General features: G+C 36.9%; 10 protein-coding genes across 11 annotated transcripts; 7 read left to right on the forward strand and 3 right to left on the reverse strand.

The window, feature by feature from the left end:
• Nucleotides 1–4,071: 4,071 nt before the first annotated feature.
• On the forward strand, nt 4,072–11,628 carry LOC130994837 (eukaryotic translation initiation factor 5B-like). The gene is made up of 12 exons (XM_057919934.1): nt 4,072–4,270; nt 4,533–7,133; nt 7,224–7,331; nt 7,406–7,506; nt 7,625–7,715; nt 7,802–7,912; nt 7,995–8,060; nt 8,389–8,448; nt 9,517–10,074; nt 10,185–10,304; nt 10,960–11,079; nt 11,159–11,628. Exons 2-12 carry the CDS (start codon nt 4,599–4,601, stop codon nt 11,222–11,224), a joined length of 3,936 nt encoding a protein of 1,311 aa, XP_057775917.1. The 5' UTR covers nt 4,072–4,270; nt 4,533–4,598; the 3' UTR covers nt 11,225–11,628.
• A 1,445-nt stretch (nt 11,629–13,073) lies between these two features.
• On the forward strand, nt 13,074–15,612 carry LOC130994844 (uncharacterized). The gene is made up of 2 exons (XM_057919948.1): nt 13,074–13,506; nt 15,140–15,612. The coding sequence occupies exons 1-2, from the start codon at nt 13,138–13,140 to the stop codon at nt 15,347–15,349; spliced, it is 579 nt and encodes a 192-aa protein (XP_057775931.1). The 5' UTR covers nt 13,074–13,137; the 3' UTR covers nt 15,350–15,612.
• A 1,952-nt stretch (nt 15,613–17,564) lies between these two features.
• LOC130994852 (ras-related protein Rab7) lies at nt 17,565–21,557 on the forward strand. Its single transcript, XM_057919960.1, has 7 exons — nt 17,565–17,911; nt 18,046–18,072; nt 18,200–18,299; nt 18,398–18,544; nt 20,122–20,202; nt 20,272–20,417; nt 21,232–21,557. Exons 1-7 carry the CDS (start codon nt 17,859–17,861, stop codon nt 21,293–21,295), a joined length of 618 nt encoding a protein of 205 aa, XP_057775943.1. The 5' UTR covers nt 17,565–17,858; the 3' UTR covers nt 21,296–21,557.
• A 1,657-nt stretch (nt 21,558–23,214) lies between these two features.
• On the forward strand, nt 23,215–26,405 carry LOC130994861 (probable ATP synthase 24 kDa subunit, mitochondrial). The gene is made up of 7 exons (XM_057919972.1): nt 23,215–23,429; nt 23,650–23,752; nt 24,441–24,585; nt 25,158–25,268; nt 25,608–25,754; nt 25,909–26,031; nt 26,134–26,405. Exons 1-7 carry the CDS (start codon nt 23,388–23,390, stop codon nt 26,195–26,197), a joined length of 735 nt encoding a protein of 244 aa, XP_057775955.1. The 5' UTR covers nt 23,215–23,387; the 3' UTR covers nt 26,198–26,405.
• A 1,245-nt stretch (nt 26,406–27,650) lies between these two features.
• Nucleotides 27,651–32,253, forward strand: LOC130994870 (uncharacterized protein At1g76660-like). Of its 2 annotated transcripts, XM_057919992.1 has the most exons (5): nt 27,681–27,909; nt 28,283–28,362; nt 28,872–29,033; nt 30,176–31,352; nt 31,671–32,253. In XM_057919992.1, the coding sequence occupies exons 3-5, from the start codon at nt 28,980–28,982 to the stop codon at nt 31,874–31,876; spliced, it is 1,437 nt and encodes a 478-aa protein (XP_057775975.1). In that variant the 5' UTR covers nt 27,681–27,909; nt 28,283–28,362; nt 28,872–28,979; the 3' UTR covers nt 31,877–32,253. The 2 variants fall into 2 exon arrangements, with proteins under 2 accessions (XP_057775966.1, XP_057775975.1); XM_057919983.1 differs by lacking the exon at nt 28,283–28,362 and having other exon boundaries at nt 27,651–27,909.
• Nucleotides 32,254–33,022: 769 nt separating this feature from the next.
• LOC130994881 (uncharacterized) lies at nt 33,023–35,177 on the forward strand. The gene is made up of 3 exons (XM_057920002.1): nt 33,023–33,545; nt 34,021–34,185; nt 34,856–35,177. Exons 1-3 carry the CDS (start codon nt 33,246–33,248, stop codon nt 34,952–34,954), a joined length of 564 nt encoding a protein of 187 aa, XP_057775985.1. The 5' UTR covers nt 33,023–33,245; the 3' UTR covers nt 34,955–35,177.
• An 897-nt stretch (nt 35,178–36,074) lies between these two features.
• On the forward strand, nt 36,075–39,538 carry LOC130994889 (DEAD-box ATP-dependent RNA helicase 39-like). The gene is given in 10 exon segments (XM_057920013.1): nt 36,075–36,757; nt 37,139–37,234; nt 37,318–37,344; nt 37,346–37,507; nt 37,612–37,752; nt 38,000–38,140; nt 38,256–38,398; nt 38,619–38,748; nt 38,831–38,879; nt 38,968–39,538. Coding segments are annotated over 10 exon segments (1,905 nt in total). The 5' UTR covers nt 36,075–36,214; the 3' UTR covers nt 39,441–39,538.
• Nucleotides 39,539–41,286: 1,748 nt separating this feature from the next.
• On the reverse strand, nt 41,287–42,059 carry LOC130994904 (uncharacterized). Its single transcript, XM_057920039.1, has one exon. The coding sequence runs from the start codon at nt 41,808–41,810 to the stop codon at nt 41,430–41,432; it is 381 nt and encodes a 126-aa protein (XP_057776022.1). The 5' UTR covers nt 41,811–42,059; the 3' UTR covers nt 41,287–41,429.
• Nucleotides 42,060–42,236: 177 nt separating this feature from the next.
• Nucleotides 42,237–47,119, reverse strand: LOC130994898 (type IV inositol polyphosphate 5-phosphatase 3-like). Its single transcript, XM_057920026.1, has 12 exons — nt 46,840–47,119; nt 46,424–46,529; nt 46,234–46,311; nt 45,982–46,053; nt 45,488–45,560; nt 45,305–45,409; nt 44,256–45,099; nt 43,851–44,035; nt 43,563–43,671; nt 43,159–43,301; nt 42,718–42,952; nt 42,237–42,551 (listed from the first exon to the last, which is right to left on the reverse strand). Exons 1-12 carry the CDS (start codon nt 46,864–46,866, stop codon nt 42,528–42,530), a joined length of 2,001 nt encoding a protein of 666 aa, XP_057776009.1. The 5' UTR covers nt 46,867–47,119; the 3' UTR covers nt 42,237–42,527.
• A 5,596-nt stretch (nt 47,120–52,715) lies between these two features.
• LOC131010214 (uncharacterized) lies at nt 52,716–54,344 on the reverse strand. The gene is made up of 2 exons (XM_057937637.1): nt 53,535–54,344; nt 52,716–53,458 (listed from the first exon to the last, which is right to left on the reverse strand). Exons 1-2 carry the CDS (start codon nt 54,342–54,344, stop codon nt 52,904–52,906), a joined length of 1,365 nt encoding a protein of 454 aa, XP_057793620.1. The 3' UTR covers nt 52,716–52,903.
• Between the last annotated feature and the right edge of the window lie 3,277 nt (nt 54,345–57,621).

Consider the following 57,621-nt stretch of genomic DNA (forward strand, 5'->3'; position numbering starts at 1 on the left):
ACCAAAATGCTTAGGTTTTCCTTGTAATAGACTGGAACCTTTCGAACTCAAGTGTTGGAGTTCACATTCTAGTTTAGCTATTGTTCTGAAGACTGAAGACCGGAGGAATGAAGAATGAAGAACGAAGGACTAAAGACTGAAGACTGAAGAACTCAACTGTTGTTCGCGATTAAAGGTAGAGTCAAATACTGATATTTGATTAAACGAGTTTCTCAACTGAAGGATCAGCTATGACTGATTCACTAATGCAGGCCACGTGGATTTAACGAACTGATACTAAAGTTAAGTACCAGCTAATATTCTTCATCGAACTGATACTTCAGAAGTTTAAAGGAAGCAACGCACTCCAAGTACAGCCGCATTAAATGCAGAGATTCAGATGATCGTTATTTCTCTGCAGAGCATTCCTTTTTGGTGATTACTTTTTCAGAGGCGCCTTACCTCTTGTACCTGAGTAGTTGTTTCTCACCAAACAAGGAACCTCGAAGATTGAAGCCTCAGCCAAGTTTGAATTTCTCTCCAACGGATGAATTCTTGAAGACCATCTCCACCAACGGATCTATTCAAGACCTCTCCTATAAATAGAGCTCGAGCAACACTTCAATCTTCACCGATTCAAATACACAAGATGAAACGCTGCCGAAATTGCAACTCAGCCAATCAAAGCCTCCCAAAGTTTGAATCGAATAAGAGAATCCTAAAGCCAAAATCAGTCTACTACTGATTACATATATTCTCTTAGAACCTTAGGCAAATATTGTTTATCCAAAGCCTAAGTTACCGATTACAGAGTGCCTGTTCTCTGTGATCTTGTTGGCAGTTTTCGAACCTCCTTTTAACTGACCGAAAAGAAAGTTTGAGCCGAGAGGAGTTCAGACCAGTGTTCAGACTCCAAGAGATCTTAGCAGTCTCAGAAAAGACATTGTTGTGTCTTAGCGAGCTAAGAGTGTTTGAGAAATCCAACCCAGTGTGTTGGTACTGAAAATCTGATTTTCAGTTGTAAGGTTTGTTGTGCACCCGTAAGCACAAACCCAGAGTGTTTGTCAGTGTGATCAACTGATCGTGGATGTAGGAATTGGATTCCGAACCACGTAAAAATTCCTTTTGTCGTTTATCGCTTTCAGTATTTACTTTCTGATCTGCGCACAAACTCTTAGTTAACTGAAACTGATTAATTGCAAAGTGAAATCAAAATCTTGATAACGCGTTAATCACAATGGCTATTTCAAAAAGAATAGTTTTCCACTGCCAGTGTTATTAGTCTAACTGATCAATCTTTGGATAGTCAGTAAGATTCATAACACTCCTCAATTTTACAACAAGATTGAAACCTTACGCATATCAGTTAAAGCCTTGCGCTTAACTGATATCTCTTTACTGAAGAAAGATTCAGTATCAGTCTTCAACCTTTGCAACCAAAGTTTTCTCGAACTCTTTCAACAGTCAAAAGGTTGTGTTTTGTTTTGAAAAATAACATATAGGTGTATTCCCTCCCGTACACCTATCCTAACCTTCCGGGACCTAACACAAACAATATACAAACTTAAACATTATTGTAATTTCCCCACGATCCAAATTTCAGTCAAAATTGAATCTAAAATGACATCGACGTGACATAATTCTAAATTAAAATAATGTTGTTTTTACTGCATGAATGTACGTCACAAGCTATGTCTTTCATTGATAAGAGAGATGAAGAAGGAGAAATGAGTGATATGATTTTTTTTAATTAAAATACAATTTCGTAATCAAACGACATCGTTTTGATTAGAGTTGTCTCACGTAGGGGTGATAATTCGGTTCCGGTTAATCGATTAAAATCGTAACCGAACCGAAAAAACGATTAATTGGTTAACCAATAACCGATTTTCATCGATTCGGTTCGATTATCGGTTATTACTTTTTAAATATACCGGTTATTCGGTTTAACCGGTAACCGATCGGTTAAATCGAATTAACCGGTTTTGTATGTAAGTAATTTAAAATATATTCCATCCGTCCACGAAAGAACTTCCTATCTTTCCTTTTTGGGATGTCCACAAAAGAACTTCTTACCTATTTTTGGACTATACCCCACCACTTATAATCCTCTTACTTTTCACTTTTCACAACTCTCAATATTAATTATAACATCTTTTCACCACTCCCAATACACTCAACTACCTTTTATCCACTCTCAATACACTCAACAATATTTTTTCTTAAAACTCGTGCCACTCCCTCCTAGGTAGTTCTTTCATGGACAGAGGGAGTATATTTTATTATATAATTTTATTTAGAAAATTTAGTTGTAATAGCCAAATAGGCTACCTCCACAAACCAAATTGAAATTCTCGTTCCCAGTTTCCCTCCGAAATCCCAACCTCCCAGCGACGACGCCTCCCCTCCCCTTCCATTGATACCTCTGGAGGCAAGGATGGCGGGTGGCAGTTGGAAGCAGGCGCGATGAGCGCGTTGCTGTGCGCAAGTAGGGCAAAGGGGGAAAGTTACAACACGTCTGGACATAAAAGATGACGCACGAATATGATGGAGCGCGGCGGACGGCGTCTGGAGAAGACGGCGGCGTTGTGGTGAGGAGTGGGCGGCGAGGATGGTTGGCGGTGGAGGGAGGTGGGCTGTTAAAGGCGGCTGGAGCGAGATGAGTGGTTGAATTAGGGCTCCACTTTGATTCACGATTTTCAACTTTTTTTTTTATAATTAATATTGCAAGTAATATTGGTTAATTCACAATTCACGATTTTCACCTTTTTCTTTAAGTGCAAGAATGTGAATTTTCCCACCAGCCTGGCTGGGATTATTTTGTGTTTCGTTTACTGATTTATACACTACCGCAATTCTACCTTCAGTTAACCGGTTAATTCGGTTAATCAGACTGGTTAATCTGTTAACCGAATCAAAAATCGGTTCGGTGTTCGGTTAGTGTATTCGGCCTTAATCGGTTTCGATTAACTGAAAAATTGGTTCGATTATAACCGAATCGAACCGATTTCCACCCCTAGTGTCACGTCGACACCATGTCAGATTCAATTTTGACTGAAATTTGAATTATGGAAAAATTACAATAATATTTAAGTTTGTGTATGTTTTGACAGCTCTCAAAGTTCGTGAAAACAAAAAAATAAAATGTGTTAAGGTTCGTGTATTTTTTGAACAATTTTAAAGTTCGTGGAAAAAATCAACATGAGCTCAAAATTCGTGTATTTAGGCGTTAATAACTCCAATATATAGATTACTTTAATACTCAAAAGCAAAATCCAGTACTAAAATTTCAGCCCAAATCTTTTGAACAATTTTTTTTAAAAACATTATTTATTTTTATTTCAAACTCCAATGAGATGTATCATCTTTCGTCATTAAAATTTATACCCATAAAAGCTCATTTGGTACGCAGTATGAGATAAAGTATGATATTTTTAGCTGAGATTTCTTTTACTGTATGTTGCTTTGTATGTTGTATTAAAATTATATAAAATTAATAATAATTATAATTAAGATTTGTATCACGTATATCATCTATGGAAATGGTATACAGAATCTTTCGGATCAATCTATTATTTTCGAGCTTTTAATTTATAAAAGACTATATGTTTCGTATTACTTCTTATCAGATAAAATATTAGAGTTTCATATGTATATTATACAAACCCAATCACTCGTGCTAAACGAACCAAACGCTACATTATATGAAGCAAAAACTAAAAGTTTTCAAAAAAAAAAGTTACACTATATTGTCAAAAAAATAGTACTCCCTCCGTCCACGAAATGAGTATCCATATTTCTTTTTTCGTCCGTCCACGAAATGAGTACTCATTTCCCTTTTTGGCAAATGTACCACACACACCTCTTTAATTAATACACTCAAAAAGTGAGATCCTTAAACTATTCACACTACACTCCATATATTTCTTAAAATCTGTGCCGTCCACAAATGGGTACTCATTTTGTGGACGGAGGGAGTATACCGTATTATTGCCATTAAAAAAAAGAAAAAGAAAAGACACCGTATTATTGTCGGTTTTGACCCACCCGATCCAAATAAAGGCGGCCTAATAAAAATTGGCCCATTACATATACCCGACTCGATATGAGTCCAATCCCCGACTATCTGAACCCTACTTTCCTTTCAGATCGTGCTGGAGCATTTCCCATAAGAAACCTCTCTCTCCATCTCCAAGTTATTATCTCTCACACAATTACACACATACACAGACATACATAAATCATATCAGGCTTTTATCTCCGTCTCGATCGTCAGCCTCGGGGGGACGAGGTGAGTCGTCTTGAATTTCTGCCGCTTATACGAATTAATCAATACGTAATTATTCATAATTGTTTGTGCCAAGTTTGTTTTTGTCTGAATTTTTTTGAATCTGTTTTGGGGTTTGGTTTCTAATGACGGCTGAATGTTGACGTTGAAAAGAGCTTTTTGGTAAAGGTTTCAAAGAATATTTTAAAGGAAAATTCGTTGTTTTTAGCCCGCGTGTGTCGGTGAGGAAGTGATCACTGATTCTCTTAGGATGGGTTTTTCGCAGGGATTTTTGTTGATTTTGGGGTGGACTTAATTTATTATTAGTCGAAAGTACTACTGAAGTGATTCGATGGGGAGGAAGAAACCTGCAACGCGTGATGAGGAAAGCGCCCCTACTACGGGTGCTGGGGCAGGTAAATCAAAGAAGAAGGGGTTTGTGATTACTGATGATGAATACTTTATGGGAACTGAGTTATCTGAGGAAGCTGTTGTTCCGGAAGAGAAAGTTGCTGCCACTCAGGGCAACAAAAAGAAGGGCAAGAAAGGGGGTTCGAAGAATATGGTGCTGAATGATGATGATGAAGATGAGGGGGATAATGTCATTGCAGACGCGGAGGATGAGGAGGAGGATGATGCTCCTGCAATTAAATTTGGTGGAAAAAAGAAGGCGAAGGCGAAAAAGAGTGGAAATAACAGCGGGTTTAGTGCTTCAGCTTTTGGGATGCTAGGAGAAGATGATGATGAAAATGATGTTGAGAGTAAGGAAAAAGATGACGAGGATGAAGATTTAGGCGTGCCTGAAATTTCCTTTTCTGGGAAGAAGAAGCCTTCTAAGAGTAAGAAGAGTGGTGGCAACATCTCTTCTGCCTTTGAATTGCTTGATGAAGAGGAAGAGAGTGGAGACAAAGATGAGAGTTCCAAGGAGGAAGACGAAGATGTTGGTATTACTTTTACAGGTAAAAAGAAGAAGTCATCAAAGGGCTCGAAGAAGACATCATTCAGTTCTGCATTGATTGAAGAGGAAAATGATGATGGTGCATCTGTTTCGAAGGTTGAGGATGATTTGGGAGAAGGTGGTGTTGGTGATCAGGAGGAAGAAGCTTTTGCAGTTAAATTTTCAGGCAAAAAGAAGTCGTCGAAAAAGAAGAATATTAATGATGATACTGCAGCTGGAACTGGAATTGGTGATACACCATCTGATATTGTTGAGCCGGATGAACATGGTGGTGATTCTAAAGATAAAAAGCCAAACTCTGAAGATGTAACTTCGAAAAACAAAAAGAAGAAAAAGAAAGGTGGGAAAAATCTTCAAGAAGAAGAAGAGGACTTGGACAAGATCCTGGCTGAACTTGGTGCTGGACCTCCTGTTACAAAACCTGTTCAAGATTCTGCTGCAGCTCCAGCTGCACCTCCTCCAGAGGAAAAGTTACAGAACCAACCCGTGGAACAAGAGGAGGCTGAAGAGGAGGGACCTGCGGAGACTGCAACATCGAAGAAGAAAAAGAAAAAGAAGAAGGCATCTGTTCCTGCAGCGGAAGAAAAACCAGAAGAAACCAAAAATGAGAAAAATAGTAAAGTAACTGGTAAGAAAGTCCCAAAGCATGTCAGGGAGATGCAGGAGGCACTTGCCAAACAGAGGGAAGCTGAAGAGAGGAAAAAACGCGAAGAAGAAGAAAAGTTGAGGAAAGAAGAAGAGGAAAGGCGTAAACAAGAAGAACTGGAAAGATTAGCTGAAGAGAAAAAGCGCTTAAAGAAGGAGAGGGAGAAGGAGAAGCTCCTTAAGAAAAAACAAGAAGGAAAGCTTCTCACGGGGAAGCAGAAGGAAGAGGCTCGGAGGTTGGAGGCAATGAGGAAGCAAATACTAGCTAATGCAAAATTGGACTTACCCACTGGAGAAGCTTCTGGAGCACATGCCAAGAGACCTCTGTACCAGAAGAAAAAGTCGAAGCCCCAGAACCAATCTAATGGAGCAGCCATTTCAGAAAATGGGGAGAGCACAGATTCGAAAGAGATCCAACAAGATGCTGTGTCAGAGTTGGATTCTGTTGAAGCAGAGAATGTTGAGGAAGTGGAGTCTCCGAGTGCACAGGTTAAAGCTGAGGTAACTGATGTTGTTGAAGACAATGGAGTTGATGAAGAAGAAGAAGAAGAAGATGATGATGAAGAGTGGGATGCTAAAAGTTGGGATGATGCTGACTTGAAATTGCCAGGAAAAAGTGTATTTGCTGATGAAGAAGTTGATTCAGAACCTGAACCCTTGCCTAAGAAGGATATGAAGAACACACGGACTGCACCTCAAGATGCTGAGCTGCATACAAGCAAGCCAATTGGCTTGGCTGAGAAAGTAACTTCAGTAATGCCACAGAAATCGGAGAATGTGGATGTTCAAAAGAACTCTGTGGCTGAGGGCAATGAAAAGAACAACAAAAAGAATTCTTCTAATCCAGATAAGAGGAGCAAAAAAGAAGTCTCTGATGATCAGCCTGTTCAGGATGGACAAAACCTTCGGTCTCCTATATGTTGTATTATGGGTCATGTCGATACTGGTAAAACGAAGTTGCTTGATTGTATTAGAGGTACAAATGTCCAAGAAGGTGAGGCAGGTGGGATTACACAGCAAATCGGAGCAACCTATTTCCCTGCTGAGAATATACGTGAGAGAACAAAGGAACTGAAAGCTGATGCAAAGCTCAATGTCCCGGGTCTGTTAGTGATTGATACCCCTGGACACGAATCTTTCACCAATTTGCGTTCTAGAGGATCAGGATTATGTGATCTTGCAATTCTGGTTGTTGATATAATGCATGGGTTGGAACCACAGACAATTGAGTCACTCAATCTTTTGAAAATGAGAAATACAGACTTTCTTATTGCCTTGAACAAAGTGAGTCGCCTTGTATCCTGGTGTTGTTGAGTTCTTCGTACCCATGCTTTTCCACTATTTTCATTTGGTGTTTTCTGTTTGGCAATATAGGTGGATAGACTTTATGGGTGGAAGACTTGCCGTAATGCACCAATAGGAAAGGCAATAAGGCAACAATCAAAAGATGTCATGATCGAATTTAACATGAGGCTAACTCAGGTCATATTTATCTATTAGGTCTCACTGTCTTGGCACCTACATTGGTCTTATCTAATGCGAATTTTCTGGTACAGATTATCACTCAGTTTAAGGAGCAGGGCCTCAATACTGAGTTGTATTACAAGAATAAAGAAATGGGGGAAACATATAACATTGTACCAACAAGTGCCATAAGGTTTTTCTAATAAGTACTTTGTTACTTTATGTTTGTATCTGGTTTACTATTTCTTAATTTCGTTCTCACAAGGCTATAAATTTCTTTAATTTCTGACTTGTGGGTGATTGGCAAACAGTGGCGAGGGCATCCCAGATTTATTGTTACTGCTGGTCCAATGGGCTCAGAAGACAATGATTAAAAGGCTTACATATAGTGAGGAAGTGCAGGTTTGTTCCCTCACCTACTGCTGCTTGAGAATGAGAAAGATACTTACCTGGAAATTCTCATCATTTATCCTCAAACTTTGCCACAGTGTACTGTTTTGGAGGTTAAAGTGGTTGAAGGACATGGGACCACAATTGACGTGGTGTTAGTAAACGGCGTGCTTCATGAAGGAGATCAAATAGTTGTTTGTGGCATGCAAGTATGCATTCTATGCTTTATTTTTGTTTTTAGTTCCTTTGGAAGGAGTTATTTACAAGCATTCTGCTCGATTTTTTGTACAGGGACCAGTTGTTACCTCAATTAGAGCATTGCTAACACCCCACCCCATGAGGGAGCTCCGAGTCAAGGTGAAACTTCTTACTCTATTATTATTGGAAGAATTTGCTTTGGTTATCTGGACCAAATTATTGTTTTTATTGCGAGTAGTTTCTATTTGCTAAGCTTGCTACTATGCATGGAAGTATTCCTAGAGTTATTTTTGTTTTTCTGGAAATAAATGTACTAGACTATCAACTTGGTGTAGTATTTTTCTTTGGATGCATTTCCCCAATTGATGTCGTCCTGTTGTGGTGCTGTGATCAAAGCACATCTGGAAGTGATAGTTTCATTGGATAACTTCTGCCTAGCATTGTACTTGTCATAATTGAATTTAACATTTTCATTATTTCTTTCCAGGGAACGTATTTGCATCACAAAGAAATCAAGGCTGCCCAGGGTATCAAGATTGCTGCGCAGGTAACTCTAACTCATTTTCTTAGCATCCCCTGGCCTCATAAAGTTAGAAAACTGAAGATAATTAATTTAGAAAAAGATGCTAGTTACTCCTAGGAAGTACGAAAGAGACTGGCGCTAGTATAAATGAATTACTGAAACATCATTTGGCTAAGATATGGAGGTGGAAACATGGTTTATGATGAATTACCTCACTGAAGAACCCATTTTCCAGTGCTCAAATGAAGCCCATTTATTTCAACATGGCAGCAGATCATTTACGGATTTCATGAAGGCGTCCACTATACTGAACATGGACTGCTTATCATTATTGGGTTATTGCATAGAGCAAAAAGAGTCTTACATGTCCGCTAAGGTCACAGCCATCCACCTTATGTGGTTATTTTAACATATAAAGTTTCACCAACAGAACTTCACATCACTGCCCAATCATTGTATGTCTGTTACCTACTCTAGAATGGTAGCTGAATATCCGTGTGCTGACTGTTCAAATCAGTTTTTTGTGTGTTTCGCACCATACGCATTTTCCCTGGGCTGGGGGAATTTTACATAGATGCTCCTCCCTCCTATTCCAGCATTTTGTTTTCTTTAGGGTCGACTTAGGGAATTAATATTGTGTATCAAACTGTAGGATTTGGGATTGGCAGATTAGCGTCATTAGACTGTATATGACTAAAAAGGAATCTCATTACACAAGAATGCTGTCTTCTATTTCAATTCTCCCCACTCATTCTCATGTTTAGATTTGAACTAGTTCATTGTAGTTTTCATTTATTCCAGAGTTATTTGCACACCAGGACCGCCCGTGTGATGTGATTGATGGATATTATCTGTATATTGCCTAATTAAACAGCTTCTTGTGGAATATGCTTTTATTTTGTGCGGATGCTTTTTCTTGTTCTTGTAATCATGATGATTTCTTTTTATTTTTGTTATTGTGCTGCTGATAGTTCTCCCTATTTCTATCGACTTTGAACCGTTAATGTGGTTAATTTGTGGTAAATGTGTTTCTTCTTCGTGTTAGTTGCCTTGGGATCTTGGCTAATGCTTCTTGCTCCTTTCTTTCTTCAGGGCCTTGAGCATGCTATTGCAGGCACTAGTCTCTACGTTGTGGGGCCTAATGATGATATAGAGGATATTAAAGAATCTGCTATGGATGATGTAAATTCAGTGATGAGTAGGATTGACAAAAGTGGTGAAGGGGTTTATGTTCAGGCATCTACACTTGGGTCTTTAGAAGCATTGCTGGAGTTTTTGAAGACTCCGGCAGTTAACATACCTGTCAGTGCTATAAGTATTGGCCCAGTACACAAGAAGGACGTGATGAAGGCTAGTGTCATGCTTGAAAAGAAAAAGGAATATGGAACTATACTGGCCTTTGATGTTAAAGTAACGCCAGAGGCGCGGGAACTTGCTGATGAGCTTGGTGTAAAAATATTCATTGCTGACATTATATACCACCTCTTTGATCAATTCAAGGCTTACATAGATAATCTTAAGGAGGAAAAGAAAAGAGAAGCTGCAGATGAAGCAGTTTTTCCCTGTGTCCTTAAGATCATGCCAAACTGTGTTTTCAACAAGAAAGATCCGATTGTCTTGGGGGTTGATGTCGTTGAAGGCATTGCCAAGGTAATATTTTTTAGATAGCATTCAATGCGCACAGACTATCTTGTAATTGATCGAGAAAATTGTGCTTCATTTGGCAAACTCATATATCTACATTCTTTTCGATCTTACAGATTGGAACACCCATATGCGTTCCAGGAAGAGAGTTCGTTGAGATTGGTCGGGTAGCTTCTATTGAAAATAATCATAAGCCTGTTGATTATGCCAAGAAAGGTCAAAAGGTGGCCATTAAGGTATGAGATAATGAAATCGGTAGCTTCTCCTCATCTTTCGAGAACTTTGAAATTTTGGCATATTCTGGATGATGTTTACTTAGATGAGCATCTAAACATCCTCTTCATGCGTAGATTAAACCACGGGTACCTATCTGGACCCACAGAACTAGCTGACCAGGCATATGAATGATAAGTGGAGCTATATCATGATTCTTTCTTAAACATTAATTTGTAAGGCTTATGTAGCCAATCAAATTTTTCTTAGATATCCAATATGCATGAAGAAAATTAATGATCTCTGCATTCATGTTTTATCCCATTGTTGTCACTGGCCAAGTGTGGCACAAGACGATGAAGCAGTTAACTGTAGAACTTGATTAGGAACGCTGTGTATTTTAGAGAACGGATAGTGATATCTGTGAGAAAAATCTTAGTCTTTTGGTAGAGCATCGCTTATATATTTTATGGCATCAATAGAATTTTACTTTGCACTTAAAAGGTTAATTTTTGGTAGACGAGATGCTTCCTATAATCCCCCATGATACTTCCCTAGAATGAGTGAAGACTTAAATATCTGAGTTCTACCTTATTTTGTTGCATTACATCCCATAATGTTGTTTTTCACTTTTTTTTCCTCCTGCTCTTGTAATGTGTTATGAGTATTCCTTTGCAGATAATTGGTAGCAATCCTGAAGAGCAACAAAAAATGTTTGGGAGACATTTTGAGATGGAGGACGAGCTCGTAAGCAAGATCTCCAGAAAATCACTTGATGCACTCAAAGAAAACTATGCGGTTTGTACATTTGATATTACTGACCTTTTCTTTGAAGCCCCATGAAAAGTAATCCTCACTCCTTTTTATTGATGTGCAGGATGATCTGTCTACTGAAGAAAAGCGATTACTTTTCAAATTGAAGAAACTGTTCAAGATACTGTGACTTGAATCTAATGGAGATCGATACGGCTGGGGCTGTTGCTATCAGGTGGCCGGAATAAGAGCTGCAACGAGACCAGGCATGAAAAACTTGCACAATTGCTGCAGCCGAGATCTTATTCATGAAAATCGTGGTAGTTGATCATTCGGTCAGTAAAGCTTTTGACGTGGATAGCAAATACAGTGGTTAATCGCCCTCGCCCTTTTGTAAACTTTGGAATGAGAAGTACTCGAGGAGAGTTTTTGTGTCCACTCTCCCAAATTGAGGTTTTCTGCACATATTTTGGGGTACATTCTAATGTTGAAAAGAGTTTCCATGATTTCCATCTCAAATTATAGAGTTTATTGGGTTGAAATGCCATTGTAACGGCTACTGGAGTTGGGAAATATGATTATATTTTTGCAAAATTTTAGTTGCCGGTAAAGTTTGAAGTACTGAGACTCTTGTTTACACAATCTAGCCAGCGGTGCTGCGGTAAAGTCGGTATAAATTTAATTATCTGTTAATTGCTAGTAATTAATACTCCCTCCGTCCCCTAAATGAGTATCTATATTTTCTTTTTCGTCCGTCCACGAAATGAGTATCCATTTCTCTTTTTGGCAAGTGTATCCAACACATCTCTTTAATTAATACACTCAAAAAGTGGGACCTTTAAACTATTCACATTACACTCTATGCATTTCTTAAAACTCGTGCCGTCCACAAATGGGTACTCATTTCGTGGACGGAGGGAGTATATGAATTTTCACTCTTTGATCTTTAAAATATTGCAATAATATCACTATATTTCAAATAATTGTATAATTAACACTTTCAAATTTTATCAATCGTAAAAAAGTGATGTGACATGTCTTACCCCAAATTGTGTTGAATGACTTCGATATTTTTTATTCGATCACCATTATGCTCGATTTGTCAATTTTTTTATGATTAAAAAATATTGAGGGTGTTAATTTTGTACTAACAAATTAGAAGGTGATAATATTATTATAATATTTTAAAAATTGTGTTAGAATTTCAAAAATTGATGAAAATTTTAACATTAATTGACAATTAATCCTTTAATTATTTATAAGCTAAGGTGCATGTCATCTCTTCTCTTCTCTCTCTCGTCCCCATTATATATCCTCGTTATATTAACATATGATATTATTTGTAGTCATTATCTTATATTGAATGGCGCAGTCCATTTTTCAAGGTTATATGCACCACTAGGGTGTTTGATAATGCACAAATCATAATACGAAAATGACTAATTAATCACACGGTTGATTTGTATAGAACAAATAATTATTTGTTTTTTAACCTACTAAACTAGGTGAAAGCTAAATCTCACCATTAACAAGTTGAGCTTGATTGTAATTAATATGTTGTGGTACATACATTATGAGAAACTTAACATTTCACAATTATGATAAGTCTCACCGTTAATAATACTAACATCTAACATGACTTTGCCCGATCAGGGGGCTTAGCCCACTGGCCACCGGGTCCTCACTTAAGTGTAGTGACCCGGGTTCGATCCCTCTTGGGAGCGAATTGGAGATGGGAGATATAAGGTGGATTTTGGTGAATGGAGAGATAAGGTGGTTCTTGGAGTGGATGGGGAACTAATTACTAACATCTAACATGACTTTGCCCGATCAAAAAAAAAAAATAATACTATAAGTTTGATTCTAATTATAATTTCATGGAAAAAAAATTCGCCATCCTACTGAAAAGCCAATGTACTGCTACATGAAATAATTGATCACGGAAGATTAAAAGAGAACAATAAAATGGGATTTGACCGCAATTAATATAAAATAATTGAAATTAAAAAAAGTTAAATTACAATTTACACAGCTAGAAAGGAAAAAACAAAAAAAAAACGACCACAGAAGCCAACAAAAGTTACAAAACACCTCGTTACAGCAATGGCGAGCAACAGCGGGGTAGGAGAAATCGAGGAGACGGAGGCGGCGGCGCCGCTACTGCAGAACACCGAGGGGCCGGAACCAGTTCTGAGGAAGAACCGGTCCGTCACAACAAGTGTGCCGGAGGCGGAGGTGCACATCTACAGTAGAGGGAAAGGCCCGATCGATGTCATCAAAATGGGGTTGGGTGGGTGGGACCAGGACCAGCTCGAGGTCCGAGAAATCCTCGACAAGTACGGCTTCAAAACGGCCTACGCGTTCACGCCTGGATCGGGTCGGGGCCTGCCGATCCGGTTCAACCCGAGGAATGGCCGCTCAATGCTCACGTACAAAGATGGCGCTCGTGTTTACGTCGACGGCGAGCCTAAGGTAAGATTTTTGAAGTTGTATTGATGCGTGAATTTTGGCTGTTACCGTGGAATTACAGTTGTTGTGTTTGGAATTTTGATCGAGGTGGGGAATATTAATTCCGGAATTTGAAGACATGTTTTACCCTAATTGATTGACCTTGATTGGATTATATGGTCTGTTAGGTGTTTGGGGTGATTTTATGCGGTCATGTTTCATTGCAGTCGCAATTTCTGTGTTTCTGGAAGATTTAATCAAGATGATGTTGGAAATTAGATAAAGAGTGTTGATGTCTTGATTTTGTTTTTGGCTCTCAATGAAATTTATTCGATTTGGAAACATATTTGCTGGCATTGCTGCATTTAACAGGATTGGTGTCTGATGTGGTGAATGGCGTTATTTGGTTCCTGATCTATGAAACTATCTTCTTCAAGCGTGTTAGAATATTTAGTATTCATTGAGTTAAGTGAGCATAAGATTTTCTACTTCTTTCTTCAGTTTCTTTTGGATGTATAGGTTAACCAGTGATGCATGGTTCAGCTATTTTTTTTCAAATTCCCATCTTTCATGGTGTTTGCTAAGTTCGTCCTACTGTACTTAATGAGTGAAAATGAAGACATTTTCAGATCTTGTTGAGAGGTTTGGGAGTGAACTTAATTTCAAGCTCAAAGGCAGAGTTTGTTGCGATTTCATCTGTCAAATTCTCACCTGCTCGTGACCTTAAAAACACAACCCTTCAAGTAGTCGGCTTCCACTCTTTTCATAACTAAAACAAAGAGAATGATATATACCTGTAGAACACTAAATGAACAAAAGTTTACCCTGTTGATCATGAACTGATGTATATTTTTAAGTGGAAAACTCAAGAGACTGTTGGCGACCAGCAATTTAGAATCATAAGGATGCAATTAGTTTTTAGGTGTCTGCTTTCCAGTTTTCCAAAAGTTCGGAGTAATTTTGGGCCATAGTTTGATAGAAAATCCACCAGAAATTGCTACTTGTTGTTCTGTCAGTCAGACTTTTCATCGTTTCATGTATATGTACAGCTATAGTTCTTTATGTGATCATGCACAATTCTAGTTGCATGAACTTGTGTCTTACTGCTACCTTTTGAATTGTTTCATGAGTTGAAATAAATTGAGATTGAAGTAGAAGTGGGGTGAGCATGGCTCCTGTACATAAGTTCAAAAATTTCACCTGTCAAAAACTAGAAGGGAAGAGTTTTTTTTTTTTTTTTTTAAGGGGGATTGTCAACTAAGCAGTCATTGTCAAATCTACTCAGGACCTTGAAGAATATGTTCTGGTCTTATTATGTCTTTCTTGACATGCATCCTAACTCATAATTGATAAATGAAATCTATTAGAGTAGTACAAATGTCCTAGTGCTTCACAGTCATTCATTCTTAATCAACATGATCGGGTTCTTCAAGTTCTTCAAACTTAGAAAAAATTTCAAGGGCTTTTGCTAATTCAAACATGAGTTTGTAGTATTAACAAATGTTTCTATATCCCTATTGGGCTATCACCATACAGTTCATAACAATACCTCATACCTTCTACATATTTTATTGCTGGACGTGCATGAGAAACATGCTCATACTTATGTGCCTTGTAATGTATCCAGTTTGGCTTATTTTTATGCTTGTGAATGCAGGATTCGTTGCTCAAGCCCATCACCAGAATAATACTAAGCGTGGCATTGATAACCATCATCATAGTCTTCGCTATGAAGGAGACACCAGTGTGGGCGAAAAATCTGCAGTCCTCAGTCGGTCCAATCCCACCGTGGGTTCTAGCGTGTGTAGTTATCGTCTTCACACGAATGAGGAAGAGAACCAAGAGTTTTCTGGAGAAATACCTCTAGCCAAGCCTTGAGACGACTCTTCACTCGAACCGAGACAATCTTACGTCCTGTATTATTTTGACTTGCACATCTCATGTAAGATCATAGTATCATGGTTTTGCTCTCATCTACTGTATGGGCTACATAAATTTTGTGCTGTAGATTATTTCCACCTAACTGATATGTTAAGCAACCTCTGTTTCAATATGTTTGTGCTTCTGTGACAAAAACTGAAGCTGTGAAACACGATTTACCAAATAACAATAATTACAGGTTTCATTGAATGTGGGATTTATATTTTATTGAAATCAAAAGGTCATTTTACTGTTTCTTCTTAGAGCTCTTGATGTGCTTGATCTTATTATGAACTTCTCGAGAAACCCTAAATCCGCCGGTGGCCGCGGGCAATCCGTCGAAAAAATTTTGGTCGTTGAGGAAGTTTGATGGAGGGTGCCAAATAGAGGGAAATACTGCTCACTAGGGTTCCTCACAATTGAGAGTTTTTGTTAAATATATACTCCCTCCGTCCGCCAAAAGTATTCCACAATTACTATATTTGGCGTCCGCAAAAAGTATTCCACTTTCCTTTTTAAGCCATGGTCCCACCATCCACCTTTATATTTTATCCTTACAAACACTCTTTATTTACAAAAAACCCACCCCAAATTCAATCTCAACCACACATCTCATAAAGTGGTGGGACCCTTTCTCCACTACATCAACATCATCACACATTTTATTAAACTCCGTGCCCGGCCAAAGTGGAATACTTTTGGCGGACGGAGGGAGTAACATCTTTTTAAAATTCATTGATTTTACTTTATCATCGTTGTTTTGGTCACTTCGTAGTTCGTAGCGCGGAAGTTTCGACACTCTTTGTTCTTTTTCTATTTGCATTTTTAGTTTATAATATGACTGAGCGAAAATTATATATATATATTTTTTTAAAATTTAGAAATCATAAGAATTGAGAGTTTAGTCCAACCCTTCTCATCACTATAAAATATTGCTTGATAAGAGTATACATTTTGTAGTTTGTTGATCTAGCCAACCTATCAATGTTGTTTAGGTTACTTTGTAGTGTGTAAGTCCTCGTACTTTTGATTCTATTCTAGTGTACTTTGAAATGTGAAAGATTGGTACTCGTTATATTATGTTTTATCTTGAATTTTTTAGTTTAGAATATGACTGAGCGAAAGTTATAATATTATTAAAAAAAACTTAAAACAAATGACCTCACATGTAAAAGATGATCTCTCATTTTCTTTTATTATATAGTTTCATTGTCCAAGGTTTAATTTGAAATAAGATATTTAAACTCAATTTTGTAGCTTTTTTTGGGGTTCGAACATAGTTAACAATAACTTAACATTAGATGGTAAAAAAACTTGTCCAACTTGCATTGGTCTTGCTATTACAGCCCACGCAAATCCAATATACATGCATAATTTAAAAACAAAATAATATAGTACTCCTTCTGTCCCACTGCAAGTCTGCAATTGGCACTTTTGAGTTGAGCATGGAGATTAAGAATAAAGGGTTAAGATTGTAAAGTAGGTAGGGTCCACTTATTTTATATGAGTAGAGAAAGTAGGGACCATATACTATTTTAGAAAAATGCCAATTGAAATGGAACAAATAAAAAATGATAATGCAAGTGTGCCAATTGAAGTGAGACGGATGGAGTATATAATACATAGGTAAAATTTGAGTTGCTAAAATATATATATATTTTTTTGTCAATAAATTAGTCTTAGCACTATAGCAAAGAGTTCCAACTTTTTATTTATTTTTGATAAATAAAGAGTTCCAAATTTAATTGTACATGGATTACGACAACATGAAAAACAACAAAAACAAAAAAGAAGTTCGATTCTTTATTCCATTACGATAAAAATTTTGGGGGGAAAAAATGATTCTTTATTCCATGATGTAAAAATGAGTGCCCTAGTAACAAACAAAGTGTTTCATCTTGGAAAAAAAAATACTCCATGATAGCAAAACTAAATAAAATATACTTGGAAACAATATAACATTATAGCAAAACTAAAATAAATACTATAAATAAAAGACGATAATATTGTCACTCATATTTCTAGACTCCGACAACTACTCATAAAATATAAAGTTAATTAAGAATCCACTATGTAAAATAAAACCAAAATAAAAAAGAAAAAATATAACAATAATTGGTATTAGGATTAAGTTTCGGATATTGCAGTAAACAGGTCGGTACAATAATTAGCAATAATTAAAAAGTTGATGAATTTATATTCAAACACGTATAGTTTATAATGTGTGTGTATATATATGTGTGTGTGTATTGTTACCCTTTGGAATTTAGTACCGCCTAAATTCGTATTACCAAACAAAAAAGTCAATAGTGTTTGTGTTTCAGATCGAAATTGGCGCCCCTTTTTCCTGTCTTTCATCTCTCACACACAAAATTTTCCCTTTCCTCTGAAATTGGTGAAAAGAGATTGTCGAAAAAGGAATTTTTTGTTGTTGTTGGATTTTAAATCAGTATCCAATGTCATTGCGTAGGCGAACATTACTCAAAGTGATCGTCCTCGGCGACAGCGGGTATTCTGATGCTGATACTATTTATTTTTTTCTTAGTTTTTTTTGTGCGATTTGATTTGTGCCTTTCGAGTTTAGGGTTAAGTATCGGAATTGACGTGTTTGACGTTGTTGGTTTTTTAATTATTTTTTTTCAGGGTTGGTAAAACGTCGTTGATGAATCAGTATCCTTTATTTATGTTTTCTCACTTGTATTACGCATTGATCTGGATGGTATTTGCACTTCAATTTTTTGAAGTTTGACGAATTGTTCGATTAAAATGTGTGAGGCTTCTTTAACTGGTGATATAGATATGTACATAAGAAATTCAGTCAGCAGTATAAAGCTACTATTGGGGCGGATTTCGTCACCAAGGAGCTTCAAATAGATGATCGTCTTGTTACTCTTCAAGTGGGTTTCAGTTTGCTTTCTGTAGACTTTGCTTCTCTTTTGACAAATTTGGTGGAAAATTTTTACTGAGTGAATGAACTTGTATTTGTGGTTGGTAGATTTGGGACACTGCTGGCCAAGAGAGATTTCAAAGTCTTGGAGTTGCGTTCTATAGAGGGGCGGATTGCTGTGTTTTGGTCTATGACGTTAATGTGATGAGGTCTTTTGATACCCTTGACAATTGGCATGAAGAGTTTCTCAAGCAGGTTAGTGTCTTCTGTTTATATAAGATTATTTGTTTGCTCGATTATCTTGATTTTGTAATTTGCTTTCAAAAGATTTTCCTGTATTTTTTCAGGTTTCGTTACTTGATAAGGTTTCGTGTCATTTGTTGGTAGTTTCTAATGTTCAGCTTGTTGAGTATCTAATAAGGAACATTCTAAGCTAGAAATTTGTATCTTAGGCTTAGTTGGTTGCAGAAAGGAAGGTTTGCTTCCTCTGGTAGTTTCAGGAGAAAGGGAAAAAGTTACATTTTACTTACCTGTGGAAATTAAATGCTATGCTTACATGTATCTTTGTTGTTTAATGATGACATAGATTTTTGTTTGAGAATTTTTTTGTTCGTGATATTTTAATATTTATTCAATCTGGGATGTTGTTTCAATGTTTGTTCATCAACTTCTGAACCTTTTTTGCATATTCTTTGTGAGGTCAGGCTCATATTTTAGTTGAAAATAAGAGAATAAAGACAGAATTCAGGACACATAATGCAAAGCATTAGTCCAAAAAAGACTTTATTTATATTGTTAGATTGATCAGAGGATACAAAAACGTACCACATTGTGTCCAAAGCATATTTGTTCTCCTCTTGGCTTTGCTGATACTTCATTCCCTTATAGCCATATGCATCACCCTGAAGTATTTAGTACTAACCACTTGAAGAGAATTTGTGCATTGTAGATTGAATAGGTTTACACCTTTTATGAGAATTAGCCTTACCATGTACAAGCTAGAATTGATGGTAAATGTATAGATAAGAAGGGTTTATATTTATCTATCTTGCTAATATAGTAGTAGGCAGCTCATATAATGCAAACCTTGCACAGTGAATGTGTTACATTGGTAATTATGCTGATTGGTCTCTTCTCCTAGGAGGCTTTGATCCTATTTCTTATGGGCACTTGCTAATGGAACTACTTGGTTAAGGTGTAATATTATGTCATATCACAGATTTTTATTCATTGACTATTGAATGGTGGTAGCATTAAAAAACAATAACTGGCAAAGAAAGTTTAAGATGTCTGTCATGCCTTGTGTTCAAAGTTAAGATTGTGATATCGCCTGACGTGCTCATTATGGATATTAAGTACAAAATAATGGCCTTGTGATTCTGACAGCAGTGGGAAGCGACTAGACCGCACTTTCGGTGCTTGTGTGTAATAATTAGGTGAATGAGTAAGAATAATATTTTTGACCTCTCACCATCTATATTTTTGGAATGGGCTTCATTGGCCAATTCATGTTTTGATTACAATTCTCACACTCAGATTTCTTTGTATGTTTGAATATATAACAAAAGTTACATGTTTGTCTGTTATGTCTATAGGATCTTGATGTTAGTTACATAGGCCAATCTGGTTGTTCCCTCCATACTCATGTTTTGCCATTATTGCAGGGTGATAACTAATGTTCTACAACTTATCACTGGCTGAATTATTATCATTAGCCTAAAGCTCTTATACTGATTCAATTGGCCCATCTACATATTCCTAGTTATTTACTTGTTACGATATGCTCAGTGTTTGGTGGCCGGATGGATTGATGGTATTTGGTTGTGATGCAGGCAAATCCACCTGATCCAAAGTCATTCCCATTTATATTACTAGGAAACAAGATTGATATAGATGGTGGCAATAGCAGAGTGGTAAGTTGATTTATTGAGCTGGTTATATTATAGTTTCTTCATACTTTGCTCTGATTAAATTGATTTCAGGTTTCTGAGAAAAAAGCAAAGGAATGGTGTGCATCAAAAGGGAACATCCCTTACTTTGAGACATCAGCCAAAGAAGATTACAATGTTGATCCCGCATTCTTTTGTATTGCAAAGGCTGCTTTAGCTAATGAGCACGACCAGGACATGTGAGTGGGATTTAAACAGTTTAATTAAAACGTGTTACTAGTGATCAACGTTCTCCCTTCTCTCCGATTGCATTGTCAGGCACAAATATTCTCGAGCCACATATCACCTATATGATAGCTCTGAATTTGGAGTTACTCACTTGTGTAATATTGGATTATGAGAACCAAATAGGAACTTTTTAGATTTTAGAAAATGTAACTTCTGAACTGCATAGGGGCTAGGCAACACCTACAATCTCAGTGCTTAGAGTTTCTGAAATTGTTCGTGTGTGGATTCACATAGTACAAATGCTATTTGATATAGGAACAGCAAAATCAAATTACGTTAATAGGGTTATTACTTATTAGCAAGAGCAGTACAGTAATTTCGTATCTTAGGTTTTTTAAACTGAATGATCTTAGTGAAAGCCTTGAACTTATGATGCTTGGGAGTTATATAACATCTTAGCTGAGCTTTCTTGCTAGTCTTGGTGCTTAGTCTTAGTTACATTTGATGCGTACTTAAAAAGCAATTATACATCTTTACTGTCACTTCTTTTGAAGTGTGCCAAACTTACTTCTTCCCAATTACATCTGTTGGGTTATAATAGAGTCTGGATAACTAGTGAATATGCAATGTACTCGCCTCCTGAATATATCTAGTCAAAATACCAGTGGAATTTATTTTGAATAGAAAGACCAACGATGCAGCATCGCTTGCAACTCATGATTTGCTTTAACTATCTTCTAATTCCTTCGAGATAGTTAGTCGAGCTTCCCCTGTGAGTTTAATTAGTGTCTTGGTTTTCCTAATTCGCTGAAATTTGTACCTCAGATACTTCCAGGGCATGCCGGATACTCTTCCAGAAGCCGAGCAACAAGGTGGTTGCGCTTGCTGATCCGAACTTTGTAGCCGATGTTAAATTGATGGGTTAACTTTCTTCCCGGCCATTCTTTTCTTTGGGGCTGTTATTTGTAGCCGCACATTTGCAAACACTGTATACTATGTTTCTCAAGATTTGAGTTGGGATTTTGTCCCTTTCCATTACTATTTATTCTTGATGTTGTAATCTTTGGTTTTTGACACTCATTTGAGATTTTGAGAGGCTTGTGATTTGCCTTCTTCAATTTTCACTATGCTATAAAACATGATTTGCGCAATGCTTTTACTTGCATTTATGTTATGTATTTTTTACATTCAGTAATGTGCAATATGAATATATAGAAGTATAGTTGATGGTTTCTTTTGATAAATTTCAGTTTAGTTATTTTTTGTTACAATTTATGTATTTTACATTCTGTATGATGTCATTACATCCACGTAGCGTTGCTTGCACTTTATACATTTTGATATTTATAGGTCATGACTCATAGTAGGATATGGAATGTAATATTTTGGTAATAATTCCTAAACATTAAAAAGTATTGTAACAGAGACTTGAGGAGCAAAACTTCTTTCAAAGAAAAAAAAAAGAATTTTATTTGTTTTGTCCTAAACAAATTTGATTCGTATTACTCGATTTTAATTTTGTCCAATGAATTATAGCATCTGTCGGATTTACTTCATTTCATGAAATTTGTCAATGTATTCATAAAAATAAAACATTATACTATTATAATCAAGAAACTAAAGAATGGATACATTGTTGTAACATATTTTAACACATGTAAGGAGATTATTTTTAGGAAAATCGCAATTTCATGAATTAAAATAAGATACAACTACCATATGTTAGAGCACTCCCAGCAGAAATCCCAAAATTATGCTCCTATATTCCTCCCTAAAGCTTCCCTATTTAATTTTAGGATCTCGATTTTATAAATGCATACACCAGATCTCCTATTTTCTACATAAAAATAATAATTATGTGTGGGCCCTACTAATTATAAGCTTAAAATAAATTTAGGGTGGGTGTAAATTTAAGATTGAATTTAGGTAGGTGTAAATTTTTTTGTGGGTCCCATCTAATTTAGAGGATCTGCTGAATGCATTTTTTTTATCTCATTTTCAATTGTTTTAGCCTAAATTTAGAGTTAGTGATGCATTTAGGTGATCTGCTGGGAGTGCTCTAATGTATTATTGTATCTTAAATAGCTCAAATTTTATGTTATCGGTGATTCTTGTAGTATTTTGTAAACTTGATTTAATGGCATATATAAAAAATATCTTATATATGAATGTGGCCCTTTTAGAAATGACACAATTTTTTTTTGAGAGGTAGAATGACACAATTACTATTGAACAATAATAACGGATTTGAAAATATTGATATGGTCTTATCTCCCATCATTTTAGGCAAGATGAGAAACCCAGCGAAAGTTTAGCTTAATTTTAGAGGTCAAATAATCCTATATGCTGTAATCTAACTAATTTCAGAAAGTTGGCGTTATATTGTCCATTTAGATTTTATTATTACGTTCCTCTAAAAAAATAAATAAATTAACGTTTTGGTAATTGAAATTTTCTTATACAAAAAATAATACTGAAATTCTTTCATATTTAGAAAATGAAAAAAAAAAAAAAACATTTCTTTAGTCTAAGACTATTCTTGTTTCTATGATTTTAATTCTTTTCCTCACAAGTAAGAAAAGATTACTGTTGCGTATCGAAATAAACGCTTTATTTACCGAATACTTCAAATTTACGAATTTAAATTAGCTTTCGAAATTTAAATTTAGATTTTATTGTCCACTAGCTTAAATTTGACTCGTTATATACCTACTACACAGTCGAACTTCGAATTTTAAAAACTAGGCCATAATTTGGGCTTTCTAACTTTTAGAAAGATATCAGCCCACTAAGATAATGGGCCATATCAGGAGAGACATCTCAAACGACAGCGTTTCCTCGACTCCTTCATGTTCTCTCCGAGATTCCCATTTTTGCCCCTTTACCTGAATAAACTAGGGCAGTTCCAAGCGAAGTATTCTCCAAATTCCAAAAATCGAACAAAACCAGCTCCCTGCTGAATTGCTTCTGCCAATCCCAAAATGGCTTTCACCTCTCGCTTCCTCTCGAGATCCACTCGCCAGGTTATCTCTCATCGATCACTATTTTCGCTGCATTTCGTTCTATTGACTGGATCTGCGTGCAGAATGCTATGGTTATTTCAGCATGATTGCAGCTCAAATCGTTGATTTTGTTGTGGTGTTGTATAATTTATGATTTTTCTTCCGGTGTAATATGGATGATTGATTTTCGATGTCCTTTTAATTTGTTTATTTTGTTGATTTAATTTTTGGTTTGTTGCAGGTGTATGCTGGGCAAAGTGTTATCCGATCGGAGTATGCTATTCCGGCGCGTTCCTTTGCCAAAGGAGCTGGCGGCGCTCCCCCCACCTCCTTGAAGGGTGATGGTGAGTTCTAAATCGTGTTGTTCACTCTCTCGTTCTATTACTGGCTATTTTATTTATTTTTTTGGGGTCAATTAGTGGGTTCAATCCTGATGATGATGACGATAAAATCTCCTGATATTTAGGGAGAGTACGATTGGGTAAGAAATGTACCACGGCCTGAAATGATCCTTGTGATCAGTATTTCTAGTAGTTAGCATGGTTGGGTGGTGTTTCGAAATTGGGTACTAAACTAGCCAGGGTTTTACTAATTTGAATTTGACAAATTCGTTTCTGCGAAGGGACGGATAATAATATTGAATGGGTGTTCTTGTGGCTCGGAAAGGCACCAATTGTGCATATTAGATTGTGCAGATTGTTTTGGATAACATTACTATCCTAACTCACCCGTTGCATGAAAAATTATTTAGTAAATCACTGATGCGGATGCCAGGTAGAGCCACCAATAATTCTCCTTTGTGCTTGTGTTAGGCTTATTCAATTGTTTTGTGAAACATCTGGTTCCTAACGTCTTGTGATGCCCTTACTGATCATGTGCATTGTAGCAAAATGTTGTCATCTTTTCTGTATCTTTATTAAAAGTTGCAACTTTGAAGTAGTCTCTTGACCTCAGATGCCCTTGCAGAGTTTCTGAATACTTGATGTCTCTTCTATATCTGAGTTTCTGACTGGTGCATATTTTTGTGCAAAGAGATGTTGAAGGGTATATTTCTTGAGGTTAAGAAGAAATTTGAGATGGCCATAGGGATCTTAAGAAAAGAGAAGATCGTCATTGCCCCTGAAGATCCTGCTGCTGTGTCCCAGTATGCCAATGTCATGAAGACAATACGAGAAAAGTAAGATCTTCTTACAGTGACTCGTTGTTTACTTGGTCTCTTTCAAATAATATTTGCCTTTTCTGAAGTGAAGACAGAACTTAAATAATTAATTTACCATGGAACCCATGTGAAAAACCAATTGGCTGATGGAGTCCCAGTGTTTTTTATTTTATTTTAATTTTAGTTTTTAAGTTATAATTAGAGGGGGAGTCTCAAGTGTTAATCCTTCATACTTAGCCCTTTCATTGTTGGATTGTTTGTTAGCACGAAATATGAAGAACATTTTCTTAGAAATTCTACTAGCTATCGTCTGATCTAGCCAGCCACTGAAAAAATCATTTGGAATCAAATAGAAATATGGAAATAATTTACTAATTTTATATTTCACCATGTAGTTGCAACACTATATTGCATTACAGACTTGGCATATCTTACTTCATGTGCCCTCCCTTTCTTTTCTTTTTCCGATTCCTTTTTTTTTGTTCAAGCTTTCAAAATCATTTAGATATGTAAAACATCTTCTTTCTATGTCTATCTGATCATATGAATTGTTCTTTTGTTTATTGCTGGGGTGTGCATTCTACGTGCAGGGCTGATCTTTTTTCTGAGTCACAGAGGATCAAGTACACAATTGATACACGAACACAAGACATTCCTGATGTTCGATCCTACTTGCTAGCCGTGAAGGACATAAGGGTGAAGTATGTTTATGCTTTAATTCCCTGCTTATGTATCCCTTCATTTGTATTTCCTTCTGATTTTGTGGATGCTATTTTTACTGTTCTTTTTTGTTTCATTTTTCCCTGCATTGTAATTATATGAAATTTATGATACATGCTATATGTAATATTTACTTCTTTGGTTTTTTAATCTTAACTATGGGTTACTGGAATATAGCTTGTTGAATCATGGAATTCTTTTATCAGGATTTGTTTTTCTTCCAAGATAATTTTGGTAAAGGAAAATGTCATGTGAACGTGTTGTTTTAGCATGCAACTGAGCTGCTTTGGTTGCTCATTTTCTCAAGTTACTTTTGGCAGGAGAGGCCTTATTGATGAACTAGGTGCAGAAACTATGATGATGGATGCATTGAACAAGGTTGAGAAGGAATTGAAGAAACCTCTCTTGAGAAACGATAAAAAGGGGATGGGCCTGCTGAAGGCAGAGTTTGATAAGGTCAACCAAAAGTAAGCTCCACAAAATAAAATTAGCATTCATAAAGAAGCAATATCTTCTATCGATCTTTTTGTCATTGGTAATACCTGCAAACATTTTGCCCTTATCGGTTCTAGGCTGGCTTTTCCTGCTGGTGTGTACTTATTGTTACTCGTCATCATGTAGGCTTGGCATTCGTAGAGAAGATCTGCCCAAACTTGAGGAGCAGTTGGAACTTAAAATTGCAAAGGCCCAACTTGAAGAGCTGAAGAAAGATGCTGTTGAAGCAATGGAAACTCAGAAGAAACGGTATGCCTTTTAGCCGTCCCCTAAACCCCTAAATTACATGCAACATGATGTTTCTGTCGAGAAATTGAATTCGAACAATGTCTCCCTTACAACTTATTGCAGGGAAGAGTTCAAGGATGAAGAAATGCCCGAGGTGAAGTCGCTAGACATCCGAAACTTCCTTTAGAACGAAATTTCCCCCTATCTTGTCTACTCTTTTTTTGCATTATTGTTCTCTCTTGGGCAATCTCCTGTGTGGGAGATATTTTGCTGCTGACTGATTGAAGAGGAACAGACATAAGAAGTCCTACCTTTGTTTAATAATAGTATGTCAGGAATTTTCTCAGACATACATTGGAAAAGTTTGTTATCCGATGCTCATGTTTCTTGTTTGATGCACTGTGTCTTGGAACAAACAATGGTTGTGCCAATCACTATTTGCCTCAGAATCTTGGTATTCTCTTCTCTCCTGTTGATAGCATTGTTTGATTAAATTGGTCGGAGATTATTCAAATTGAATTGGTCATAAGGAAAGCTAAAATTCATAAGATAAGATTAATCTCCATAACAACATAAGTGTATTTTTTTTGAAGCGTATAAATCAAGACTTATCATCCAAAACAAATTGGGGAAATTCTCAATTCAACACATCCTAACAAATTGTGTTGAGCATATGCCATTCCTAAGTAACAAGCTCTATCTCTCCCTCCTCGTTTTTTTGTTTAAAAACTGATTAACAAGGCTACTTTTCGCACATAAAAACTAGGCTCCAATTTCACACGGGACTTATCAAATGATTAAATTCACAGACTTATCACTTCAACATTAACTAAGTGGAGTATTAATTATGTCTACTCCCCCATATTAAAAGGAATAACAAATCTGTTAATTGGTCTCTCTAGTCCATTCATTGCAGTAATATTAACTCATTAATTTTTTATCCACTATTTTTGCATGATTTTTCCCATTTTACATACAAAACGGCGGCTCTGATTACATGTTGCAAAATCAATTAATTATTGTAAAATACGTATGTGTTTGATAGAATGTCTCCAAGAAAATTCTCTATGCCCAAAAAATACGGACGAAGTGAGATTAATTTTACAATTTTTGTTATTTCAAAATTAAATTCTACAATTTTGTTTTGACAGGAATATGTATAGGTTTATTATATACTATATATAGTATCTGGACATGCAATAATAAATATATCTATAGATATAATAATATACTTGTTTTGTATCAAGTAGGTTCACCATAAATTCTTCCAATCAAAATATATCTGATTTAAATATGAAGACACTTTGGTCATGGCATATGTCTGATAAAATAGCAAAATATCGAATTTATCGGAAAAATGAATAAAGAAACACAATTTCTATCTGTAATACATAGATGTAGCAAACTACTAGTAAAAACGAATATACAATAGTTGAAGATATATTTTTTGTAGAACACCATTAATTATACGGCCATAAAATAGCAAATTCAATATTTTATTTATTTATTAAAGGGTGTGTTTAATTTGTAGTCAAAATAACAGAGATTCTCGTACTCAAACAGTGACGCCGTTACGTTTCCAATTTCCCTTTCTCCCTTTTCATAATTTTATCCAAAAGGGGGGCAAAAAAAAGAGAGAAAACAGTGACAGAAAAATAATAAAAGGAAAAGAAATATGAAGAAAAATAGGAATTTTATCAAACGCTTCAATCAATCAACGACCCAGAGAGTACTGATCAGATCTAGGCCCTTTGCTTTCTTTCCTTTTCATACGCCATTAACCCCTCTCCCTCTCCCTCTCTACTTAGCTACATTATCACTCAACTTCTACGGATCTTCACGCTCTTTGCTCTCTCCTACCAGCCCAACTCACAGAGATGCGAATACTTCTTCTTTCAGGTAACGCCATTTTTTCAGTTGCTCTTTATTCCGTGTTTTCTTCTTTCATTTTTTGTAATTTCTTAGCTGTTTTGCTTGCTAGGTTTTCGTAGCTTTTAATTCGTGGTCTAGTATGTAACTTAAGATTATTTTGTGTGCGTGGAACTGAGTGATTTGTTAATGTTGTTAAATTTCCTTGTTTCATTCTCCGCGTTATGATGTGATGTGTGTGAGATTTTTTTTCGAGGGTTGTTGAACATTTTTATTTTCTTTAAAATTCTGCTGTAAGAGCACACTAGCTGCAGTCAGCATTTACCTTTTCATTTCTCGTTTTTGTGTGTGTGGTTAGGGTCACTTTCGTGTTCGTTAATAACATATTTTCTTTTAATATCAGGTGAATTGGAATAGTATTATTTAATTATTTTGATGAAGAGCTGGCAATGAAACAGCATTCGGAATTTCAAATCGTGAAGGGCAAGAATTGGAAACTTCTGAACTGAATGACTTGTGTGAAAAATTTTGTCAAAAAAGAAGACCGAAAAATATTCAATTCTGAAAATAGTAACTAATTATGTAATTATGCTTTCTTCTTGTATTTTGTATATGGATTTTCCGGTGCATGCAATTGGATAGGATTAAGGAAGTAAAATTAACTTCTTTTAACTGGTCCATGCTTGAAGGTTTTGTTAGATCTTGTAATTTCATAGAATGTCCTAAGCCTGTCATAGGGCATTTTTCGCAGCTGATGTATGTGAACTATTCGACCCCAATTCTCTGGGAATGCAATTGATCACCAAGGATCTCTTTAAATCTTTAGGCACATTTCCATTAAATTTATGACTTGGCATTCTAGGAATGTCTACACGGAATGTGCATGTTTGCTATAATGTCTGAGGTGTCTTGGCAGGGGATCAATTCCACTAAATTTGGTTTCTTGAATTTGTTCTTACTTCTTATAAATGAAATTTCCGTTGGACTAACAGGAGGCGAATTGGATATCATCCTTGCTTGAATATTGAGTAAGCCAGGCTCATTACTGTGGAAAAGAGTGCAAAGATTTTGGTGTGCGGTCCTCCAGTGAATAGCTTGTTATGGCATCAGTGCAGAACCGGTTTCTGCAGCCACAGCAACCTCCATCGCCTCGGGTATGTTGATTATGAACGTATGCATCTTCATTTGCCATTTACACTGTTGCTTCTTGTGCCCATATGTCCCCGATTAGGTATAGGATTCCTATGTTATTAGTTGAGGTATCTCCCATGTCACATGGATTCCATTTTTCTTGATGATGCTAGCAGCATCCCTTGTTTGTTCGCACTTTATAATTCCAGAATCCAGAAAATTAGTATATCTTATATCGTTGGACCTTTGGTTATGATTCAAATATATTAATGGGACTCCATAGAGGCGCAGAAAGTAGGTTCAAAAGTGTCTCTTTGTTAGCTCAAATGCATAATTTAAAAATTTGTTGAGAATTTTGATGAGTTAGAGCATATTTATGGTATATATGATTGAGAATATCATCTATGCCACAGTAAGATGATAGATTCTGGAGTGTTTTACGGGTATGCAACTTTTCCTCTATGTTTTGGGGATATTCCAGTCCCTTTGAGGTGTCTTTCCGTGATCCAGCCCTCTGAAGGCAGGCTTCCTATACCTTTTGGGAAGTTGAACTTAAAGTTGGAAAGAACTAATTACTCCCTCCGTCCACCAATTAAAGGCCTAGGGGAAAAAACACGGGTTTTAAGAAAAAGTGTATTTTTATTAGATGAGTGGAGAAAGGGTCCCACTTTTTAAGAAAAAGTGTATTTTTATTAGTGGAGTGGAGAAAGGGTCCCACTTTTTTGTAAAGAATCTTTGACTTTTTTGATTAAATAATGAATAAAAACTTACCAAAAATAGGTAGGCCTTGTTTTTGTGGACGTCCCAAAAAGGCAAGTAGGCCTTGAATTGGTGGACGGAGGGAGTATTTGTTAAGCTGATAGTTGTCTCGGAAGTCGGAGCAAATAATCATCATGCACACCGTTAGAGATTGGATCTCATGATATCTTCTTTTTACACCTGCTTACTTGTTATTTTGTCATTTCAAATTAAGTGCAACAATAGTTCTATTTTTTAAGTAAAACATTCAGGTAGTCTCAGCTATTCTTGAAGTAAAAAAGTACCCATCGGGACCTATTGTTGTGGCTTATTTCTCTTATTGTCTTCCATATTTCAGATTTATGTATCAGTCTACAAACATTTGTTTGAATGGACATCTGATGATACTGATTTATTACATTGACAGCGCAAACGATGGGCAGGTTGTTTGGGTGGACTGTCTTGCTTCAGGACACAAAAAGGTGGAAAGCGTATTGTTCCTGCATCACGCATCCCTGATGCCAATGCTATATCAAATCAGCCAAATGGGCCTCAAGGTGGTGGATTGCCCAATCAGGCTACTGGCGTTGCTTTGTCTCTTTTAGCTCCACCATCCTCACCGGCATCGTTCTCAAATTCTGGACTCCCATCAACAGCTCAGTCGCCCAACTGCTTCTTGTCTGCCAATTCACCTGGAGGTCCTTCATCTACTATGTTTGTCACTGGTCCATATGCTCACGAGACTCAACTGGTCTCTCCTCCCGTATTCTCGACTTTCACAACTGAGCCATCTACAGCTCCTTTAACTCCTCCGCCAGAGCTGGCACATTTGACAACCCCATCTTCACCAGATGTGCCTTACGCACATTTCCTTTCATCATCTGCGAAATTCAAAACCACTGATAAGAACGGCTACCCTGCTGCAAATGATCTTCAATCAACATACTTACTCTATCCGGGAAGTCCTGCAAGTACGCTGAGATCACCAATTTCAAGGACATCCGGTGATTGCTTATCGTCATCCTTTAATGAAAGGGAGTTCCCCTCTCAGTGGGATCCCTCTATTCCTTCAGAAGGGTCTCCGTATGCAAAGTCCGACTCAGGCATGTTTCTTGGTGCCCAGGCTGCTGGAGCCTCCAAGTCACGTCAAGATTCCAATTTCTTCTGCCCAGAGACGTTTGCTCAGTTCTACCTTGACCATTCATCCTTTTCTAATTCTGGTGGTAGGCTAAGTATTTCCAAGGAATCTGATGCTTATTCAAATGGTGGAAATGGATACCAGAATCGTCAGAACAAAACTTGCAAACCAGATGCTGAGGAACTTGAAGCTTACAGAGCATCTTTTGGGTTCAGTGCAGATGAAATCATCACCACAACTAATTATGTTGAGATCTCCGATGTGTTAGACGACTCTTTTAGCATAACACCTTTTGCTTCCAACAAGCCTACTGAGGAGGAACGTATTACGACTCCACCCAGAAAAGAGGTATTTGAAACCGAGAAGAAGGAAGAACATTTTCCTTGCCCACAGCTCAGTAAAGTACGACTGAATCGTTCAAGTAGCGTGCATATTGGGGTTCCAGCTTCATATAATCATGTTGAAGGTGAATTATGTGTTTCCCATTTACATAATCTTCTTACCTTGAGTTAAGCTTGTTAGAAATTCTTTTACGTTGGTCTTCTTATAAAAAATAGAGTGATCTTCGTATTGCTATATTCTGTCAATTTTCATCGGTTGACTAGAAAATTGGCTTCTTATAGCTTTACTCTTTCCTATAAATTAAATTGAAAAAAATGACTTGATACTTGATAATATTAAGCTCTATCTATTCTGCAGATGATTGAATCTACTCACTTCTTGTCACTCCGTCTTCCTTGTATCTCTTTCCCTGACAATAAGAATAATTTTTCTCATGTCTCAGATCAAGTCCCACAGAGGCGGTTAGGGGATACTGGACGAAGCTTCCACAGTAACCACACTCTGAGTGACGGCGACAGCATATTCTCTAAGATGGGTGCTTCCAGAATTGGGCGTAAGTATCATTTTGGTGCATCAAACTCTGATGCAGAGATTGAGTACAGGAGAGTGTCAAGCTTGAGAGAAGGGCGCTACCGGAGAGTAAGTTAAGGTTAGGTTACTCTGCCTTGCCTTCCGTGGCACGAGCAGCTGTGAGGAACTTTTGTTGGGTGTTCCTCAAACGTGCGTCGCGTCTGTCGTGTAATGTGCCTCCTAGAGAGGCTATGTTTCACATGAAAATGCTGGGAATGGATCACCTGAGGATTAGTTTGGAGCTAAGTGGAAGATGAGACTGTTTTTTTGTATGTAAATCAGTAAATGTTTAAACTTGTGCATGGTTGTAAAATGGTAGTAGTGGCTTTAAATATAATTGTGTAATATGTAGTGCCCACTCAACATTTTGGGATCATGTCTGATTAGGTCAGCTCCTCTTGATTGTACAAATCTTTATTCACTGCTATACAGTTTAGTATCTACTCATTTCAGCCCTTGATGTTTTTCTGATAGAATTCTTGTTGCATTTTTATTTCATGTGTTTTTGTGGTTTGCATATATGAGCACAATTTTATTAACTGACGTGGCACGATTTATTTAATCACGTGGAGTAAGAAACCCAACTTTAGACATAATCAAGTACGAACCCAGTTGAGATGAGTGCCACGTTAGTTCATCAACGGCTGAAAAATCTTAGGTGTCTAATACACTACAAATTAAAAATTTGATTTTTTTTAGAATAAAAATTTGATTTTTGATTGCAACAATTCAAAAATGAGGTGGTCTCTTGTACACCCGGATGTACCATACATTTGGATTGTACCCAAACCAGATCCTAATTCAGTTGGACTATCTTGATTCATTTATTCTTGAAATGACATTAACACTTACACGATATGACACTAACACTATTTTGTTTTACAAATGACACTATTTTGAAAATAACACTAACACTATTTTCTTTTACAAATGACACTATTTCGAAAATAACATTACCCCTATTTTGTTTTACAAATAACACTATTTCGAAAATGACAATAACACTATATCGAAATAACACTAACACTTGACATTCGAATAGAATAGTCCAATTAAATTAAATCCGAGTTAAAGTTCGGGTCAGGTACAACCCGAGTGTACCGTACGTCCCGAATGTACATGAGATTTTGTGTTAAAAAATTGAAATGAATTTGCAACAATGCCCAATGAGTGAGAAATCAAACTTTACACATAGTTAAAGAGGAGCCCAATTAGATGAGTCGCACCATGTCACTTAATCAAGTCTCAATTCCTACGAATTAAAAATTTGAGTTTTGATATTCTCCAAAAAAAAAAAATACTACTATGAGTTTTGATTTTAACAGTTCAAAAATTAAATCGAATTTACAATAATGGCCAATGTTTGATATTTAATTAGCAATTATCCCAGCTTCTAGAACCCCATAACACTCTTCCTTGACTGCATTCATCATTCTACCTCACGTCAATGGATTTGAACGACCACATTGAGAAAATCCTATTCACGGAGCAACAAATCTCCGAAAGGGTTTCTGAACTCGCATCCACAATCACCGCTGATTTCAAAGCCGCCGAGGTTGCTCCGGCGGTTGTGGGTGTCGCCACCGGAGCTTTTCTTTTCGTGGCAGACCTCGTGCGGAAGATTCATCTGCCCCTCACCGTCGATTTCGTGCGCGCCGAATCGTACGGGTCGGGTACCGTCTCCAATGGCCACCCCACGATCTCCTTCGGCCTGAAAGTCGATGTTCGAGGGAAGCACGTTATTCTGGTACGGGTGGTGAAGTTTTTCCGCTTCTTGCTAGGGTTTTCGAATCTGTTTGAACCGCTTGCTGTTTGTTGCCTTCATTGTGTTCGACGATTTTACTGAGAGAGTATTTATAGTTACGCGTGTTTTATGTCATGCTCTTCCTTCTTTATATACTAGTATGTTTTATACGACGAAATATGCCACCACCATTATACCTAGTTCATTATGTGCTTTTCCTCTGAGGAGATGTTGATGATATTTGGGGCAATTAGATTGGAATTTGTTCCTGTATTAGCCTGTGGATTCTGTGTCTGTATGCATTGGTTTAAGATTTTGTAGGGTTGTAAATGGGGATTTCCTCCATTTCTTTTATTGTAGCGATTAGCAGCGTTGTCTCCAATTGTTGGTTAATGAGATCAGTTTGTAAATCCTCCACGTTTTATGGTTTATGCAGCTTACCTAGAAGTCTATTCTGATTGTTTTCTTTGCTGCTTAGGTTGAGGATATTGTTGATACAGGGAACACGTTGTCCTGCCTCACTGATTACATGAAAACGGAGGGTGCCTCTTCTGTGTCTGTTTGCACTCTTCTTGATAAACCAGCAAGGCGAAAGGTTCACTTTCAAGTTGTTGGTGAAGGGAAGTATTACCGTGGCTTTGAGGTGATCTCTCTCTCAACGCCACCCTACTACTGATTATGTATGAATCTTGAAGATGGTTTCTTCACTTTCTATTTTCCCGATAAGTTGTATGCCACGCTTGATGCCTATATTTGATTTATTCATAAGAGAAGATGATGTCTTTTAACAAAGGGACTAATTTCAATAATTCCTAGAACTTCTTATTTCATTGTTGTGGTGATATAAAATGTTTCAAATGCATTATTTCACCGATTCCTAGAACTTTTCTAGTCACATAGTTTATGATACCATTCCCTAATATTATCTTTTGCAATCATCTATAACATGCCATGGTCCAACTTAGCAAAACATCACAATTCACCAGTCATGGACTCAGTGAAGCCAAGCCTTTCACCCTAGCTTCATTTGTAGCCATTCAGAATTTCAGATTCAAATAAAGTATTCATGATTGAGTTCATCCAATCCAATTAAAGTAATAACTCTTGCAGGGGTGATGTATTACCAACATTGGATATTCTACCCTTGATGGATAATCTTCCACTACTTCCCGAGTCAAATCTAGGTTCACTGGTCTTAGATTGAATTAATATACTTGTTTTTCTTTTATAACTCAAATCAGTTGCTACTAATCTTGTGCTAAGCAACCTGTCTTGAATTATTATTTTACTAACGTATTTTCACGTATCGGCAGTGCCCAGATGACTTTGTTGTGGGCTACGGACTCGACTTTGCTGAGCAGTACAGGAACTTGCCATATGTTGGTGTCTTGAAGCCTGAGATTTACAAGTGAGAGACTTCATTTTAACTGTGGAGAAATGCAGCAGTGTGTAAGCATTCACTCAAACGTGTGAAGAAGCTTGCAACATTTGAATGCTTGGAGATCTTGATGAACTCTTTGCTGGAAAAATAAACCTCAGATTTTTTGTTTCTTTTTCTCAGTATATTGTCAACTACTGCTCAAGTGTAAATGTTCTTTGGTTTAGTTCTCTATTTATTCCAGCTATTTTAATTAATTGATTGTCACAGCGTTTCTTAAGCCTTATAATTGGTTCATTTTGTTACTCCATTTGATTGGAATGTGCAATCTCAGTACTTATTGATGAAGATGTTTATTTTGTGTGATAAGGTGATACTAGTAAATGACATACTTGTATTAATTTTTTTTTAATATTTCCTACCACACAGTAAATGATTTGTGCTAATGCGTTTGAGAGTCATCTACACATGATACAAAAGTTTATATGATCTAATTTATAACCCAACATCTCTATCTATACATATTTTGGAAATAAAATTTAGAAATTGCTCATTCTTTATAACATTGTCACTATGTAACTCTACATTTGATGCACACTACTAGTCACTAGATAAACCCCCATTTCTATTGCAAGGGGTAAGAATCCGACTGAAAATTGTGAGATCAACAGTCATAGATAAAATCCGTCTGTGTCAGATCTCATCTTATCATCCGAAGATGAAGTATTTATTTTTGGCGCTTGATTTGGGACATCCAAAGAGGTTATTTTTTACTAATATTGATTTTAAGAAAATACAAAAACGAAATAATGAAGTACTCCCTCCATCTCACTTCAAATGTCCCACTTTTCATAATGGGACGTCTCACTCCAAATGTCTCATACTTTTTTTGGCAATTCACTTTCTCTCATAATATTTAAATAATTTTCACCAACCCATTTTATTTACTTTATATCCACTTTATCTACTTTATTCACATTTCTTAATTTCCGTGCCCAAAAGAAAGGTGACATTTAGAGCGGGATCGGAGGGAGTATTTATTTTTGGTGGTTGATTTGGGACATCCAAAGAGGTTATTTTTTACTAATATTGATTTTAAGAAAATACAAAAACGAAATAATTTTAGGCTGCGACATAACGACATCATCCATCCAATTCCAGTGTGCAGTTCTCATCTCCTCTCTCTCTCTCTCTCTCTCTCTCTCACATCCCTAAACCCCACAGCTTCAAAAACCCCAAAAACTCATTCTACAAAAAGATCGGCCCTTTCCTACTGATTTCGTACAAACCAGAAATGGGCACAACAGCAAAAGCACTCTCCACCTCTCTCCTCTCTCTACCCAAATGCCTCTATTTCCACCGCCCCCTTTACTTCTCCCTACCATTCCACGCTCACCGCCCTCCTCGCAGGGTACTCCTCCATAAATTCCGGCCACTCTGCACCGCCGCCCCCGCCGCACCGCCGGCGGTCGAAGAGGCGGAATCGTTGCAACCCTTGAAGCATTCGATTCTCCTGGAACGACTCAGGCAGCGGCACCTCAAGGACTCTCCCCAGCCTTCGAAACCCACGGCTGCGGCGTCGCAGAAAGTGAGACATGGTGTTGCCGAAAGTGAGGGTTCGAGGAGGAAGAAGGGCGGAGCGGCGGAGACGGCTTCGAGTTTCGAGGAGCTGGGTTTGAGTGTGGAAGTGATGGCGGCGTTGGGCGAGATGGGGATTACGGAGCCGACGGAGATTCAGTGTATTGGAATTCCCGCGGTTTTGGATGGGAAAAGCGTGGTGTTGGGCTCGCACACTGGCTCTGGCAAGACTCTGGCTTACCTTTTGCCTCTTGTTCAGGTTTAATCATATTGTGGGATTTTTTGTTATTTTTGTTTTCTGTGATTAATAAACTACAATTGAATATTAATAAACCCTAATTGGGGATCGCTGAACCCTAATTGGGTTTAATTAGGGCGGATGTGTTTGCCTTTAACCTTAAGCATTTTCTGGGAGATTTGTAACGGAAACTCTATTTACCATTTTTTTTCTTTGAAGAAAAAAGGTGGCACTTGATTAGTTGTGCTAATGTTGCTGTGTACGTGATGGATGTGTTACTAGTGTTGAACTATGTTCTTGCCTAGTTCTTTGGGTGCCTTTGACACTTGGAGATGAACTAATTTACCGTGAAACTCTGGAATTGAAGTACTGAAACTCCTTATTTTCATGTTAAAATTCTAGTTGCTGAGAAGGGACGAGGATTTGCACGGTATGCTGATGAAGCCCAGACGCCCACGGGCTGTTGTACTGTGCCCAACGAGGGAGCTGTGTGAGCAGGTTGGTTTTTTTGTTTCTCACTTTTGTGGCTTAACGATATAACCAATGTCCATGCAACCAATGAAGTTCAAATGCACGTCTAGGTGTTCCGTGTTTCCAAGTCCATTAGTCCACCATGCACGATTCAGATCAACCATGGTAAGTGGTGGTGGGCGTATAAAGCCTCAAGAAGATTCCTTGAACTGCCCGATTGACATGGTTGTGGGGACCCCTGGCCGGGTTCTGCAACATATAGAAGAAGGCAATTTGGTTTATGGGGACATCAGATATTTGGTAATCAGCCTCCTATCTCACTACACTTTCATACTCTTATAAACAACTTGTATTGCCGATTGTTGTATTTCCTCAGCTTGTTGAAGGTTTCAATCTCTTGGTAGGTGTTGGATGAAGCTGACACCATGTTTGATCATGGATTTGGCCCTGACATCCGAAAATTTCTTGCTCCACTAAGGAGTCGTGCGTCTAAGCCTGATGGTCTAGGATTTCAAACAGTATTAGTAACTGCAACAATGACTACGGTATGCTTAGTAGACTTGTGATCAAATAAATGTGAAACCTAATGCAGATATGAACTTTATTTCTCCAAATTTTCGAAGTCATTTTATTTTTGGCCTTCCTTCTCAATGTGATTGAATTGCTATTTTTTAGTATTGATTTTGCAAACTATGACTTCTAAAAGAATTTAACCCTTCGCCTGATGGTTCTTGTACCTCCATGATGCTTCTTCACTGCTGCTGGATTTAACAAAGCATTTCATTTATGAAGGCAGTGCAAAAGCTGGTTGACGAAGAATTTCAAGGAATTGCTCATCTACGTACTTCTTCACTCCATAAGAAGATTGCTTCTGCCCGTCATGATTTCGTTAAACTCTCAGGTTCTGAAAATAAGCTGGAAGCCTTATTACAGGTGCAGTACTTTCTTCAAGCTTTAATCACTCTGATGTTTCATGAAGTTTAACAAGATGATATACACAACTATTCTCGATTCTTTCAATTTAGTTAATGTGGTTATGGGATCACAGGTCCTTGAACCAAGTTTAGCAAAAGGGAACAGAGTGATGGTTTTCTGCAATACATTGAATTCCAGTCGAGCTGTGGATCACTTTTTGTCTGAAAACCAAGTCTCTACGGTCAATTACCATGGAGAGGTTCCAGCTGAACAAAGGTAAGATGAGATGTGATTATCAATTACTATCATTCTTAGTTTGTGCCCGATGTGGAAGTGTAAATTTGCAAATTCTTCTCTTGGAAGATCAAATACTTGATATCCTTCTTTTCGTTATCTGAATCCGAGAGCTTCTCTTTGGACATTGACTTGTTAGATTTGGACTTCTTTTCACAATTTTCCTGTCTAAAATGATGGTTGTTATATGCGTCCAACGCAGGATTGAGAATCTGGAAAAGTTTAAGAGCAACGATGGAGATTGCCCCACTTTAGTCTGCACAGATCTGGCTGCAAGGGGTTTGGACTTGGATGTCGACCATGTCATTATGTTCGACTTCCCCTCGAATTCTGTAAGCCAAGAGTCCTTTACTGTCCCCTCTTCCACGCACTGCTTTCCTGATAATCTGATTCTTCTTGCTTTTGACCTTGTAGATCGATTATCTCCATCGCACTGGAAGAACTGCTCGTATGGGAGCAAAAGGTACTTTGCATTATTCAAACTTGAAATTTTCCCTGTTATGCATTGGAGCTTTTGTTCAATATGGTGATATAATTTCTCGTGTTGATAGGGAAGGTGACAAGTTTGATCGCCAGAAAGAATTTGATTCTGGCGAGCCGCATCGAGGAAGCAATAATGAAAAACGAGAGCTTGGAATCCCTCTCCGTTGATAGAATCAAAAGGGATCTTGCTAGGTCGCACATAAATCAGCAGAAGGGGCAAAACGAGAAAAGGGAAATGACCTCCAGTTTGAAAAGGAAGGCTCAACCTCAACCTCAAACCGAAGCTCGTGGCGTTGCCAAGAAAAGCTCTTTTTCCAAATCTACAAAAGCTCCCATGATTTCCAAGCCTAAGAAGAAGGTGGTCAAGGTCGTCAGGACATCAAAATCTTCGGGATCTAGCAGCTCGAGAGGTACGTCATCTGGTGGGAGGAAAAATTCAGGTGGAAGAAGCAAAGGCGGAAGCGGAGGCGGAGGCGGTGCATCAACATCAAAGCTAAACGTTGTAGGATTTAGGGGGCGGAGCAGTGTGAAGGCTGCTTGATATCTAATCGTTTATCAAACCCAGTATGCTACTTTTTCTTCATCTACTACGAATGGGGCAACACCTTTTCTATATATAAAAAAGAATGTTAAGAGATATATTGATTTATGAATTGAGATGTCAAATATATCAATCACTATATCAAAATATATAGTGATAGTTTTTTGCAATCTTCTAGTGATGTAAATAAAAATGAAACGTGCATATGAATATTAATTTTCTTTTTTTCATGTACATACGCCTAATATCATAAATTTATACTTACATAGGATAGTACTCCCTTCGTCTTATTAGTATTATCTCAATTACAATATTAGGCGTTCTATTAGTAATGTTTCATATTCTTTTTAATAAAAAAATTAATTATTTAAAATACTTACTAACAATGGATCGAACTCATTTTATACACTAACTATATTTTTCTTAATCTGAGTCCAAAAGTAACTGGACATTGTTAATGGACAGAGGGAGTAATTTAAAAGGTTAACTACACATGAATTATTGAACTTAAAAAAAAAATCTCATTTTGCATACCAATTTTAATTTATAATAAAAATATTCAATTATTCATTTTTTTTTCTTATTTTGTTGTCTCGCTTATTTTACTACCAAACTTAGTGCCAAAGTAATTATCTAAAATTATAATATAGTTTTTGTAGGTTATTGTGCACCGGAATGATAATTTGAAGAATAAAAAACATTTTTGCATGGGAATAACGTAGTTAATTATGATCAAAATTAACTGATTCAAATTTCTTAGAAATAACATAAATACTTGTTTTCTTGAGGGAAAAAGGAATTTTGTATTAACTTAAATTGCAGTTGAATAATATCTTGTTAGCCCAGACAAAAATCCCGACTTCCCGATCATTACATCAACAAAAGAAATAGCAATATTTGCCAAAAAAAATGACCTCTAACATGAATACTTGTTAATTCGCTTTTATTTTCAACTAACATATCATAATTATAAACATTGGCCAAAGAAAAATCTAAAGCTAACTTTTGATATATATTTATACTTTTCGTATTTGTAAGGGAGTATGTATATAAATGATCCTACATTATTTGTTTCGGGGATGAGTCCGCCGCCATATATAAATTCTTTGAATTCCCTCCTTTTCCATTTGTAAAATTCCCACCAAATTATCACTGCATTTTCAGAGTCAAAGAGGAGGAAAAGAATCGAGACATGGAGGAGGGAGCAATTCACCCACAAACTTGCTCAAAACTGCCAAACCTAATCTTGTTACTGCCACGAGTAATGACAATTTGAAGGAAATCTTGCGCCAAATTAAAGCATCCAAAAACTCCGTAAACTAATTAATCTCCTGTGTTTCATATATGCATTCTGCTTGTTGGATAGAGGGAATTGACTTCTTCTTTGAATTACTCTGATTTACAGACAATTATCAACTATGGTGCGTCATGGTTTGTCCAATTTTTTGATTATTTAACTCTCAACTCTCTGTATTCACACTCCTCGTGAGCGTAAAAGGTCACTCAAGTATTCGATTAAATGCTTGAAAGATGAAAATTTTCTCAAGTTTTTGATGAAATGCTTGAAAGATGAAATTTACTAAGTGTTTGATGAAGGAGAGAAATTTTTATCAGACACCTGTTTCTACCCGTTAGCTGTTTATAACAAGAATTCATGACCAACGGCTTTGTCAATCATTTTTGGGTAGGTGCGTTTGTTAAATGATATGTGATTGGTTGTTTCTGATTGTTTGAATGAAATCTTGCCTGCATTCTGTTCTGGCAATCGAGCACCAACTTTCCGAAGCTATCTTTTGTTTATGCTGATATCGATGATTAAGCATATAAGATACACGCCCACGTTTCATTTGTGAAAGGGTTGATGAGATGTTTATATTGGCCATTGTGCTGTGCTGCACAGTCAAGCCCTTATGATGAATAGAAATTTTCCATTGAGATTACAGGAGAAATTAATCTTGATTTACAAGAAAACAGCTGTAGGAATCTCCATCATCTCCATGTAAGTGCAGGAAGAGCTGTCTGGTTTATGGCAGGGGTGACAACGGTCCCTGTGGAGTCGTAGATAATCACACCGGAGAAGTCGGGGAGCTGACACTTTCCTCCCATCATTATATTCTTCTTCCACAGACTGCCTTCACCGCTCGGCTCCACATCTCCTTCTAACTGGTAATCCATGATCTCTTCGTGGTTGAGTTGGATGACGGGATCGTGGCTCCCATAGCCGTAGCAAGATCTCCACCTGCGCCATCGCCTGTGCGAGTGGCTGGCACACATGAAGAGAGTCAATGCACACAGGATGAGACTAGCAACTCCAAATCCCAAGTGTGAAATGCTGAGTTGGTGGTTTCTCAGGGAGATGTGTCTAGCCATGATGATGCTCAAATAGGGATGGGGAAGTATGTGTGTTTATTTATAGAGAGAGGTTAAGGAATTATGGGGTTGTTGAGTTTGGAGGATTTGTTGTGTTGTGTGGTTTGGTTTTTGATGGATTTAGTTTTTCACCTGTTCATGGATTCAGTGAATTATGACCATAACAGATCTCTTATCTATGGTCAAAAGTGTGTATCCTTATAAATTATGATACACATGGAGTAATATTTTTACTCTTTTATGATTTAATTTTTTTAAGGATAATTTAGTAATTTAATATTTGTAAGATTTTATTTATTTTGATTTAAGAAAATAATGTGTTTGTTGGCGAAAATTTCCAAAATAAAAATAAAAATTTGTGTATTATTGTTTAGGTAGTGTATATAATCGATAACATTTGGCGTAAAGAGCAACTAGGAAATTAAATTAGATTAATTTGGAGGTTATTGCACTAAAAATCAAAAACTATTATTCAGTATTTGAGGATCTTGAATGCAAGCAAGTTGCATTGAAGCCTCTTGACATATACAAATTTTTAGTAAAAGGCTGGCAACAAAAGCTTCACTCTTTTTACCATCATATTCATAGTATTTAGAAATGTTCAAGACTGCAGAGGGCATCTCCGACTCCTAAAATCAATGCAAAGAAACAAAAAATGGGAACAAGAGACGAACATCGCCAGATCAAGGGTCACTTGTAGCCTCTTCGACCATGGCTTCAACGCTCCCAATATGACTCGTCCTGCATATATAACCCAACATATCAACAATTCCAACGATGCTGCATAATGCTCATTTGCGCAATATCAAGAAATACCAAAATGTCGCACCATTCTTGCATACCAGCCATGTCCAAAGGCTAATCCAAGATTATAAACCAAAATTTACTCCAGTAACCAACCACTCACCTCTTCTAGTATTGGCATGCATAATCCAGTATCAACTCCCACATCCGTGACAATATCCTCTTCTTCAACTTCTGCATTAGTGAAAGTGAGTGCTCGTTGCAGCTTCTTGTGAGAAAATACTTCGACTTCCACCATGTAGGAGGCCATCACAGGTCGGTGGTCGGATAGTTTGATCTCAGATCTCCTGTAGTCGACCAGCCTCATTCCCGTCCCAAAGGAGAGGACGCGGTCGCACCTGCACAGTACACACAACAGACTGCTATAGCTTCTATATACAGCATGAGATAATACATGTTTATAGAAAAACAGTCCCACAATTTGAATTTTGAACATATTGAAATGCACGAGAAAAAAAAGGTTGAAGCAAGAATCAATGTGATCACAACTGTACTCACATATGGCTCCAAACTAAGTAAGAAAAAGGAAAAGAAAAATGCATACCATGCAGGTGTTCTTCTACCAGCTTTTGCGTCCTCACCAATGTAAGTGTCGGAATTTAACTCATATTTGTATGTTGGAGCGAAGCTCAGGGTGCCTTCCGACCATCCATCAAATGCTCGGCCTTTCTTGAGCTCTCTCACCAGCTGCAGAAGAATAATGAATCAGCTTCCTAGTAGTACCAATGGAAGGTGGGTAAAATTTGCCTTTGCAAGTTCAAACTCGGTATTTAAATCTTGCCTCTTCTATCAATTTCTGAACTTATCGTGTTCACTATCGCTATCATATGTACACGAGGTGCTCAAGATTCACGCGAGAAGCTTTATTTAGCCTAACTTAGATGAACAAAGAGAACCAAACAATGCTTCATGTGACTCATTTCTAATGAAATTTTAAAGTTTTCTGACCTGATCCTGCTCAAGTAACTTGGACCAGTGCTTCTTGGATATTAGTTCTCTCGTTCGATCATAAGGCAAATTGATTCGATAGTTAAGGTCACCAAGCCAGATAATTCTCCTGCAACAGAAAAAATGTTACCTTCATGCTTGCATTAAAAAAGACAGACACACACACTAAACTCAAAGCACTGTGCATAAAAAACAGTCCATGTTTCACTAGTATACCTGCAGAAATTACCACGCGGAACAAACTAGTGAAAACGAGAATAAAACATGAGGGTTGGAGCATATACTTACTCATGGTCATATATCCTTCTAGGAAGCCCCATAGCAGAGCAAAAATTGAAACGGCTTCGTCTATGAATTTCATGCACATCAGCATTTCTCTTGACTGCATCTGCTTCTCTCTCTCCTGCTGTTAAGTGAGTACAAACGAAACAGAAGACTGTCTGATGCACCGACATACTAACTGATATCGCTCCCTGACAGATAGAAGGAGGGAGTCAAAATAAAGCTTAGAAACAAATTAATCTGAGCATAACCTAAGCGAGAAGAAGTTATTATAAAAAAATTGGTTAAACACAAACTGTAACGAAAAAATGAAGTAAAATCTTAAACATTTTTAAATGTGAAGACAATCCCTTTTGCATTTTCTACTATAAAATTATGCTAACGATTGGAAGTTTGGAAGAGAGAGAGAACCTTATTGCCAATATATCCCATGACACCAACACCAACAGCAGACACGTTCACGTTTTGAATATATCTTCGCAAGCTCCTCCGCACCCATACTGTAATAAAAATTCCAACCATTTGCTTGCTCACTATTCTAACATAGGCTGGCCTTCTTTTCCGGTTTATTAGGGAGTCAAGGTCAATTTCCGCCAGTGATTTCAAGTCGGACTTCAATGTACTTTCATTTGTTGTGCTAGATTTGAAAGAGCTGTATCTCTGGAAAGATTTTAGAGTCTTGAACGATTTAGCAGAACCGAAGGAATTAGGCTTCTCCAAAATACGCTGACCTAAAAGATCAAGTGGTGGCTCCGGCCAGCTTAAGCCTATCTTTTCTGTACCACTGAGTGTTTTGGATAATATCTTAGTGTACTGAGCATTAGACTCTTTGATGTTTTCCTCAGAATCATCGATCTTTAAGCAGTGCAATCTGTCCAATTTTTTGGAGGAAGACAACTGCAGAGACTCCTTTTCCAGTGCTCTGTCGAAATGAGCAGAGTCTTCGGGGAAAGAGGCATCTTCACAAACAAAATCAGTTCCTCCATCACAAAAACCAGATGAATCCTCATTCACTGGGTAGATTCCCTCCTCGATATCACTTTCTGATTCTAGTGCAACTTCATCTTCTACATCTAAGGCATCCTCAGGTGGCTGAAACCTCGATGGAGTAGGAGGATCACTATAGCTCTTGAACCTAGTCATTGGTGGAACTCGATTGAGAGTTTCACGAATGATGTTTTCCCATTTTTGGACAGGACGGGTATCTTCAGCTCCAAATATATTACCAGCATTCAATGGGATGATCTCCTGAAAGCTATAGACGAATGCAGCTTTAAGTCGACAAAGGTTTCTTGAAGAATAATGCAGAAACAATCATAAAGATACAACACTTAACCTGACAGCTAAAGATAAGAGAAAGGATCTAATATCATCTGTGTGAAATTTATAGGATAGGTTAACATGCTATACATAAGATTATAAACAACAAAAATTCTATCGAGTAATATTACTAAATTTACCCGATCACATAAATATCAGCAGGCTCAACAATGTCTAACCAACCATCAAAATTGTGGTCATCATCAGGAGTAAGTCCTCCAACATTCCAGGTGGCGGCGCATATCCTTGTAAAACGAAGACAAGATCGTTAAAATAAATTACTTACCTTACCAATATATCTTGAAAGTGCAAGAAAAATTTACCTGATTTCCTTGGAGTTAATGTACTGAGCTCTGAATGTCTCTGAATTTCGCCGTCTTAACCTTGGAAGAGCCTCTGGGTTCGGCAGCAGACACATGCAGTGATACAAAATCACAAACTCAAATATTGGTTTCGGAAACAGAATATCATAACACACTAAAATCTAGATCCCACAGTAGCCTAAGCAGCTGAATCTTCGATACCAGAAATTTTGAAACGAGACAACCCATATCCATTGAAGCGATGGCATAAAGCTTACTTTCTTATTACGCTGTTGCCATCATATATACTTATATATGTGCAATGTGATACACAAATCTGCTGATAAAGGGGAAGAGTAGTATGCTTATGCTTCAAGAAAATGACCCCAAATTTCATCCAAATAGACCTCTTTTTCCAACATCAGACTCAGTTCATCAGCTTTTTCATTCTTGAAATTCATCACACATCTTTCAAACATTAACATAATTTTTCAGAAATTGAAAAAATACCATACCATTATCATCAATCTTCAGTTCTTCAGCTATTTCATTCTTGAACCTGGATTCTTTGGGCCAATCACAAAATTCTGTGGACAAAAGGAAAAAAAGTCACTGTAACCACAATTGAAAAACAATAAAGAAAGAAAGAACAGATAATTATTCTTCAAGAAAATTACCCTAAATTACATCAAAACAGACATTCACTCCAAAAATGGACTTCAAAAAATCCATATTTCCCTGAAGTTCAGTAAGAAAAAAGTACTTACCGGTACCACTAGCATCAAACATCACATCATCATGTTTTTCATTCTTGAACCTGGACTCCTTGATGCCCTCACAAATTTCTGAAGGAATAAAAATAATAAAAAAAAAGTTCGGGGAAAAAAAGTTGACAAAGTCAAAAAAAGCATGAAATAGACCAAAGAGAAAGGAGGATCTAAAATGACGAAAAAGGACCTTGTTCGGAGTCGGAGTCAGAGCTGATGTCGCTGTCAGCGGAGTAATCGGAGTTGCTGGTCGCTATGTTCAGCCACTTGCGCAGCACCGCGCGCCGCCAGGATAGCTGCAAAAACCGAAACACAATGTTTCAGCTCAAAAAAACACCTCCGCAAATCACGATGAAAACTTATCCAAAAAATGGACTGATCTACGCGGCACCGCGTGGATTCCACGCCGCCATCTTCAATATCTATCGTCCATTTCCACACACACGATCACACACACCCGCATGTGTGTGTGCAAACAACTAATAAGGTGGAAATCTAGCTACTCGGTGCAGTATCTACAGAGCAATTAGAAAACCCTCGCAAACGCAGAAAAAATTTGAAAACCAGAAAATTGTTGAGGAAGAAAGGATAATGGGCAGTAGGTACCTGCTGCTGCTGGCGGTTGCTTCGCATCCTCTGTAGCGTATAGTTTGGAATGGACTGTATGAGGAAAAAAAACGCGAGTAAATGTTGCAGGAGAAAAATGAGGGAAGAATGGGAGAGGATTGATGTCAACTGCCGTCGCCGTAGTTGTCCTGTCGACACAACTCTCCCTCCACTGTTTATAACAACCGTATGCACACAACGTATACTCTATTTTAAATTTGGAATAATTACCATATACATGATGGACTCAAATTTGAGACTTCCAACTTTAAGTTTTTTTTTTTATTATTATTATTATTACATAAATAAATAAAGAAATTTAAAGACCATATAATGATGGACTTGAACCCAAGACCTCAAGGGCACACTTCAACTTTAAGTATTAATCACATTATTATCAACTTAGATTATACTCTTATGTAGTATTTTATTTGAATGTTAAATTATGTGTTTGAATATTTAATTTATTTTCTAATAGCATTATTATTATTATTTTAAGTATAATATACAATATATATATATATATATCTCTCTCTCTCTCTCTCTTTGATCTCAAGTCAAATTAAAATTAGCATGGCTATCGAAAAAGTTTTTGCAAAAAAATCTGCAATTACATCGTTTAAGATAATCGGCGCCCCAATCCACATCTACGTTTTTCGCGACTATGTCAACTTTAATAAATTAATTTGGATAAATGTTTTGTGTTTATTTATTTGTTTATTATTTTGTTATCTCACTCATTTTCCAACAAAATTTAGTGTTGTAGTTGTCATCTGAAATGATATTATCTCACCTGTTTTTCTATCTTTACAAACAAACCGATATCGTTTTAATAATTGATGGAATTGGACATTAAGATTGAGACAATACTTCATCATTAAATTTGGTCGGAAAATGGGTGAGAGAACAAAGTAAGAAAAAATTATTATTAATAATTAAAAATTTTAATATATATCTTAAAATTGAAGTACAAAATAAGATTTTTTAGAAAGCTTAGTAATTTATATGTAATTAACTTTTTTTAATAATTTGATTAAAGATTATCAAAATTAATTTTTGTAGAATGAATTTCATTTTAAAAATATTTTGTAAAATTCATACTCACATTTTCTCCATGCGCGGTCTCGGGCAGACAGGCACTGATTCAGCGACTGCACATTGGTTTTGTCGTGGCTCGAACATTGACTAAGGATAGAGGGGTTGACTTAATCATTATAGGGATAAGTAATTTAATCGGATTGGTGCATAATTTATAAGTTACGTGGCGATATATAAGAGGTGAGGGGGGTGACTCACTACACAAATTATTGTAAATATTTGTTCCTTACATCGTATTATATAAAATTATATGCGACTGCCGACACTTGTGTGTATGTAAGAGTCCTCAATTTTTATATATATATTTTCTCAAGATTAATTTTATCATCATTAAATAAGGATGGCAACGGGGAACATATATATTAACCTGTCAATGCGTTACATATTTTCGTATTTAAAATATACTTTGAGATCTATAAATGTTGAGCATGCAAACAAAAATTGCATATCAATTTCACTTGAAAAGTAATTAAGCTCGGCATACAATATATCGATTGATAGTATAGAATATTTGAAAGCAAGTATCGGAAATACGAAATTTCGATAGTGTTGATGCGGAATTTATAGACGTTCTCATAAGATGGCATAGTTGGTTGGTGAAATTAAGAAGTCTTTACGTTTGAATTTTCAGTTAATAATAAAATTACAATAATGTTGTTTGGACAAAATTTGTTCGGTCCAAAATATGATGAAATACTTTATAAAATAAGTTTATTTAAAATTTTTGGTTCAAAATAAAATAGAATTTAGCTAGTTTTATTGCTTTATTTATATTATAATTTTTTTTAATATTTTTTAATAACCTCTTTAATTATTATTATTTTTAAAGTACACAAATTATCCGTGTAGACACCACACGTCTTACAATATCATTGGTATAATTCAAAAAAGACAAATATATATAACCACCTAGCTAACTGAAATAAATGAGCCTTCGATCTACATATAATCCTACATTATACTTGGGTTAAGTTCATGCACCTCTAGTAAAACTTTAATTTATTCAGTCAAATGGAGTTGTGCCTTTTCGATTAAGTCTTCCATACCGGAGTCATCATTAATTGGGCTTTAATAATTAACAATGCATTAGAATATTTGATTAATAAAAGACCGAAATTTTAGTGAAAATTCCCAACAAAGTGAGAATTATTATTAATCGTTTCTTTGGAGTTACATGAGGTATATATATATAGGTGAGATACATCGCACGCAGGCCGGACCTCTACATCACACACAAGTGATTCATATTAATTTTGAATTATATATATATATATATATATATATATATATATTATATAGGTAATTTTCTATTTTTTTATTTATTTAAGCGTGTCTGGTTTGTATTATTTGTATCAATTCACATTAATTTTGAATATTTCGAGCAACATATATAAACGTGTATATGTTATACAGTAATAATGTCACATTAAACCAAAAGGACAAAATAGGAACTAAAAGTGATAGTCTAGCTAGGCTCTAGGGGGAGTAGACTAGAAGGCGTGAAGATTATTCTAGTTGGAGGGAAGTGATCCAATTAAACTTCAAGATTGGTGGCTATAATTGGATGAAATTGAGGAAAGTAGGTTCCTGAGATTCAATTTAATCAAATTAATTAATCTTAACATGTCAAATGTAGTGAGAAAGTTAGGCACCTTTTGGGATGTGTTAATTTAATGGCAATAATGTTTTGTTAGGAACTTAGGATATACATACCTAGTTAATGCTATATTCTGTGGATCTAATTTAGGTTCGGAGATTTTTTTGGAACATAGTGTATGAATTTTTAAATAAGTTTATTGAATAAAACAAAGAGTACACAAACAAGCTCAAACGAGCAGGTCCAAAAGTGTATCGAATATATAAAAGAATTTAGATAGTTTGCCCAATATAATCGAGTTGTTACAAGTATTTTCTTACATATATACTAACATGGCATTGAATACCATTTTTTTTTTACTTTTTAAGAAGCACCATTTTTTTATTATTATTTTTTTCTCATATATATGTACCACTAAAATAATATTATTTTATTAATTATTATTTTTTTGACTTGGGGGAGTTGGGGAGGGGGAGCAGTGGGGTATTTCATTAATTATTTAGATAAGATAGTTTTGTTGCAAAAGAATTGAGGATATTGTAATTAAAAAACATGTAGGTTGTGGTGTTGTAATTGCAACGCTTTAAATATCATGTGAAACTTATAATATGAACGAACATTATGTTATTTTTCTGCAATCAACCCTATATAATATGTGACCTTTTATCATGACTTAAATCTTAACCATTTTTAACAATGATGAGCCCAATCATCCAACCTTTTTAATATTTAATTAATTTATCTTTCTTTCACGTCATCAATATTCTATCCAACACAACCTACACTTGTGTTTTATAGTTTACCAGTAATCACTTCCAGCCATTCAACCACAATATTTAATATAATTATTTTATTATTACTTTTAAGAGGTTATGGCAAAAAAATACATGAACTTTAAAAAAAGTTGCAATTTTCACATGAACTTTCAATTAAGCCAAAAATACATGAATTTATATCTGTGTTGCAATTTTCACTTAAGTTTGACTTTCAACAAAATTGAAGCTTAATTGACAGCCGAAATTAAGTCAAATATATTAAATTTTACTTTCTTAGACCTCCGAGCTTCTAATCAGGTGAAGTTCCGACTGTCAATTAGGCTCTAATTTTGTTGAAAGTCAAACTTAGGTTAAAATTGCAACAAAAATATAAATTCATGTATATTTTGGCTTAATTGAAAGTTCAGATGAAAATTGCAACTTTTTTCAAAGTTCGTGTAATTTTTTGCCATAACCCCTACTTTTAATTATATTAAATACTATAAATCAAAATTATATAAAATTATAAAAATTCAAAAAATGACAAAATACTAAAAATTCAAACATTACAAACATTATAAAAATGACTACAATCAAAGTACGAAATACGAAATCACACGGCTAATCATGTTTTTAATTAGTTATGCTTGTTGTCATTGAAATCTTTCACAAAAAATAATTTTTGGATGTGTCAATTTTATCAGTGGAGCTAAGTCTGATTGTCAATTCATCTATAAACTTAAAATAACTGATTTAGGAAGGTTTTACTGTATTTGGATTTCTCCAAAATAAGTGAAGATATTTCGTAGCATTAGATTCGGACATATGTCGACTCGTAATGATTTCGTAATGATTTCATAGAGAGAGAGGTATGATGGATAGTGGCAGAACCGGTTGGTAATATGATGCCAACATTTTCAAATGCTTGCAATGTTTTGTAGAAAGAGGTAGCAAATTAACAAAATGGTAGAAAGAGTTGTCCCACCACAAGTGTCCTATCTCTAAAATAAGAGGTAGCAAATTAACTTTTAGTATTTTGATAAATAAAATTATATGTTATGAAATTTAAAAATGAGAACTACTCCCTCCGTCCGTGAATTAAAGCCCCATTTGCCTCTAAATATTTATCCGCGAATTAAAGCCCCATTTGCCTTTTTGTACCCTTTTACCCTCCCTCTTTACTTTAAATTACTACCCTTTGCCATTAATTATCCCACCTAATTTTTTAACCTACTTAATTATTCATTAAGTATTCATCCTTAATTAAAGCCCCATTAAATTTATGTCTATCAAATGGAATTCTAGAGAATTCCACATTTCGCAGTTGCCTCTCTCTCTCTCTACCAAACCCTAGACTTTTTCATCGGGTTCTTCTCTCAGAGCATCGTCTCTCTCTTGTTCTTCCTAAATCTACCATTGTTGTGTTACTCCATGGATCATCCCTTTGAAACTGAATCGATTGTGCCAGAAACCCCGGCCTCTGATCTCTGTGAATTGGCGCCGTGGTTGATGGCTGAAACCGAGCCGCCGGGCCTCCCTCTCTCTGAATCGGAGAAAACGACGTCGGTATCTGAAGCGGCGCCGTGGTTGCTGCCGGATACTGAAGCGGCTCGTCTCCCTCTCTCTGAATCGGAGCAGATCTCGCCGGTAGCTGAAGCAGCGCCATGGTTGCTGCCAGATACTGAAGCGGCTCGTCTCCCTCTCTCTGAATCGGAGCAGATCTCGCCGGTAGCTGAAGCGGCGCCATGGTTGCTGCCAGATACTGAAGCGGCTTGTCTCCCTCTCTCTGAATCGGAGCAAATCTCGCCGGTAGCTGAAGCGGCGTCGTGGTTGCTGCCAGAAACTGAGCCGCCGGGCCTCCCTCTCTCTGAATCGGAGGAATCTCTCTCTGAATCACCGGACTATGATTCTGACGGCTTCCATCTCTCTGAACACATCAGACGAGAGAGGGAAAAAACCGATCGAATCTCAGAGCTCCGCGAATCTTTCAGACGCGATCGAGAGAAGGCCGCTCGAATTTCAGACCTCCGAGAATATTTTAGACGAGAGCGCGAGGAGGCCAAGCGAATCAGGTTATCTCGTTCTGTTAAACCAGGTGAAATCGTGATTTTTACTTTGGTGGGGATGGCTGGTGATGCCTTATGTGTGTTTTCATTTCAGCTTCTTTGGTGGGGATGGCTGGTGATGCCTTATGTGTTTGCTGCCTTCTCTGTGCTCTTGATTGAGTTCTCTGTCTGCCTTCATTGTGTACCTGTGATGCTCTATTTGTTCTATGTGATGCCTTATGTTTTGCATGGTGAATGCCGATTGTGTACCTTTGTTGCTCTCGGTGTACCTTTGTTGCTCTCTGTGTACCTGTGATGCTCTCTATGTACCTGTGATATCGATTATGCATCTTTGGTGCACAATCGGCATCGTTGGTGCCGATTGAGTGACTTTGGTGCCGATTGAGTGACATTGGTGCCAATTGAGGTAATTGTAATAGCCCAGTGATGATGTTAAAGTCTGAGGGCAACATCTACAAAAAGTTTACATTCCAAACACCCCAAAAACATGCATGGTGTTTGTCCTTGTAAACATTTTCACCTGTAATTACATAGGCTTCTACAGAATTCTAGTCTATAAGTAACACTTCATTCAGCCCTTCTATGACATCTTCAAGCCTTAAAATTTCGCCTTCTTCACTTGATTCCATCTGTAGGAACTCTAGACTTTCCTTGACAAGTGATTCTTCAACTTGAATACATTGTGGTAACATCCCCTGCCTGGACAATCTTTCTTTATTCATATGTGGAATCTTGTAGTTGTTCCCACCCTTACACTTGATTATCTCTTGATAGCAGCCTTGTAAGGTTAGGAAAACATTGTTGAGCTTCTCTGGTGGGTATTCCTCGTACGCAGCTTTCACATTCTCTAGTAACTCCTCGACATTCTTGGCTGGTTTTTGATCTTTTAGGCTCTGAATAGCTCTGAAAAACCCGAGGTCGTTGACATTTGTATCCGGTGAATTAGCTGGCTGGCATACTAATTGGAATTTAAATCCATTAGTATTTGCAACCGCTTGAAACTCTGGATCATTTGCTTGAATGTGTGGTTTGGCATTATCTTGTTGGATATATATGTGCTTGCTTGATGTCTTCGGCCACTTGGCCATGAAGTCAGGAACCATCTGCCAGATTAAGGCTATATGATGAATTTGCAAATATTCTGATAGCATTTAATAAAAAAAAATTGAGCATGCTTACCTGTTTTATAAGGCAGTCTCTAATGATGGGCTTAGTGATTGCTGCAATTGCCTTAACTTTCAGCGTACCTTTCACTCTGTTTTTCGAGTTCCTTTGTGCTGGCTCTGTGGTTATGAAAGGATAAATGCCTAACTTTCCATCGAATATGACTGTGCCATCTTCATCAATGATCGGCCTCGCAGCAGCACACATAAACATGATTTTTTCAATATGCCTTTTTGATTTGCATGTCCTATGTGGTTCTTCCTCATCGGGCATGAGGTAGTATCTATCATTGGTTTTGGTAAGATAGAACCATTTTTCATCGATGTGGATGGTGTTGTACATACTTTGAAATGGTATAAAACCATCCTCACTGACCCCACTGAGCTGTTTAAGGCTCCACCTCAGCCTACATAGCTTGTTTTGTGTGGTAAGGAAGGGTTTTATGGCATTTGTATGTGGTTTCAGTTTTTTCTCCTTCACCCATTGATGAAGCAAAGATTTAGACACTCCTAGGTGAGTCGACATGCATCTCAGTGTACTTCTTTCTAAAACTGAAAGTTTTTTGACTTTTTCACCATCAATGAGCATCTTATCCTTGTGTATACATCCTTTTCTAATTGATTTAACCTGGACAGGTACACCGGATGCTCTTTGATTGGAGACTTGGCTCCAAATCCTCCAAATGGTCTTCAAGTTTACTTTGAAGTGAAGTGCCGCCTCTTTTTTTGCTCCATGGCGAAGTTTGCCTTCACTGCTATGCTCTAACAGCCATTGGGCAACTTTGTTTCTTTGATCATCTTGTAACTTTGGCCTTTCTATAGCCATTTTTTGTTCTGCCAGATACAGTAGGATTTAAGGAAAATTAGGTGGGAATTGAATGAGGTGGAGATGTGGATTTATAGTGTAAATGGCGGGCCCTTGTACTTTTGGCTCCAAAGTTTTGGAGCCAATTTGGATGATGCCTATTTTAATGAATTTATTTTGGCAGCAACACACGTGTACCATCCTTTTTGTTTCTTTGAATTTTGCCTATGCCTATTCAATTTTGAACAGTTTCGAATTCCACTCTCAAAATTAATTCATCAATGAAACATTTGCCTATTAAATTTCGAATTCTGCCTATTAAATTAATTAATCAATGAAACATAAAATTAAGACTTAAATTGAAACATAAAATTAAATGGAAAGCTTAAAGTCAATAAAGTAAAAGCATTCTCTTAAGTAAAGATTAGCAAAAAGTAAACAACTACCCTTATCTTTTACCTACAACACCTTTTTCAGCTTTCTTAGTCTCTGTGCCCAACAGTAAATGGGGCTTTAATTCACGGACGGATGGAGTATATGTTATAGAATTTGAAAATGATGATTATAGCTTCTATTTTTTTTATATTTACACTCCTATTTTAACACATCAAAATGAGAACTATAACTTCCATCACGCCCCGAAATAAGAGTATAAATGTAAAAAATGGAAGCTATAGTAATCATTTTTAAATTCCGTAACATATAGTCATTTATTTAAAAAAACACTGAAAGTTACGATTCTATTTTAACAATTTAGCTCTATGCGAAAGCCCGCATTTGGGAAAGGACAAACAGTTGCTTGGTTGATAGTTTCTAGAACGGAAAGACAGTATGCTAAAGAAGAAAGAAACATGAGGTATGCATGGAAAACTTGAAAATTGTTACTCCTATAGAAGCCGAACATGAGCTAAATCATTAATTCATCATTTCTCTACATTCGTTTTGAGGCAACGACTTTTGATGCGTATGTAATTGGTAGAATTATCAAGCGAAATTTGTGTATAGATATGATCTATAATACATTCTTTGGTTGAAGGTATAGAATTACCCGCTCTCCCCGTTTCTTTTTCTCATCGCGGCAGAAAGTTTACATTCTTTGGTTGATAGAGCAGTGGGAAGAGGTCTTTTGGAACCCGTGGAGATTGGGAAAGATTTGATTAAGATCTCGCATCTTCAATATGCGGATGATACGATCTTTGTTATGGATAATTGTGATAAAAATGTGGAGTCGGTTAAACATATACTGTGCCTTTTTCATTGGATTTCAGGGCTCGCGGTCAACTACAACAAATGTTCTATTATGGGCATAGGGATTGAAGGCGGCCGTCTCGAACGAATGGCAGGTTTTCTGAACTACCAAGTTGGAGCAATCCCTTTCAAATACTTGAGAATTAATGTTGGTGGGAGTCTAAACAAAATTGTGGAGTGGAACTACGTGGTGGACAAAGTCAAGAAGAAATTGGAAGGGTGGAAAACAAAAGTTTATCATTGGCCAGGAGGATAACTTTGATTAAAGTCGTGCTCCAGGCCATCCCCGTTTACCAGTTATCTTTTTCTCCCATACCAAAGACAACGGTAAGAAGCTTAAACTCCTTGCTTGGTCGTTTTCTTTGGGGTAGGGGAACGACTAGTAATCCAATCTCATGGGTAAAATGGAAGGAGTTGTGTCTCTCTAATTGTGAGGGGGGGCTTGTTTTAAAAATGTGGAGTGGTGCAATAGCGCCTTGGTGATGAAGTAGCTTTGGAGATTTTTGGAGGGGCGCGGATCCTTGTGGGTTAGAGTGGTTAGATCGTTGTACGGAGAGTTGAATTGGGGGGAACAGAGGTCGAGCGAGGAAGAGTGGAGGTGGATGGTGGTCGAAAATTGTGGATATGGGTGTGGGGGTGTCGGGGACTTGGTTTGCAAATAACGTGAGACGGAAGGTTGGAGATGTGGGAAACACAAGTTTTTAGTCTCAAGTCTGGATCGGGGAGCAGCCCCTCAAATTATCCTATCCTCGAGTATTTCTCATCAGTACCAATAAGGAAGCAAGTATTAGTGATATGGGGGATTGGGTTAATGGGTCTTGGGTTTGGGATTTACAATGGAGAAATTTCATATATTGCTAGTTTTGTTCCCATCGCAGGGTGTGATGACAAGTGGTTTTGGAGTGCACACAAGGATGGCATGGTACACAACAAATTCAGCCTACCTTGCTCTTTAGGCACAAAGTGAGGAGATGGGAGCTTCATGCTTAAAGAAGTTTGCACAATTGCGGAAAGCGCCGGCCCCCCAAAAGGCGCGTGTGACAGCTTGGAGGATCCTCAGAAATCGACTACCAACATGTGATAACCTAGCAAGAAGGAACGTGAAGTTGGGAGATGTGGAGATGTGTTGTAACGCTTGTTTCTACCATGAGAGACGACAAATCATGTGTTTTTGCATTGTCCGAAGGTCGATGCGGTGTGGGACGATATCCAGAGTTGGATCGGCTTCAGCACGGTACGCCCACGAGATATCGGTGATCACTTCATTTCGTTCACACATTTGGGAAAAGAGAAGAAATGCAGTCTGTTTTTAAAAGCACTTTGGACGCGTACAACGTGGATTATGTGGAGACGAATGAATGAAAGCAGATTTGAAGACAAAGTGTGGGAGATCAAAAGCACTTGCATGGAAATTAAAGCTAGAATGTGGAGCTGGAACAATATTTTTGGCATTTTTGTTTGGGATTCCTCGTTTTCGGCTTGGTGTTCAAATGAGGTCTCGAGTGCTCTTATATAACTGATTTTGGTATCTTTGGTACTAGTTTTATCTAATTTAAATGCTTTTCTCTTATAAAAAAAAGATATGATCTATAATACGCTCAACTTTAAACGTCGAACTCAAAATAATTATTACTATATACTATAATATACTCCATATTTTCGGAAGCAGAATGATGAGACGAGCAAAACTTACAATTTTATTGATATATAGGCTTTTAATTAACCTAAATTATATCTTTTCAGACCTGAAGATGTTGATATATGTAGAGGCTAAAATCTACAATTGAAGTTGACGTCTGCACGTCCGGATAGATTGGGCACTAGCAACCTGTCAACACAAGAACACGTAAGAGCCCTAGGTTGAGCACCGGGTGGGGGTGTCGACCGTAGAGCCTCCGACACTCAAGTCAGTAGCGGAATAGCAAAATAGGATGATAAGCAAATTGAAATAAGAGAGAAAGACAGGCTGGAGTGTGCGGTTATTCCAGGCTGTAAGCGGCGTCGGAGGGTGGAAACGGTGACAGTGTGTTGTGATAATGGAATATGGGAG

The sequence above is a fragment of the Salvia miltiorrhiza genome, chromosome 1 (assembly GCF_028751815.1).
Source record: "Salvia miltiorrhiza cultivar Shanhuang (shh) chromosome 1, IMPLAD_Smil_shh, whole genome shotgun sequence".
In the NCBI taxonomy this organism is placed as follows: Eukaryota; Viridiplantae; Streptophyta; class Magnoliopsida; order Lamiales; family Lamiaceae; genus Salvia; species Salvia miltiorrhiza.

Bases quoted from the DNA above. Each gene is read 5' to 3' on its own strand.
- LOC130994904 (XM_057920039.1), bottom strand. From the start codon at position 41,810: ATGGCTAGACACATCTCCCTGAGAAACCACCAACTCAGCATTTCACAC.
- LOC130994898 (XM_057920026.1), bottom strand. From the start codon at position 46,866: ATGCGAAGCAACCGCCAGCAGCAGCAG. The intron at 45,410-45,487 runs GTAAATTTTTCT...TCGTTTTACAAG, and splicing joins ATTAACTCCAAGGAAATCAG to GATATGCGCCGCCACCTGGA. The intron at 44,036-44,255 runs GTTCTCTCTCTC...TCTATCTGTCAG, and splicing joins TGGGATATATTGGCAATAAG to GGAGCGATATCAGTTAGTAT.
- LOC130994861 (XM_057919972.1), top strand. From the start codon at position 23,388: ATGGCTTTCACCTCTCGCTTCCTCTCGAGATCCACTCGCCAG. The intron at 23,430-23,649 runs GTTATCTCTCAT...GGTTTGTTGCAG, and splicing joins TCTCGAGATCCACTCGCCAG to GTGTATGCTGGGCAAAGTGT. The intron at 24,586-25,157 runs GTAAGATCTTCT...TTCTACGTGCAG, and splicing joins ATGAAGACAATACGAGAAAA to GGCTGATCTTTTTTCTGAGT.
- LOC130994844 (XM_057919948.1), top strand. From the start codon at position 13,138: ATGGCGAGCAACAGCGGGGTAGGAGAAATCGAGGAGACGGAGGCGGCG. The intron at 13,507-15,139 runs GTAAGATTTTTG...TTGTGAATGCAG, and splicing joins ACGTCGACGGCGAGCCTAAG to GATTCGTTGCTCAAGCCCAT.
- LOC131010214 (XM_057937637.1), bottom strand. From the start codon at position 54,344: ATGGCTATAGAAAGGCCAAAGTTACAAGATGATCAAAGAAACAAAGTT. The intron at 53,459-53,534 runs GTAAGCATGCTC...TTAATCTGGCAG, and splicing joins GAGACTGCCTTATAAAACAG to ATGGTTCCTGACTTCATGGC.
- LOC130994852 (XM_057919960.1), top strand. From the start codon at position 17,859: ATGTCATTGCGTAGGCGAACATTACTCAAAGTGATCGTCCTCGGCGAC. The intron at 18,300-18,397 runs GTGGGTTTCAGT...TGTGGTTGGTAG, and splicing joins ATCGTCTTGTTACTCTTCAA to ATTTGGGACACTGCTGGCCA. The intron at 18,545-20,121 runs GTTAGTGTCTTC...GTTGTGATGCAG, and splicing joins ATGAAGAGTTTCTCAAGCAG to GCAAATCCACCTGATCCAAA.
- LOC130994881 (XM_057920002.1), top strand. From the start codon at position 33,246: ATGGATTTGAACGACCACATTGAGAAAATCCTATTCACGGAGCAACAA. The intron at 33,546-34,020 runs GTACGGGTGGTG...TTTGCTGCTTAG, and splicing joins GAGGGAAGCACGTTATTCTG to GTTGAGGATATTGTTGATAC. The intron at 34,186-34,855 runs GTGATCTCTCTC...ACGTATCGGCAG, and splicing joins AGTATTACCGTGGCTTTGAG to TGCCCAGATGACTTTGTTGT.
- LOC130994870 (XM_057919983.1), top strand. From the start codon at position 28,980: ATGGCATCAGTGCAGAACCGGTTTCTGCAGCCACAGCAACCTCCATCG. The intron at 29,034-30,175 runs GTATGTTGATTA...TTACATTGACAG, and splicing joins AGCAACCTCCATCGCCTCGG to CGCAAACGATGGGCAGGTTG. The intron at 31,353-31,670 runs GTGAATTATGTG...CTCATGTCTCAG, and splicing joins TTCATATAATCATGTTGAAG to ATCAAGTCCCACAGAGGCGG.
- LOC130994837 (XM_057919934.1), top strand. From the start codon at position 4,599: ATGGGGAGGAAGAAACCTGCAACGCGTGATGAGGAAAGCGCCCCTACT. The intron at 7,134-7,223 runs GTGAGTCGCCTT...TTGGCAATATAG, and splicing joins TTCTTATTGCCTTGAACAAA to GTGGATAGACTTTATGGGTG. The intron at 7,913-7,994 runs GTATGCATTCTA...TTTTTTGTACAG, and splicing joins TAGTTGTTTGTGGCATGCAA to GGACCAGTTGTTACCTCAAT.